The 64,802-nt window shown below is 38.6% G+C and overlaps 2 protein-coding genes across 7 annotated transcripts; one reads left to right on the top strand and one right to left on the bottom strand.

Annotated features, from left to right (window-relative positions):
- The first annotated feature begins 7,538 nt into the window (after positions 1-7,538).
- On the top strand, positions 7,539-32,073 carry Ap1s2 (adaptor related protein complex 1 subunit sigma 2). 6 transcript variants are annotated; one of them, XM_032889847.1, is made up of 6 exons: positions 7,539-7,727; positions 9,759-9,937; positions 14,999-15,107; positions 16,128-16,265; positions 25,282-25,374; positions 26,418-27,904. In XM_032889847.1, the coding sequence occupies exons 2-5, from the start codon at positions 9,759-9,761 to the stop codon at positions 25,336-25,338; spliced, it is 483 nt and encodes a 160-aa protein (XP_032745738.1). In that variant the 5' UTR covers positions 7,539-7,727; the 3' UTR covers positions 25,339-25,374; positions 26,418-27,904. The 6 variants fall into 6 exon arrangements, with proteins under 6 accessions (XP_032745738.1, XP_032745740.1, XP_032745742.1 ...); XM_032889849.1 differs by having other exon boundaries at positions 25,282-25,371; XM_032889846.1 differs by lacking the exons at positions 25,282-25,374; positions 26,418-27,904 and adding exons at positions 29,745-29,753; positions 30,548-32,073 and having other exon boundaries at positions 7,552-7,727.
- A 2,368-nt stretch (positions 32,074-34,441) lies between these two features.
- On the bottom strand, positions 34,442-58,948 carry Zrsr2 (zinc finger CCCH-type, RNA binding motif and serine/arginine rich 2). The gene is given in 12 exon segments (XM_032889754.1): positions 34,442-34,802; positions 34,805-35,128; positions 37,102-37,211; positions 37,920-37,975; positions 41,347-41,560; positions 49,546-49,664; positions 50,409-50,447; positions 54,130-54,216; positions 54,920-55,028; positions 56,753-56,834; positions 58,207-58,286; positions 58,557-58,948. Coding segments are annotated over 12 exon segments (1,605 nt in total). The 5' UTR covers positions 58,598-58,948; the 3' UTR covers positions 34,442-34,458.
- Between the last annotated feature and the right edge of the window lie 5,854 nt (positions 58,949-64,802).

The raw sequence follows: 64,802 nt of genomic DNA on the forward strand, positions 1-64,802 counted from the left end.
TAATTTACATATTTTGAATACCTACTTCTGTGCAAAGCGTTGGACTAAGTTATGAGAAATTATGATTGCTAAAACACCCTAAACCTTATGGTTGCAAGGGTTTTGGTTAGCAAGCTGGAAATCTAAATACTTTAACATTAAGTAGAACAGTCGGAGACAGTAGAACTGGAGAGTTTCTATTTTGAGACTGACTTTGTGGACTTTGAAAGTTCTCATTTCCTTTGTCTAAAGTTCATGGGTTAGTAAGCAGTGACATTAAACATAGTGTACCTTGGTGGGAAGACCATTGCCTGCCTGGAAAAAGAACACACGGTTCTTTAATTCTTCACCACCTACTGTCTGGTCACGCGATCTAGAACAAGTTGCACAGCTTTTCTTTCATTTTCTCATTTGTAAGATGAACTTTTTAAATGAAATGACCTTTAAGATTCTATTATTTTAGGTATTTGTCATATCTGAAATATGAAGTAGCTCTAAAACTTTCGCAATCATCTGATTAGAATGTCAGTACACATGAAAAAAATGCTAATATCACTTTAAGTGTGCTAACACTTCCTATAGTGTTTAGAAGATAAGGACGTAGCATGGCCACAGATGCCAGCTTTGATTTCTTGATTCTAAGAGATGGATAATAATAGTCACCTTTGCCAGTTGGGGACAATGGGCTCAAATATGCTTCCCACTCCACTTTCTCAGCTCTTCCAGCCTTATGATTGATTTTCTTTGTATTTTGCTTTTATGTATTGCCTGATAGGAATGCTAGTCTTTGTTAGTGGAATGCAAAGGGGTACTTCAAATAAGTGGGCTATTTTTTTAACCTGCTTTGATAAATGAGTCGTTTTAAATTCTGGACTCAGAGTGTGTGACAATTGTCTTCAAATATCAGTGGAAGGGAGACATATGAAGGCACACAAAAAATAGGATTAGGATCATGAAAAGAGCTATTTCATTACCTGATCTTCTCTTTGTAACTGGGCCTGCAACATCTTACAAGAGTGGTCAGAAGTGCTAGCGGCTATAACAGATGAGCCCAGCTAGAGCAGTGACTTCAAATAAAGCCATTTCTCTTTCCTTTACAGTACAATTGATGGCAAGAGTGATGGTGGCACTGATATCGGCCTGTTTCATGCAGTCTGTCATTAGGGACAGGGACTCAGTTATTCTCAGGCACAATCTATGACGACCAAGGACATCCAAGGTGGTGTTAATGTTCAGATATCAAAAGCAACGTATAAGAGTATGGGAGGAAGGGGTCATACTTTTTTATTATTTTGTGCAGTGGTGGTGGTGGCCGCAGTGGCAGCAGCAGTGGCGAGGTTGATGAGAGTGGGTTTTTTGTTTCCTTTTTTTTTTTTTTTTTGGAAGGGTCTTAACAAAGTAACTCTGGCTAACCTGGAACTCACTATGTAGACCAGGCTGGCCCCAAATTTAGAGATCGGCCAGCTTCTGCCTCCCAAGCGCTGGGGATTAAAGCCATGTGCCATCATGCTCAGATGCTTGCTGAATGATTTTTGTGACTAGTCTTCATTCTGTTTCTGTCCACATCCTGGGGGCTGACCTTAGCAAGGTGAGCACTTGTAATTGCAGCAGAGGTTGAGGAAGAGAACCTAGCTATGTGCCCATGAAGAAAAAGAGCAAATTTTGATTACCACATGCTAGTCTTTAGGCTCTGCCTTACCCATGGATATTGATTATTTTTTTCCTAGATGTTCCCTCCCAGCTGACTCTTTTCTACCACGTCATTTACTGATATTTCAGAGTTGATACCAACAAGCCACAAACAGTTGACAAGCAGACTAAGAGTGTTGATACTTAGCAAGTAAGCATGGTTTATCTTGGTGCAAGCTCCAGGTTTCCCTAGGCACTTTCATTTGGGCCTTAGAATATCAGTATGTCACTTCTTACAGTGTAGATAGTGAACATATGTCACTCTGGATGACACACAGATTTAGCTTCAGGTTCATAAAACTAGGAATATTACTTGCCTAATGTTATCAGGTTTAAGAGGTCAATGATTAAAAAGAAATCTGGCTTCCACTTTCCCTTAGGCCATTTATCTAGGAAATTAAATTAGCTGCAGACTTTAAGAACCTTCCTGTAAGATCCACAGCTTTTATTTGATGTAGAATACTATTTCTCAAAATATGGTCCCTAGAGTATTATCAGTACTATATGGTAACTTGGTAATAAAAATTTTCAGGTCCTAATTCAGATTCTGTCTTCTATATGTGGTTCGCCTTTGCCGCAGATTAGGTAATATGGCCCAGTAATCTGCACAAGTCCTGTCAGAGTATTCTAGAGCCACTAGTCCAGTTATTTAGTAGAGTTGGATTTGGGGGTGCTAATTCAAGGACCAAGTATAAATATTATTTCAGTTTTTTCAACTTTTGTCTCTCTCTCCTTCCCCACTCCCATATTTCTGCCTCTCTCTCCCACCTTCATGTGCATAATCGTGTGCGTGTGCGTGTGCGTGTGCGTGTGCGTGTGCGTGTGCGTGTGCGTGTGCGTGTGTGTGTGTGTGTGTGTGTGTGTTAGCATGTATGTAGAGGTCAGAGGATAACTTTGCTATAATCTCAGCAGTCCTCGACTTTTACCTTGCTTGACACTGGGTCTCTTACTTGTCTCTGGGCACCAGGCTAGCCAGCCTGAGAGCTTCCAAGCATTCTGTCTCTGCCTTCCATCTCCACATAAGAAGGGCTGGGATTATAGACACACGCCATCCCTTCAGACTTCACGTGGGTTCTGGGAATTTAAGCTCATGTCCTCATCTTTGTACAGCAAGTTCTGTACCCACTGAGCCATCAACCCAGAAAACAAACAACAAACCTAAAACCTCTCCTTTTTCCTCATGTTGCTGTGAATTAAGGGTGATGTAGTAAATTCAAAAAATGAAAATATTGATGCTCTTAAGAGTCCCGAGGCATCACAAAAGCATCTTTCATAAATGCCAGTCATAAATATCCAAAGTTCTAATGAAGCGTGTCTAGTGGCTTGCTTTTTAAAAATGTAGTCATATATGTGAGCTATGACTGTTCCTTTGGCCATCCAGGGTTTGTCTCCAAGTGATGAACCTGGAGGCTCCCAACTATGATCCCAGCAGTAAGATAATGAAGCAGGACTGTTGTAGGTTCCAGGCCTGGCTGGGACAGTGAGTTCAGAGCCAAATGCGAGATCGTGAATGAAATAAGTCAGATCAGATGAGAGACAGGAAAGGAGGAAAAGTAATTGTCAGAATTGTTTGCTTAAGGACATAGTGAATACTGTATTTATCTTTATATCCCTATTATCTTCTAGCAGAGACACATAAGCATTTATGTGAATAAATGGGTAGTTATTTCGTGGATTCAAGTACCTGTGGCTACTGTTCTGGAGTGGGGTCAGTTATTTTAATCACATTTTGATACTTTATGTAATTTAAGTATTACTAAAGAATACCGACTGCCTTAGATAGATGGTTAGCCTTTTCTGCAGCTTAAGATTTTATCTATCAAGTATTAAGACTAATACCTCCAATTCCTCTGACAGACACAGAAAAAGCTTTCCATGAAGGCTGTGCTGTTCCATTTCTAGAAATGTCTATAAAAGATCTGCTACTTCATGTTAACATTTGCAGTAACTAACCCAGGCTTTGTCCCCCTGGTAGCATTGACATTTGGAGCTGGGTCATTCTTTGTTTTGGGGCTACCATGTGGGCGATAGGAAATTAAGCAGCATCTCTGACTTCTGTCCATCCACTGGATGCCTGTAGCATCATGGACTCCCAGTTGTGACAAACCAAATATTACAGGTACTGCCAAGGAAATCCTTATCCAGGAGGAGAATAACCTAATAATAATTTTTATTGAAAGAGCATATGTTCTACATTTTTCTCTGGCTTACTGTTGAGGACTCTCAGTGACAGAACTATTTTGAAAGGATCCAGTTCACAAATCCTCATCCTTTTAGGTCTACTGTTTTTCCTGCGGGACAACTTTATCATGGGATATGCAAATTTATAAACTCTAAACATCATTTTTTGCACAGAATTTGAAAACGGATTTAATAGTGAATTCCATTATTGGGTAATTTCTAAGTATTTCAAAGGCTGGCCAAAGGAGCTCTGTACAAGTCAGTACTGTAGAACACACCTCTAACTAAATGGTTTTTAGTTACTCTATGACAATACTTCTTGTCATGTAAAAATTGAAATAAAATATACTAATCTCTCTTGTTATATCCTACTTCGGGATTCTATCCATAGAAATTCACCATTGTTTTTGGAGTGTGCTTCCTAGAATTGAAGAAACAAGCTAATAATTCAGTTTCCAGGGTTATTTCAGATGTTATTTACTGCAGTATTACTCTAACTTCTACTTGAATCGCCCATATTTTCAATTTGTTAACTCTTTATTTAAATCCTAAGTATTGCAATATGTTGATAGTGCACCCTGACATCCTTAATGACCTCATTATATTAATGCCCCTTCACATCATCCATGTGGCCATGTTTTAGATAATTTATAAATAATTGTATGTACATTGGTGATTTGCCTACATGCATATCTGCACATCTCTTGTGTGCCTGGCTTTTAGAGAGGCCAGAAGAGGGTGTCAGACCCCTGGGAACTAACATTACAATTAGGAGCTGTCATGTGTGGGTGCTGGGAACTGAACTCGAGTCTTCTGCATTAGCAGCCAATGTTCTTAACCAATTAGCCACCTCTCCAGCCCCATGTGGGCATGTTTTAAACACTGCACTGTTTTTCCCTTTTTGTTTAGTCATAATTTGAGATGGAACAGACATAAAAATGGATGGGTGTCAGAAATTTAATAGGATACTAAAATTATTTATTAAAACCTTAGATATTATAGTATCTAAATTTTATTACTAAAAAATAACATCTCTATTTTACCCTCACATCTTGTATTTAGCAGACATGACAGCAAAACACTTTTTGAAATTTAACCAACAATACAAATTCTGGTTATTAATTTTTCACACATGATTATCGTATAATTTTCCACGTTAACATAAAGAAGGCAATATCACCCTGAAAACAAAGACAAAGGAATGATAAGATTATATATTGACATGACAGATGAAAAAGGTAGTAGGTCAGAGGCAATATATATATACATATATATATATATATATATATTTATTTAAAACAAACCCTACAATTTGAGAAATGTGGAAACCAAAGTCAAACTAGCTAATTACTAACAAAGATGGTAGCCGTGCTTCCTTTTGTCTTTCACAGTGAATGCACCATTAGCACTTCATACTAAGACTGGGGAATAAACCATCTATAATCTACTGAAAAAGACCATCTGCTTCTATAAATTTTGTACTCATATACTTGCCAAAGGAAGAGAACGTATTAACAAAATAATGGGCCCTGCTCTGTTAATTGTAGGTTGTTTGCAGTTTTGCTGTTGCTATTAGAATTTAATAAGCCATTCCTTCTGCTAAATTAATAAGCAGCCAAGATTATGTAATAGCTGCTTTCAGCTGCTAATTATTTTCCATAATTCCTTCTCTATAGCCTTCTCTCTCTCTCTCTCTCTCTCTCTCTCTCTCTCTCTCTCTCTCTCTCTCTCTCTCTCCCTCCCCTCTCCCCTCTCCCCTCTCCCCTCTCCCCTCTCCCCTCTCCCCTCTCCCCTCTCCCTCTCTCTCTCCTCTCTCTCTGGCTAGGAACACAGAATGAGACTGCCAATTAGCAAGTCTCCCGTCATTTCCCGAGCTACTACTAACCAACATTAGTAACATATCCAATCAATTTAAACTTGGGAGGTGGCTACTTAGGAACCTTGGAAGACATAGGTGTTTTGCACACAAAAAGAAAAGGCAGTGTTTAGAATTAGAAGGCAGTTTTTCATTGTGTAGTATTAGTGCTATCTGTGAATTGGCTAAAAAACATCGGTTCCTTGTATTAAGGGAGAGAAAGGACATTAGCATTTCAGGGGCATGTTTGAACAGGAAACAGAAATTTGGGCCGGGGGGCCTAAAGACCCACCAAAAGCCAATTCTGCTTTTTGTTGCTCACTTTAGTATATTTCACTCACACATGTTAATATGAAACTTTCCAAGCAGCATAGTATTGCTGAAAAAAGGGAAATATTCTAGTTTTATTTTTGCTAAACAAAAGCATTTACAAAATGACCTCAAATTCCTATCATATATGATCCTATTACATTGGTACTGTAAGACATAAAAATCAACATTGATCTCTAATAAGGGGTTTCTTTAAATTGAATAAACACAACTTCGCTAAAAATGTAGCATCTTTTCCCTTACATTGGTTAATTTACAATTCCTGTTTAGCAATCTCTGCAAAGAAAGGCATACCCAACAAATACTCAGTTCTGGCTTTTTTTTTTTCTTTTTTTTTTTTTTTTTGTAGGGACGGAGGTGAAGTAATGAGTAGCATTTGACATGGGAAATCCATCGCTGTCCAAGCAAGGTCACCTAATCCCGTGGATCTCCGCTCCCCTTATCTATAAATGATAAGTTGAACTAGATGATCCATCCATTCCAGCATTCAAATAAAACATAGAAATCCATCATATGCCCAGAACTAAGTCAACATTTCAGCTTTTAATAAATCTATCATTATTTTATAATTTTATTAGGCAACTCACATTTATCAGTGGTGTTAAAACCAGGCAGGGAGCTAGGTTGTTAAACGAATAAAATCCAAGGTGCACTAAACAGAAGCATGTGGGTAAAAGAGGAATTCGTTGTTCCAGGGCTTTTAGAGTGAGGCTTCATAGATGTGACATTAGAGGAAGGGCATGGCAAGCAGAGCGAGTCGTCAGCAAAGCTAAACTGGAACCCGGGTTGGGGAAGGTGGGGGCGAGACCGTGAGAAGGAAGCGGGATCTGGAGGACTAAGCGCTGTCTGGATTTTTGCAGCAGAGAGCGGACCACAACTCATCCAGTCCGCCGCACTGCTGGGCGAAGCAAGCCCTGCAGAAAGGCTCTTGCAAAGCTTGGGGCCAGAAGTGTCTAGGTTAGCTAGGGCTGTAGCACTGCGTTGGAGAGGAGGGGCCTCCTGCAAACGCGGGCGCGAGCACCACGAAAGCGCTGACTTGTTTTCCCCAGAGTTGCAGCACTCCTGTCCTTGCTCCCAACATCATCACCCACTGTCACATCTCCCCGTCCAACCCTCTGGGGACCCAGAGAGTCATCGGAGCTCGAAGTCAGCTCTTTGTAGTGCGGACCATCCTTAGCCTGCACCGCGGGGTCAGCTAAGGGCGCCGCGGAACCCCATCACCCTGCCACTGAGGAAGCCAGGACAGCCGGGTGCGCTGCGTCCTCGCGGCACGGCCATAAGTACGCAGGCGTGCCGGCCACAGCCAAAGCCGCTTCCGGGTCACGTGGCCAGACTTCCGGCCCTCGCCACGCCTTCCCTGTGGCCATTTGACCAATCGGCTTCTCGTTCTTGCCGGCAACTGTGCTGACTCTAGAGGCGGTTGGCGCCCCCTCGGCAGCTTGGCGCGCGTCCTCTGGTCCGCCTCTCAGCTCACCGCAGCCTGGGCTCCTCCTTCGTCCAGCCTCCAGGGCGGGATCTGTTGGCTCGCCCTACCCTCGCCGCCTAAGCCTGCCCTCCACCAGACGGGTCCCCTCCCCGCGGCACCACGGCTTCCCTTCAACAGCCAGGCGACGGGGGCTTCCCCTCAGCAGCTGCCGGTGCCTCAGTCTCCGCAGCCAGCCTAGCTCCGCCGCGTCCGCGGCCCGCAGCCGCCGTAAGTGTTGAAGAAGTCCGCTGAGGTGGCAGGGATGGAAAGAGGGAGAGATGGCCGGGGCGCGCCCTCCGCCGCCCCGTGAGCGCCCCGACGACCCCACCCCGAGTCCTCTTGGGGCGCCGCGCCCCAAAACTCACTTCTGGCGGCGGTAGCGCCCCGCTCTCCACTCTGCGGCGCGCCGGTGATACGGGGGACGGTCCTGGGTTCCACGGGGACCCCGCGGCACCTGTGGTTCGCGGATCGCCTCAAGTTTGACGGGGTGTTTTGGGGAGGGGCCGGGGTGGTGGCGACCGAGGACTTGGCGCCCCTGGCGGGCCAGCGGATGCCATTGTCTCTCTCCACTCCTTGCCGGTCACATCGCCCAGCTTTGGGCACTGACGGAGTGTGGTCCCGGGAGGAGGGGAGGCGTCCAAGACTGCGGGACCCCAGGGATGCTGGACCAGAGCCCACTCCAAGGCTGAGCTCATTGTTGTTTTTTGTTTTGTTTTTGTTTTAATACCAATCTGGAGAAATTGTTGTCCCAGGATTTGCGGCAAAATCAAAGCGAGGGAAAAGGAATACTTGTGCCACGGGTTTCGTCCCATGTTAGCACATCATTTGTTTTGAGGAAAATGCTTGGTTTCTTCGTTCTACAAAGTGTTAGGGCGGATACTAGACCCCGTTACAGATAGCCTAGAGCACACCCCTGTCATTAGCAAACTGTCTCTCCTGGTCGAGATTTAAGAAAACCGATCGGTTCCTTTCCCAAGTTCTGTTAACGGTCGGCGTTCAATGTCCAGTTGATGCTTTACTTGCCGTTCTCTTCGATGCCGCTGTCTTCGGGACTTACACGGGTAGCACTTTGCTCTCAATGAATTATATAGAGTGTTGTGTGGAGTAATAGCCAATTTTAACTTTATTAAAGTTAAATGGCTACGCCATAAATATCCGGATGTTTTCTTGGTGCCTTTTTGTTATATTGTGTGGTGGATTTCCTGTCGAAATTTAGAGCCAATTTGATTTTATATTAGTTACGTAAATTCCTCCTCCGTGTGTTCATGTTTAAGGTAGTGTGGTGAATATTAAGAATCGTCCTTGAGAGGATCTTACTTGCACTGTCACTGTTAAAGGAACTTAAAAAGGTTAAAACAGAACACTTATCCGAATTTTACCTTCAAATTAGCTTTACAGTACAGCCCATTTTTACCAGTTGAATTATAAAATACATGCCTTAGAAAACAGACTGACCAACAGACATGCAAATGCTAAGTAAATCCATACAAATTAGCTTCAGTATAAAACATACTCGAATCCAGCATACATTCAAATGTGTTTTTTTTGTTTTGTTTTGTTTTAAAAGATGTATACTGTGTGATGTCTCAAAATGTTGTTTTAAATTAAATATCCTGTGTTTCAATATGGGTAACTTTGGGTAAAGCTTTTTAAACTTCTATTCTCTTTTACAGACATTAACTCAGTTTTTGAGTGCTTATTTATGTTGTATTTTATAAAAGAGAAATGAAAACATAAAAATCGGACTTTTGTCTTTAAAATGTGCTGTGAAATATTTGACTAATATTCTGTTTTGTTTAAAATATGCTAGCATAAATTGAAGGGAGTGCTTGAAATTCAGCCTGGAACTAGAATAGCCTCAGGGTGAAAATAGTAGGTCTCCTCTTTCCTAGAAATGTACCTAAATCAACTACCTAATGTCTACATTTTCCTTTGATGCATGTAGAGTGGTGGAGTGTGGAACAGGTAGAAAATTGTTTCTTGAAATTATCAGAGTTTTTGTTCTTCAAAAAATTCACTCCAGCTTACCACCTGTTCTGCTTTCTACACACTCTCTTCTACACTTACCTACATACATATAGTAAGAAGATCTTTCCAAAAGAATTCCATGCTATTATAACCTTCATAGAAATGTTGATGGCTTATTGATCATTTGTCAGGGCGTTTACTATAACCCCCAAAGCGGCTCTGAAAATCATGTGCTCTTAACTGTTGCTCCGAGGTAATTGTATGTAATCTTGATTTTATTTATTTTAACAGATGCAGTTTATGTTGCTTTTTAGTCGTCAGGGAAAGCTTCGACTGCAGAAATGGTATGTCCCACTGTCAGACAAAGAGAAGAAGAAGATCACCAGAGAACTTGTGCAAACCGTTTTAGCACGGAAACCCAAGATGTGCAGCTTCCTTGAGTGGAGAGATCTGAAGATTGTTTATAAAAGGTAATCCTTTTTTTATTTATCAGAAAGGTGAAGTACTGTCAAGCATTAGGTTATTTCTAATGAGGAAATTGCAGACTTTTAGGTCAATAAACAAAGATTAATATTTAAATGAAATAAATTTGAAGGAAAACTTTCCATTTAAAAATAAGTACCTGCTATTTTGATTGCTTGCCTTAGGGAAATCATTTTTTAACTAATTATATAAACAAAAGAGACAATTATTCATGCTTAATCACCATTTTAGAATAATTTAATAGATTTATTATAGGAGTAAATAGGGTCAGTATTTTAAATTTTAAGTACTTTGATAAATTCAGATATGCATAGATAACAGTGTAATAACTCTTTCTTACAACAAATCTATAAAATAATAACCGATATTTGGTATTTCTTTTCTGATATTTAGAATTAATCTTATTCATAAATACCCTGGGCACATAAACTGTCTCATTATACAGATATTTAAATACTTTGTATATATACAGTATCTCTTTCCTAATAGCATTTATTAATTTGAAATAGACTTGTTGCTGTGAAGGAGTTATGCTTAGATATGATAATTTTACCAAGGATGGATATTTTTAAGTGATGTTGCAAAATAACTTGTTAAAAAATAGCTTTTTGCACAGTTCTTTTCTTTAATGCTACATATCTTTATTTTGTTGGTAAACAAACATTTTCTAAGCAAGTTTAAAGAAATATAATTTCTTTTTATAGAATATTTTGAGGGAACATTTCCTTATTTCTTCCCTTATTTCCGATCCCCTTTGAATAATTTACTGAATTTAAGATAAAAGCATTTCTTCATATAAAACATTCTCTTGTATGGGGAGTGCTCAGAGAACTAACAGTATGGAATTCAATGAAGGTAAAGAGAAGTCTAGTTTTCTATCACTACATTTCAAATATGGATGGGTTTTGTGGAGGAGGTGGCAGGGGAAGTCATGGAGATTAATAGGACATAGAGACCCTCTTAAGTACATTAGACTTCTCTTCCTTTCATAGAGAAATTCATATCGGTTTGGGTGATTTTGTATCCAACGTTTGGCTTAGTGTTTGTTGAGAAAGATCATAGCATTTGCAAACTGGAAGATGCCTTAAGAACACACACACACACACACACACACACACACACACACACACACACACAACCTTTTTGCCCAAGGATAGAATCGTGAATAAAACACGTAGAAAAGAATTGCTTTTCTAGAATCAGAAATAAGAATCCTGCACCCTGGATCAGTTGGTCTCTGCTCTGCACAAAAGACAGGTCCTGGATTTGAAAAACAGTTTATTGTTCAAATTTCAATTTATAAAAGATGAGAATTTGTGAGTGGTGAGTTGGCCCAAGGTCATATATACTAGTGATGGGCTTGTAGATGTGGAAAGATAGAGATCAGGTTTGTACTTTCTGCAAAGACCAAAGGTAAAAAGTGGCTGGGGAGTGGACTGAGACTGGCACCTGCAGGATCAGTAGGGGACTGCATCAGAATTGGTTCCTGAGCTGAGAGCCAGAAAGGAGACCTGTTACCTAGGAAAGAGGGATTGGAATCACCTTCTCTTTTTAGAGTTTGGCTTATGGGAGTAAGGTAAGCTAGGGAAATTCAGTTAATTTTGGCGGACAAGATTGATGTGGCCTATTGTTCCTTGGCCTCTGATGGGATGTGGGGCATGAGCGTGGAACTTGAGGGGTGGAAGTTAGACATAGAGTTATCAGCCAGCATTCAGCTGCAGGTGGAAGGGATAAAGACAGATGGAGCCTGCAGATTGAAGTGATAAAGAAGCAAAAGAGTGATGTTAGGTCAGTAAAATCACAGAGGCAGAGAGATATGAGAGTAAGAACACTAATTCCAGGTTTCCATGAAGTTCGCTAAAAGTGGAGAGCTCTTCGATTCTTGTGGTGAGAGTTTTATGCCTTGACTTTTGCCAGAACATTTTCAGTGGAGGTAGAGACAGAACTTTGGATATAATGAGGCAAAGGTGGAGAGGTAGAGAAACGAAACAGCATGTATAGAGTATTTAAGAGAGCTTTGCCAAGGACAGAAGAGGTTGTAATTATCCATAGACATGAATTCTGGATTCCTGGACAGGGTTTATAAAAGGTGTGAGAAGTTTAAGCTTATTTCTAGATAGTGAAAGGAGTCCCCCGTGTGGAGGAGGAAAATCCTAGCAAGACAACAAGCCCATGAATGGGCCATTCGGAGGGGAAAGGAAAGAACAGGTTGGAGCACATAAACCTGCCACTCTGCCCAGGCCATTCATCTCCCTGCCTTTTCAGAACTTCAAAAGAACTCCAACCCTGATCTGATACTTAGAGCAAAGTTTTTTCAAATAAAATTTGGAGTTGACAAAAAGAAAGATAGCTTTATTGAGATGTTTTGTATAGAGAAGACAAAATTTATAATGCTTTTCTCTATACTCCCTTCCATTTCACCGTAAGAACCTCATCTGCTGCCCACTTAACCGTGTGCTTTGTTAGTACCAGGGGATGCATTTTCTCTGTTCTGGCTGGAAGACCTTTTAAGCCAGAGACTTTCTACTGAGTGCCTGCCCTAGCACTTGCACTGTTCCTCTTAGTGTGTTATTTATGTCGTCTTTGTTCACTCGACCTGTCCACATTCTTCCTCCCTGAGCATTTGGCATACATGTTTTCCCTTGTGGTTCCGAGGAAGCACTAGGGTATTTGGGTAATACAGTTGAAAAATCTGAGGACTTACATTGTGTTCCCATTGGCCATTACCTAGTTTTGTGACTTTGAATGTGTTGTTTTGCCTTTGTTTCCTCATTTTTAAAATAAATGCTCCTGAAGATCCCTTAGAGACAGAACTTTATATGCCTAGTTTGTGCAGCATTTCATAGTAGCGGCAATTGAATTTCGGTCTTTTAAAATTAATTTTAAAACGCAGCCCCATGTTACTAGCTTGAGAATTTGTTGAAAGATACTTATTGATTTTCTTTACTAACAAAAGAAGTGCTACCGACATACCAGTGGGTGTTGAGAATTGTTTAGCTACATTCATGCACAGTCAGCTGATATTTAGCTGACTGAGGAGAAGTCATGTGTTTTGAATATAAGAATAGGCACTTTCAGATGTTCTGAGTGCCAGTAATTAGAGTAAGCCCTAATCCATGGTGCTAAAAATAACTAAACCTACCTCTCTTCTTACTAGTCTGTTAGTAATTGTGCTTCAGATTTAGACTTACAAATATGTACTTAGAGAACAAAATGAGCCTGTTATTGAGTTTGAAAGCACCATTTGGTCCTAAAAATAGGGAGTATTCTTCAGGTTCTCTTGGTAATCATTTACTAAATCTCTTTTTTAAAATCTCTTTCCCTTCTGAAGCTCTTAATATATTGCATTGAGCATATTTTAATTTGGCCAGGTGCAGGATTATTTTAATACAGTTCGCAGCTGTGGTTTTTAATAGAAAATTTGGGCTCCAGGGTCAAATTTCTGTTCTGAGCTGCTTACTCAAGCCTGGGTCTCCTATAAATGCAAATAATAATGATATTGTCACAAGGATGCTGTGAAGATTGAGATGGTAAAATACGCAAAAGCCTTGGCTAACACTTACTGTCTCCCTGATAGGGTGGTCTTCCTGGTGCCTGCTACTGCGCTCCTTCCTCTCTTCCCCAGCTTCCTGAAGAGGTCTTCTTACCATGCTAATAGATGTCTTTTTCTTGGAAAGAATAGTTCCCCATTCTTAGTGAAGGAAGCATTTGGAGGACTGAAGTTACCACTGAATGGCACAAGAAACCCTGCTTTGATCTCTACTACGACTGGAAAAAACCTAAAATAAATACTGTTGGGTTTTTTTTCCCTTTTAAAGTATTTTTAGTTGGTGCCTAGATACATCAGTTTTGCTCATTTTTAAATTTATGACTGGTATAATTTAGACCCCTCAAATGTTTTGTTGTTTAAGTATTTTGTTTCCTTGTAAAGAAAGAGGCTGTACCGTAGATCAAGAAGCCAGGAGAGAGCCCATACCGGCTGCCAACAGTAGCATAGGACGAGTTTGAAAATAATCTTATTGCTCACTTACTATTAATCACCTCTGCAATAGAGTTATTTGTTCTGTTTATAGAAACAATGTATCTGCCTTTTGGTCTGTCATTTTTATATCATTTAATCTTTAGTTTTCATAATGCAGAAAATCTCCTACATCAGTGATTCCCAACCTGTTGGTCATAACCCCTTTGGCAAACCCCTATCTCTAACAATATTTACATTATGATTCAAAACAGTAACTAAAGTACAGTTTTGAAGGAGCAATAAAAATAATGTTATGATTAGGGGTTCCCCACAACATGAGAAATGGTATTAAAAGGTTGAAGCATTAGGAAGGCTGAGAATCACTGCCTATGTCATTTGTGCCAGGCTCTCCAGATGCTGTTGAAGAGTATGGATTAGGGAGGATGGAAAGTTGGAAGGCTTTTTAAATGGATAAACAAAACAAGGTTATGGTGGGAACAAGATGAAGTTCTTTGCTCAAGTAGGAGATGGTGCCCTGTTTTATCTTTCCTGATTTCTCTTACTGGGAACTAAGGAATACATTGAAACGTCTACTCTGAGAGACCACAGGCTTGCAGATTAGAGATTTCTGTGTATACATTGTCCTTCAATAACATGTTCTAAAACATTGACAGTATCTTCAACAAGCCCTTCAGTTGGGATAAATTGACAGCTTGTTTTCTCCCATTTGCTTGTAGTGTGAATCAATCACACTGTATATTTTGTTCTAATTAAGTAAATTTAAGAAAAACTGGCTCAATTATATTTTTCAAATGCTCAGAAAGCAGTCTGAAAGGAAGAAAGAGCAAGATCAATTACTCCTAAGAGACATGATTGAATTATTTTTCTCTTTTCTTTTTGCCTGTGCTTTCCAAAATTTCTCTTGCACATTTATTACTTTTGTAATCTAGTAGAAAAAGAATTTGTTTTAAAAGAAGAATAAACATAATTATAATAAGCATGAGGACTTGTGCAACAGGACATGAAAATATATTTAGATAACATGATTATAGGGGTAACATTTTTCTGTAATTCCGTTTCATTACAGATATGCCAGTCTATATTTTTGCTGTGCTATTGAGGATCAGGACAATGAGCTGATTACCCTGGAAATAATCCATCGTTATGTGGAATTACTTGACAAGTATTTTGGCAGTGTGAGTAGTAGTTTTAGTTTTTATTCTGTCTCTTACAAGCTTATTATTTGAAGATTCTAACTGTATGGAGAGGACAAGACTGACTTATTTCTCATCAGTGTTTCTAGTCAACTTTCAGAATCTCTGGCCCCAAAGATGTACTCATTTAATTATAATAGTGAGAATAAGTTCTGAAATGGTAAAGGATGCTGGAAAGATAGCTCAGTTGGTGATGTGCTTACCACTCAAGTATGAGAACCTGACTTCAACCCCCAGTATGCATATAAAAAACCAGTGCTGGCTGTTGCTGCTGCTTCTTTTTAAATTATGTATGGGTGTTTTGCCTACGTGGACATCTAGGCATCACTTGTACACTTGCGTCCACAAAAGCCAAAAGAAGATGCCAAGTCCCTTGGAAGTAGAGATACAGATGCTTGTGAGCTCTAATGTAAGTGCTGGGAAATGAACCTTGGTCATTTACAAGTGCAGACAGTACTTTTAAATGCTGAGCCACCTGTCCAGCCCTGGCTTTTGCTTCTAATTCCCAGGATGGTGGAGACAGGTTGGAGCTCACTGGCCAAGCAGCCTAGCCTAGTCTGTGAGGCCTGGGTCTCAGTGAAAGACCTTGTCTCAAAAAACCAGGTAGATGGCTCGAGGAACAACAGCAGTGTACCCTCACACAAGCACACGCATGAAATAGAAGAATCCTATTCCTGACATTAGCATTCTGGAAGAGTAAAGGATATCATTCAGAATTATTAGCAGCTTAATCACATTACTCAAAAATGTGTATTTAAAGATCAGTTTTTATGAGTGAAAAATTATTACGTTGACTATATAGGGAGTGGTGCAGAACCAGGTCTTACTTGTAGGCTTTGTTTAAATCAATGGTGCTTAATCAGCAAGATTTCTATTTTGAAAAGAATTAAGATCAATTCAGTCTGATGAGATTTTATTCACTACCCAGTAGTGAATAAGCATCTTTGGCTTAAGTTTACCAGGCCTTGTTTTTGTTTGCTTATTTCTGTTGTTGCTTTTCAGGTGTGTGAACTTGATATCATCTTTAATTTTGAGAAGGCCTATTTTATTTTGGATGAATTTCTTTTGGGAGGAGAAGTTCAGGAAACATCAAAGAAAAATGTCCTTAAAGCAATTGAGCAGGCTGATCTCCTGCAGGAGGTAAGATCCGTAGGCTCCTGAAAAGGAACTAGCATGTTTCGCTTTTGCTAAGGACATCTCAGGCATTATTCCTACAAGTTTTAGAAATGACCTCAAAGCATGCTTGGTATGGAGTGTTCATGTGTCAGTCACATCAACTCACTTATCTATGAATGGGTGGTTCTCTGGGGGGATGGCCTGCCAGTCAGGCTCAGAGGACAGATGGCTTTAATTCAAATAAATAAATGAACCAAAAGAGAAATAAATGTATATATTAAAAGATGGAAACAATTGGCCAAAAATAACAATCATTTAAGAACTTGTCATCCTTTGTTTTGAATTACTTAAAACCCCTCCACCTTTTTCTTTAGTGTGGATAATTAGGAGTTGACTGTGAGATTATGACATTTCCTTTCCAAATTGGTTCATGTTTTCACCTCATGTCCATTAAGAGCAAATGTAGCCAAGCAATTGTTAGTGTTTTCTAATTAAACTTTTTAGAGAACCCTCTGGCTTTGTGTTAACAAAATTAACTTAAAATGAATTTGTACTTCTTTGTTCTTTTGAAATAACTAACCATTTCTGTCAAAACTATTATATTCTTGTCTTAACTTCCATATCCAGAACCATAGCAACCCCTTTTCCTTCTAATTGCCTTCACCATCCTGAGCTAATCATGTATTTGATGCTGAGGTACCGAGTTAAATTATGGTTTAGAGCTTATGGTGGTTATTACAATATAGAGAGTTTAGCATGAAAACATGTTAGTAAAAAAATAGGCTGTTTTCATTAAGATGTGTGTGTGTGTGTGTGTGTGTGTGTGTGTGTGTGTGTGTGTGTGTATAGAAACATAAATATTTGTGTCCTGTGGGTTCATTTACTAGAAGTGTTAAAAGTAGATTTGTTTTTGTTGTTTATTTTAACCCTTTATCTATTACATGTTAATTTTTTAATTACTAAAACAGACTTTAAATTCATTTTTAGTATTTCTTTAATTGCTAGCTTTAAAGGAATGACTAAGAGAAGAATAACTCTAATTTTCTGTTATAAGTTCTTTACTTTTGGTCTTTATAATGGAGGGAACTCCTAGTAAATCCTCTGTATTAGCTATAGGGCCTGTTTAAAGTTTTCTTGATATCATCCAGACTCTACAACTCCTAAATGTGAGGCTGCAGACTGTGTGTTTAATGTTGTGCTTGTCAGAAAATAGGTTGGTGAGTGCAAAACTGAACTATTTCAGTGGCAGCCTTCGTACCATCTGTTGTTTGGTAGTCAAATGAACACAGACCTTTTTCCTTGGGTGCAGTTTGCCATGATGGATTATTAATTGATTGCAAACATGTCATTTTAGAGGTTTGTAATTTTAACATCAGGTATGCTGACTCCAAGTCTATATTTTACTGTTGTGAAATTGGTTTTAAAGTTATCATCTCCTTCTGTTGTTTACTAAGGAAACTTAAAGAGCAAACAAACAAACAAAAATGATCAGGTCAAGTTAGGGATAGAGCTCAGTTGGAAGAATGTTTGCCCACCTTCATGAAGCCCTGACTTCAGTCCGTAGCTCAGCATAAACCAGTTATGGTGGTGTATGCCTGAATATGAACACTTGGGAATTGGAGACAGAAGAATCAGGAGTTAAAGGTCTGGACTACAAAGGGAGTTTTGGGGGAAGCTTTTGGGGGAAGCCTCAGGGTAACCTGAGGCCCTGCCAAAAATAAACCTAATCAAAAGTTAGGTCCCAGGATTGGGAATTGAAAATTTCTTCATATTTGTGTCTTGTCTTAATGTTTAATTATTATAGAAGTATAATCTCTTGCAGATCTTATTTCTCCTGTTTTTCATCATTTTCTGATTAATTTTTTGTTGTTTTTAAAGACATTTTTAAAGCTGCTAAAGTCCAGTTTTTGCTTTTAATGTGTTCCCATAGAGTAGTGCTTAGGACACTGATATCTCCTTGAATCCTGGGGTACTTTGTAAATGCTACTGGAAAATTGCTCTATGCATTATAATAGGACAACAACATCATGTTTACTTAATAGTGTGTATATCCCATGAGGTGATGATACAAAGCATTATTTTAGAAGTATGTGCTATTTATTACTTCTTAGACCTGAGGACGTTCACTGTTGTCATTACCAGTAGTTAGAACTTTTCATTGAATAGATTTATAGACAGTATTTTCAAAAGTCTCTTCTTGTTAGATTTAACACAATGCCTAGTACATAATAGTTTGAGATGTATTAGTCACTTCGTTGATGTCCTGAAGTGATTTTGTTTCTAGAATTGTTTAAGCATAGTTACTGTAGCTAAATTCATCCTAATATTTGAAGTGAAAGTACTAAAAACCTAATTTTAATATAATTTTTAATGTATTTTGACTTTTCTACTTAGTGTCAAAATTTTTATTTGGACTATTTTAACCCCAAAAATGTTTTGGGGACTGGAGAGATGGCTCAATGGTTAACAGCACTGGATGCTCTTCCAAAGGTCATGAGTTCAATTCCCAGAAACCACATGGTGGCTCATAACCATCTGTAATGGGATCCGATGCCCTCTTCTGATGTGTCAAGGACAGTGCAGTTATATATATGAAAAAAATCAAAAAGATGATTTTGATTTAACAATGAACTTAATCTATTGGCTTAAGAGTATATATAAATTAAAATAATTTTGATTTTTATATATTTTATAATATCTATTCAGAAAATTTGTTAAAAATTTGCTTTTCCACAATTTATTTCAATATGTAACTTAGGTAGTCTTTCATTTTGTGGGCAGACAGTGCAGATAGCCAGTGGCTAAAGTAGATTTTCTCCTGCTATCATGCTACAGAACAAAACAAATATATATATATATATATATATATATATATATATATGAATAAAAACTGCCAAAATATTAGTAAACATGATTTAATAGTATACTTTTCATATTTGACATTTGCAATCAATTCTGTGTTTATTTCTTTTGGTTGCATGAACTCATAATTACCTCTGGGAGGAAAATCGCAGAAATTGGCCTATTATTCAATTTGTTACTACTTGACTGTTAGAATTTAAAACATGTCCTCTCAACATGCCACTGGTACTAAAGTTGATTTTTATATGAAGATATGACACACTGAATTTAATGAAGGTATTATATTCTTTACAATGCTTAGCATATTTCCCTCCCCACATACCTAGTTTGGGGGTGATATTGTGAGGGCTAATGATGCCACTGAACTTATTTTATAAGCACATATATTGATGGTGACAAAGGAAATAATAGTATGCCTTTTTTCCTGTAAAGTCAGGCACTTACCAGCTTTTTTCTGCTCCTTAATTTTATAGAGCCAGAATGAAGAATGGGGAGGTTTGTCTGAGGATATCTTATGATAAAGAACAGTCTAAGACTTTAGTTCCTTTGACCCCCAACTTATTTATTGGTAACTACTAAATTTACCATTTTCGTGGCATGAATACAATGGCACTATGCAGAGACTGTTGCACGTGAGATGATTTCAAGTCCTTGCTTGATCTCTGAAGATCAAATAGTTAAATTGTAGGCATCAGGCTTGATATAACCCTATCGGTACATGCATGATGATGTTGATCAGCGCTTTGAGATGTGTAGACCTTTCTTTCTTATACTAACAGCATCACTTTGAAATTCATGGGGATTTTTTTCTTTTGAGCTTTGTTTGCTGTTGGTATTGCTTCTCACTAAAGTAATCCATGAAATGGAAAAAGGTGAGGTACCAAAAGCAAGCACTGTACTCATGAATTTGCTTCTACTTGAAGATGATCCACTTTATGAATAGGGTGACTGGACTTGCAGATGTTTGTCTGTCTAGTCTAGAACATGATAGTCTATGGAGAACTACTGCTGCTAAAATGGATTTGTTTTAGTGCTGAGGCCTGCATGAAATATCTTAAATAGTTTGCTGCGTCTTTGTGAAAGTAATCATTAATCTGTGGGACTGCATAAAAATGGAAAGGTAAGAATCTTGAGAGAAAGGATGATTTCTGTAAAGAAATGAGTTTTTTATAATAACATTAAGCAAATTAGTACTTCTTAAAATATCTTACAACATGAAGATTTAAGTTTTTCAAAAAATTAAGCCTTGCTACTTTAAGAATATTTAGGTATGCTAGAGAGACTCAAGAATATCTTAAATTGTGTAAAAAGCACGTAACTTTTCAACTATATAAAATTGTCATTTAACAGCAAAACAAAACATTTTATTATAAATATTTTGCTTTATTTTCTTTTGCTTTGTTTCCTTTAATAATATAAAACCCCTAAAATTCTTTAGTAAGTACTACTCTTTCATGTTATAACTTTTAAGCCTAAACCTCTGTCTTTAATTGGTTTAAAGTTATGATTATTAATGCAAGAGCACTTTAAATGTAGTTTGGGATCTGCTAGAACAGCTATGGAGAAATAAAATTGTATTGATACTTGAAACAGGCAATCCAGAAGCAGGCAGATAGACAATGCGGAATAGAGCTCTATCCTTTAGCTTTATGTATAGAACCGTACAATATGACTAGTGTCATACAATATAACCAGTGTCATTGCTGTCTGGTTTTCAAGTTGTAATCATTTTGTTCTATGTAGTTTTAGTCAGCCTCCTCTTCTTCCTCCTCCTCTTCTTTCCCCCTCTCCTCTTCTTCCTCCTCATCTTCTTCCCCGTTTTCCTCTTCTTCCTCCTCCCCCTCTACTCCTCCTCTTCTTCCTTTTTTTTTCTTCTTTGGAATTTTGAAACCAACCCCTTGTTTCTTTTCTAACTCATAGTGAACTCATGGTAGCTACTGTGAGCTCTTTGTTTCTTGTTTTTGCAGCACCTAGGGATAGAACTCAGGGTAATGTCCACCCTAGGCAAACCCTCAGCCATAGTCCTATATCCCTAGCTTCACGTGGCTTTTTTTAATGATTAAAATTTGTTATAATTTAAATTGTCAATTATTATAAATTTGATCTTGAAACAATTTTTACTAGAACTCATAGTAATACAGTTTTGTATCACAATATATACAAAGTACAAAAATTATTGAATAATATTCTCACTTGCTTTGCTCTCTCAAATTTTGTCTTCTATTCCATTTTTCTTTTTTTTTAAATGTCAATCTTAACCTTCATAATTGATTTCATGATCCTAGAGTTAGGACCTACTAAGAGCATATTCTTAGTGGTCAGTGGTGGTTTTTATTCACTGAACAGTACTTGATGAAAAATTTTACATTTGAGTTATTCTCCTACTGACATTATAATTTGTTTCATTTCCTCTGTTACTTTAAAAAATAATTTCCATAGCAGAAAACTTAGTAAATAATCTTATCCACCAAGCGGAGCCAATTAGATGAACTCTGCTAAATAACCTATGCTACACAGGCACAGCTACCAAAGAATTATCCAGCCCCAAAAGTCAGTTGTGTTCAAGTTGAGAAACCCTGACTTAATTTAACACTTTGAACTAAAATTTCATTTTTCATTTATGAATTGTTACATCTTTTTAATATACTGAATATATGTACTATTCAGTATAAATAATGGCTGAAAATTAGAAATACTAAGGAGTGCAAAAAAAGTTAAAATTGTGAAAAGAAGAACATGTTAACACATAAATGGCTATAAAAATCACCCCGGTGATTCATACAAATTACTTTTGCCTGATAACTAGCAACTGGGGAGATAATGTATGGTTGCCTTTAGAACCTAACCCACAGCAAAGCTTATGGGATGTCAAGGAATGATCTAATTTCCTCAACAACTAGATCTGTTCACTTCTATTAAGGTAATTGAGTTTTTATGTGGAAACAAGATTGAATCTACCCTGCAGGCAGGCAGAACTCTATTGAATTTGTTGATTTCCTCATCCACTTTAGGATGTGATCATGTCTTAAAGAAAGGCTAAAGTCACCAGACGTTCCATAGTCAGACTTTCTGTTGTTACCAACTTTTTATTCTTCCTCATCCCATTAGACCTGAAGAGTTTGTTTGAAATTCTATGAAATCGTTTGTTTGGAAAACTGATTAAATTTAGAGTATTTCAAGGCAAATTCACCTACACTAGAATAATCTTAAAATATTTCTTTACTCTAAGCTAAGTTTTCTGTTGTTTTATTTTAAAAGTATAATTAGATGCCAGAGAAAGTAATTTGTCCTTAGTATCATATAATTAACAGGTTTAAAGTAGCATTTGTAAGACATAATTTAAAAATTACTCAACGTGTTATTTTTAAGAAAACAATAATAGAAATAGATGAGTAGTCCAGTATGGAAGACCAAAGGACATGACTAAGTAAGGGGTGAAAAAAGTCTTTGCTAAGGGAATACAAATTAAAATTCCAACTAACCCTTTTAAACAATTTTTTCTTGCAATAATAAAAGACATTCTTGTTACTGCTTGTAAACACTTAGCATTTTATTTCATTAAGGATCAGTTTTTGTGGTGTCTGTTTCATGATGAAACATGTACTATATCTTTTGTCCCATTAGGTACACATCCAAATAGTTTATCCAACTAAGAAATGTGTATATTCATGCATATCTATGTATGTGCACCAAGACATAGGCTCTGCATGATATTAAGCCATTAGAATATACCCAAATGTTCATCAGTGGGAAACAAGTAAAGAGAATTACAGTAGTCATACCTGCCATTGCTAATATCATGTAAAATAAATAAGAATACATTTCCATGGAATGATATGGAAAGATACTGAAGATATATGAAATTACAAATGATCAAGAAGCAGGATATTGACTATCATATAGCTCCTCCCTCCATCTTCAAATGAGAAAAACAAACGAGTTTTAAAAAATTTTTATATTATATCATAAATTTTGGTGGAAGAATGCTGCAGTCTGAATGAGAGTTTATATTGACGTGTTACAGATAGACTGCACCGGGTTGGGGATTTAGCTCAGTGGTAGAGCGCTTGTCTAGCAAGCACAAGGCCCTGGGTTCAGTCCTCAGCTCCGAAAAAAAAAGAAGAAGAAAAAAAAAAGAGTCACAGATGGACTGTACCATGAGTCCTGTCATCTAAAAGGTGCCTTATAAAATTAATTGCTCAAAAATAGAGCTTAGTGGTTTTGTATATTGTGGTGCCCTTTGGGGCTTCAACCCAAAGAGTATTATTTCAGAGTTGAGCATAGGATGTTTGCATGCTTTGCCACAGAATTCAGTTAGGATCAATAAAAAGGACCCTGTGTTGTAAAACGGGGGATAAAATACACTATTTTATAATACAAGGAGTATGGAAAGAAACTCCTCTAAAAACAAGTAAAGTAAGGTAATAAACTTGAAATCACACTTTCTTATATTTGCTCTTCATTACATATATTTTTTCCTTTATCACATTGAACTAGAGTCAAGAGAGTAGCCGTTCAGTCTTGATATCTAACACCATTAGCTTACATAAGTATCTCTCAGTTTAACAGTACTTAAGCCAATGCAATTGCTATTTTACAAGTATTTAAGCTTTCTGGTTAGTTTTACTTATGAGTCACATCATAAACTTATAATGGTGAATGAATATCTAGGAAAACGTATGGTACTAGGGCCTGTCTTTTCTTAGGAAGACAGGTAGTTTTGAAAAGAGAGCTAAGTTGATTCTTGTCTGGTGTGTTTGACATCTTAAACTTGACACACTCCATCTAGTCCTTTTGTAGCTTGAGAGTGAAACTATTCTTAGTACAGAGGAAAGATGAAAAAGCATGCATACTGACGAGAAGGAGCTCATGCAAAAAGTAATGAGCATTAGGAATAAAGGGGAAAGTATACTGTATTGGAAGGGGGGGTGGGACAGAATCAAAAGCACTGGTTGTAGGCAAGAAATGTCTCCTTTGTTATAAGGCACTAATGGAGTAAAGCTAGAGATCTTTTATCTTCATGAATTAGATGAGCAAACTTGAGAAAGTTCTTATTCTTGGACTTGAAAAATGACATCTAGAGGAAAACCACTGGGGACTGGAGAAAGAGGAAATAACTAGTAAAGTGTGGGGTTTGGCAACAGAGTCACCAAAGAGTAAATTAGTGCTGAGCAAAGGGATTGTCCAAAAATGAAGGCTCATTTCGGGTTGAAAATAACGCATTTGTGATATTCATAAATTCAGTTTGCTGGGTTATATATATGACTGCTTTCAAAGGTGCCCATGGGAAGAGCAAGATAGTAGACCTAGTTGTGCAGGGTCTTTTGTATGCTGTGATGGGCTGTACCATCACCTCTAATTCTTACATACTTGTTTTTTATTCAGAAAATGTAGTGATAATATGAGGGTCCAGAATACTGACATTTATGTTTATATCCTTTGTATATGAAGGGGGAAAAATCTTGGTCAATTACAGTCATAGTTAAATCTTTTACCTGAAAGTCCAGTGTTAAATGTTAAGTAGTCACTAAAGCACTTATTTATAGCAGAACTTCTTTAGGTGTTAACAGTCTGAACTGGACATTTCCTAGTGCCCTAAAAATGATTAAAGGATACCACTTACTATATATATACCACCATTTAATTTTGTGCATTTTAGAGGTGTCTTTCTTGAAGGATGCTCTTTCAGTAAAGAGGGGTTTCTTCCTATAAAGAATATTCTTGAAGTTGATAGGTGCTAATTTCTTGTTTTGGTACAGTAGTATGGACCCCTGGCTTTAAAAAAGTAGTTTGGCTTATCCTCAACCCTTTTGCTTTCAAAAGGATCATTAAAAACAAAAACAAACAAGCCAAAACCTGTTAGTTAAACAATGGCAGTGCCAGGGGTGGCTATATTTCAAAATTGTTCGTATAGAACTTTTGTTCTTGTAAGTCTTCCCCAGGAAATAATGACTGCATTTTATTCTATTTTTAATTTTATTATAATTTACTTTATTCAACCCTGTTGGGAAACCACGTTTCTCTTTCAATAAGCATAAAAATTATCATGGTTGGCTTTCATATGACATGATACAAAGTTAAGAAATCAAAAAGTTTAAAAACTGTAACATAAAGGCAAAGAACTGGTATTGAAGTATAAGATTATTTGAGACTTAAACTTTTCTTGTTCTCTCTCCAGAAAACAGAAAATATGTATCACAGCAAGAGTTTCATTGGGTATAAGAAAGCATACTAGAATACGTGCTGGAGTACAGACATGCATCAAAATGTAGTAGGATATATGAATTCAGTTTTAATTATAAATTTGTCAAGTTTATTATTTGTGTTTTGGCATTATTTGGAAAATTAATTGCAATACTAATGGAAAGCCCTATTATTTCATTAAATTGATGGTTTTTAGGAAATTTTTCCCTATAATTCATAATTGGGATTATAATTTACCTTTTATACAGAATATTGAAATTGGGTGAGAGTCATTGACAAAGTATTTTTAAATATAGTAAATTATTAGTAATGTTAGTACAGACGAGGACTTTCCCTGTGAGAGTGAAAGCATCTGTAAAATGAAGCATTGGGCATTTGTTACTAATATTACTTTACTTTCTTGTTTTATCATTGCACTATTCTAAATGGGAAAGGGGCAGCTTTTGTAGCCTAATATTTTAGAGTTCTAACTTCAGAATTCATCTGGGATGCTGTAAGGTCCATTTAAGACCCCACCTTGGGTTATTTTTGTCACTTTGATGTGAGAACATCTAGCATCTTATTAGATTTATTTATAGGGAGATATTTAAAAATTATAGGGAGTGCCTTAGAATCATTTGAAGACTTTCAAAAAATTAATCTGTAGCCTCAAAGTCAATTTTTTAGCTAAGTCAACAATCAAAAGCTTTCATAGGTACTTAAGAATACCATATGGTAAATAGTTTTAACTTATTGGGAAGCTTTTTCTCTGGGAACTCTTCTTAGTGTAATAGGACCCTAATAAATGGAACATACTGGTGAAAAGGGAGTATTCTAACTGAACTTGCCACTAAATTAGCATTGAATTTAAACTGGCAATCTTTTCAGATTAGTAATAAGTACAGTGCTTTAGGATTCTGTAGAGTGTAGGTCATCTTGTTTACTGTTACATCCCATGAACTTGAAAAAGATAAATCTGAACTGGGCATTAAGAACATAAATGTTCAGCCACAAACCAAAGAACAAAAGCAAATCTGATGCTTTAGGTAATTTTACTGTGAACTAAGCATTCTGATTGTGTTTCCATCAGCTTGTATACTGTGTGTAAGAATATATGCATTTCTTTTGTAGCCACGCCATGAATATTTTAATGTCCCTGTGTACTAATGACTGCTCATCGACTATGCAGAATTTCACAGAGGAAATAGAGAACTGATATACTTATGAAAGAAAATGTCCTCAGCTTGGTGACTAATTCTCCTGTAAAATAATATATAGCATCTTAGAACTAGTACCTTTATGATTGTATTTTTTTCTGTGCCTATTCTTAATTCTATTTATTTTGTATATGATATTGACATAGTTTTTTCTGTCTACTACTGATTTCTTCTTGACAAAATATGACTTGTGAATGTTTTGATTAATATTCTGAACACATACAAGTTATCATTAGTAAATCATCTGTGATTAATCTTATGAGAGTATAAGTGAAAGACCGGGGACAATCACAAATGTTTACCAAAGAAAACAGTTAGGAGCTCAGGCAAAATTAGGCACACACAATATTTAATGTAGTTTGATCTTCCACTGTTGAAGAAAGCCAAGCTTTATTTAGTGCTAAGATTATCTTACAGTCTGTATGAGCTAATATGTTGGACTGTATCACATAAAAGTGTATTTTGGAACAATATAAGAAAAATCAATTGTATAATTCTCTAAGATCTAAGGTTAAAACATTTCAATTTTTAAGAAATTTTGTATTGCCAATATTTATTAAGCCACATTTGTGCAGTGTCAAAAGTCCCTTTATGAACTGTCAGAAAACTATGTCACAAAGTCTCCTGTATTGTTGCTCAGTAACAGCCCTTGAGTCAGTAATACTGAGCCTACCCATGTGATACAAAAATTCAGATAATCATTTTTAATATCCAAACATTTATAGTTTATTAATTAATGGCTTCCTAATTAATATATTAAGCCTTCTTCTAAACATTCAGTGATGTGTTAACTATGCTTGTATATTTTGGAATACTAAAAACTTTTAATATTAATTTTATATAAATATGGTTTTAATAAGCAGCAAATTGAGAGTTTAAAGCCTAAGTAAATTTTTACTAAACAATAACTTAGGAGGCATGGTAGTGCATGCCTGTCATCCTAGTACTTGGGAGGCTGAGGCAAAAGGAAGATGAGGTACTATAGTACCTAGGGCATCCCTGTCTCAAAAGACAAAAAAGCTAAGTATGCCAAAAAACTCTAGTAACTTCAGAAGGTACCCATACCAGTTTCCCACTGAAAGAAGATCTAGGAAATGTTTTAGGAAATGCAGTGTTAGGCAGCTGTACAGCTCAGCGCTCTCCATTGCCATCTGCAACATCACAAAGCATTGGTCTTTCATTTCCATTTTTCCCATCCTCCCACATACATGTTGTTCATCTGATTTTAATGTTGCATAAATATGCATTGTCTCATGCCTGTTTGTTTTGGTTGCTGTGTGCTGAGCTGTAAGAAAATGTTGTGCTTTTGTGGGGGGATTATCTGTATACAGCTGCTTGCTTTAAATTAGCAGATTCTGAAATAGCTTTTCTTGCATGTCTAAAATAAAGTATTGCATGTACTTTGTCTCATGTGAATGACTTCTTTCTTCTCCATCCTTTTTGATAAAATAACATTTTATATTTTCATTTCTCCAGGTAATTTTTTAAGTTGTGATTTTTAAAAAAAATAACGATTTCTAAACCTACAATAGTACTAAGTATATTCACATCATTGTACAACAGATCTCCAGAACTTTATCATCTTGCAGAACTGAAATTACATAACTCATCAGACAACTACTTCCCATTTCTCTCTTACTGAAGGCAGGCCCTGGTAACAACCATACTATTTTAATCGTTTCCCTAAATAATTTTGAGCTACAATTTCAGTGTAAACTTGCAAAAATTACATTTTGAATTATAAACACTTTGGAAAAACATTGAACTTGCCCAGTCTTAAAGGAACATAATGTATAAATTAAACTAGACCTTTAGAAAGGGCATATATTATTAAATAATGCTTATTCAGAAAGCAACTTGGCTCTCTTCAGACCACAGGCAGTGAGCACCTTGGAGAAATCTGATCAGCTCCAGGGAGTAGTTATGGGCCATTTTTATCTAGACACGCTGAACGTATAAACTGTATAAAATTCAGTGTAGGGATCCTTTAACAAATTAAAGGTTACATGAAGTTTTAAAATGATTTAATGTTAAATGGAAATAACTTTTAAATTTACATGTACTTTGACTCATGGGAATGACTTTTTTCTTCATCCCTTTTGATAAATATATTTTAGATTTTCATTTTTCCGGGTAATGTTTTAAATTGAGTAAAAAGACAGACAAACATAGAACTCACCATTTTAACCATTACTGAGCCCACAGTACAAAATAGTTAAGTCATTCACATGTCACTCACGGTATATTTAATGGTTAAATAAAGCCAAACATTTGAAGCGGGGGAGATGGGCATCTATCACTATTGTTATTAGACTGTCTTTAAAAAAAAAACTATCATGAAAACATGTAGACAAAAATAGAGAATCCCATACAAAGTATCCATACATACATTATTCAGCATCAATAGTTATCAACTTCACATCCACTTCCTCAAGCACAAACCCTAAACAAACTGATATTTCATCTTAAATGCTCCAGCATTTATTCCTAACAGCTAAGAACCACACCAAACAAAACGGACTGGGACTAATTTTGTCTTGTGATTGGCTGATTCACTCCGTTTTTCTAATTATCAGAGGGAAATGACTTCTTACAGTTAAATTAGGTTCCAAAGACATTTTGTATCAGATAGTTCATAGACCTTCAGTCCCTCCAGCTTGTTTTTCCCCCACTCTTTGCCATTAAAAAAGCAAAAAGAAGCCTTTTAATACCAGTTTGCTACATTCCTATTTAGGTGATTATATTCTTGTGGCAATGTTTACCTTTCTCTTTTATCCTCCATCTTTCTTAGATCTGTAAGCTGATTAGATTGAAGTTAAATTAGTGGGGGGGGGTTATAAGTGTACATCAGAGATTATACTACCTTTTGGGAAAATGTCCCTTTTCACTAAAGCTGATTTTCACCCATTTTTCATTACTAGACAAGCATACTAACAGATATTCTATGATTTTTTTTGGCTATGGTTTTACTACTAAAGGCTAAACCCTTCATTTAGATTTTAGTTATATAACTATCAGCTAATATTTTTGAAGCACTTTCTTTAAATCAGGCATTGAGCCTTAAACTCTCTCAACAAATGGAGGTAAGTACTACTATTTTTGTATCCAAAGTATGAAAACAACAGACTTTAAGTCATTTAAGATTTCACTGTATAGAGTCCTACCATTCAGTCTAACATTCTAAAGATTCCTGGTGTAATTTAATTTTTCTTTTCCTTGTTTTGTGCTGTCTCATGATTAGGATGCAAAAGTAAGTTTATTGTTGGATAACAAAATCTTACATTGTTTTCCTCTATTAAAGTAACAGTGTTGCTTTTTAATTACAAAATTGGTAGTAATAGCTAAAGTCTGACCTATATGGTCCTTTTTTTTTTTGTAGTTTAGTGTACAAAATCGGTCAGTTTGGAAAACTTTAAAATACCTCTCTTAGATTTGGCTGAGTTGTCTTTTGACATTTCAAAACAAATATTCATTCTTACATCAAGACAAAAATGATTTTTGTACCATAGTTTTTTTCCTGTATGTCACCTCCACCAATGCCAGTGGTTGCCCAGGGGAGGTCTGGGAAGGTAGCTATTTCTAAACCATTGCAGTAGACAGTTAAGGAAAAATTATACAAGGCAGACATTTCTCTTGATACCATGTGACAAAACTGAACATCAAAAGTATTAGAAAACTAAAAACTTGAGGGAAAGGAGCCTTTTATTTGGAAAGCATTTTGAATTTTAATATTTTAGATAATATTTTTCTGTATGTAATTTCACACATTGCTGCTAGTTAGTTTACAATAGGCTTGATTGCTTCTGTGTTATAGCAATGGTGCCCAGCACATTAGTCAATGATAGGTACTTAGTAAATGCTGAAAACATTCTTGGGACGTTTTAGGCACAAATCTGAAAACTACCGGCTGTTACTAGTAGATTGCTCCTGCGACCCTGAATTGCCTCTTGAATCTCTAAAATGAGCATGCCCTTCGTGTGAGCTTTTTCTATTCTCAAGACACTGGGTATCTGCTTACCAGAGTCTCACATTTTCCCTCCACAGGAAGCTGAAACCCCACGTAGTGTTCTTGAAGAAATTGGACTGACATAACTGTCCTCCCTTGCTGATGACTTCTTGTGGCATTTCACACTGTAGATGGTCACTGCCTCCCATGTCCATGTTAGCTAACGGTGTAAGATGATGTCTTGTCAGTATTACTGTTTTGCTAAGCTGCTTCATTCAGGCCTACCCAATTTTTTTTTTAAAGGGAACTTTGGTTAATCAAATGATAAATTAAGGGACATAAATATGAATTAGGAAGATGTAGAAAAAGTAACATACCATTTCTGGACATTTTAAAGTTTAAAGGTCAGTCTCATAATTATGTGCTTATATAAAAATATGTCTATTACATGTATATCCAACAATTTGGCAAAATATATTTACAATTGTACTTCAACAAGGAAACTTAAATTATGTGAAACCTGGTTTAATGAAACCAAAGACTAGAGTAGCATTTCAGTATATATAAGAATGAAGGGAATTGACATATGAATGAAAGTTTATTGAAAATTTAAGCAACCAAATTTATACCAAAGACCCATATTAGATACAACATACATTAAAACAAAAGGAATATAGATGCTTTTAGAGGACTATCTTAGAATGATGCTGTTTTATACTAAAATTCATTAAGTATTCTGAATGAATGGGACAAGGAACAAAGACTTTCCTAATCTTGAGCACATAATTTTTAAGGCCAAGTAACATTTGATTCCCTGAGGTGAAGTTTTCGTGGTCATAATCATGTAGTTGTTTTTGATGCCCCAAATAAAATAGGATGGTTAATTACCAGGTATTCTTCATAATAGTATGTTGCTTTCCTCACAGAGTATTACATAAAGTCATTATCTAAAGCATGAGTGTTCCTTCTAGGGTGCTTGTTAAAGCCAAATTTATTTTGCTTCCCTATTGCTTCCTTCCAGTTTAGAAGTGCTGCAGACTTGACAGCAGCTCCCTATCCTTTCATGTCACTGCCTAGTCGTCGGAAGTCTTATGACAGCTTAAAAGATACCTTTCGTATAGCAAAGTGAGAGTTGACTGAAGCAAAGTGGCATTGGTTGGCCCTATATTTTTTTGAAGCTGTATAAATTCCTGGCATCACTTTTATACATCCTGACACATACCTGAACACATCTCCCTGATTTCTATGTTCCCTTGTAATATGCTAGGCTGGAGTAAGCTTTGCTGTGATTGTGAACAACTTTCAAGCCACCTGAACACTGTCTTATCACATCACCAATTAATGGTAATAAATGTTCTGCAAACACTGTGGTGTGCTTTTATCTCTTTCCAAAAGTTTTGTTGAACTAGGAGGAGCTGTTAAAGGAAGGGGTTTTTTTCCAATAAAATGTTGACAATTCCTCTCATCTGACACCTCACCCCTGCACTGAAATGTGGTTGCAAGTACACATGAAAATGGCAGAAGGGTCAAGGAATGTTCATGTACTTCAACTCAGTAAAAAAATCATATGGATACTATGCTATCAAGGACTTACACCACATTTTCAATTAATAAATGCCGCTTTAAAACCATGATGCAATTGACTTTTATACGCTTTCTGATTTAGCAACTCAATTATTCCAGATTAGTCAAATGATATCCAAATGACAAATTCTCGCCTCCTCCATTTGAGAAAGTTGCTAGTACATGCAACAGAAACAGATTAATATTTGCTGACTGCGTTGCCTAATGTAAGCCACAAATCAAAACTTCTAGTTACAATAAGAGCATGGTTTGGGACCTTTTGCTGCTGCAAATAGGAATTATTACATTCAAACCCTGAGATATTTAAGAACAAGGAAAGTATTCTCATCAAGTTTTGAAAGAGACATTTGTAGGTCTAAAGTAAAGGGCCTTTGTAAATGAAACTGTTCACTTGTTCGCCTGTGAACTTCTGTCAGTGATGCAGAGTTGAATCATAAGTAGAAATCTGGTTTATCACAGACACATGCAGGCACACATCCATTATATGATAAAGCTCAAAGTTACTATCAAGGTAATGACCAATCAGATTTTCTAAACTTTCCTTAGGCCTACTCTATACAGGCCCATTAACATTTGAGGAGAAAGTCCTCACTTGCTTAATTGTCCTGAGCTCATGAAGATGGGTTTTATTTCCTTTCCCATTATGCTCTAAGAATTCTCAGCTTTAGGACTGGGTATGTACCTTACTGATAAGTACCCTTGCCTACCATGTTGAAGCTCCAGCATCACACATACAAAATTATCGTTACATAATCTTGGCTGCAGTTTGAACAGTATTTTAAAAATACCAAATGTACTTAAAAGCCATACATTAATAAACCCAGTAAATCTAGAAGTCTATAATTTTGGGGATGAAGCAGGCATTTAAAATTGAAACAAGTTGGATTTTGTTAAACTTTCAATACTTTGTACCTGTTTTTTTTTTTTTTTTCTTTTTGAAAAATGAGGCAGGGCCTCACTCTAGCATCAGCCTCCCAAGTGCAGGGAATACTGGCATAAGCTACTGCACATGCCTTCTATGCATCTTTAGTGAATTCTCAAATGTCAGATTGCTAAATGCCATGCAAATTTCGAGGCCCAAAGCGTGACAGTGAAAGTCTGAGAAGGAGAAGCATCTAGGAAAGCAAGAATAATGCACATAAGCCTACACTCACTTCTCTTCACTGACCACTCGTGATTGTTACACAAGGGCAGTTTTAACAGCGGATGTGTTCAACGATGACAACTCTAATTTTCTGGGAAATGACAAATTCCTTTACCTCTATAAAAATCTTTCACAACACACTATTCAAGATGTAACCTGACAGACCCCAGGAGAGGGCAGAAATCTAGATATGGGGAAAGAGAAGTATAGAAATGGGTACTTCAACACTTTGAAACAAGAAATAAGTTTAGAGGAGAAAATCAACTTGTACATATAGAAAAGATAAAATACAATATTTTAATAGGAAAAATGGTAAGTAAAAAAATAGTGATAATAAAAACAAGCACTTCAATACCTAAAACCTGCCAAGCTAGCAAATATCAAAGTAATAATTCTATGCTGTGGGAGCTATAAGGTTAAAGTGACTTTTTTTATAGTCTTCCTGGAAGGAAATTTGGATTACCTTTCTTGATATAGTTTATTCTAAGAAATCATTAAGGAAATCTAAGAGGGTCACCTTTAAAAAACCCAACAACTGGAACACTGTCAAATCCACTGGTAGATGCACTTACTCTATGTAGTACATAAAAATAAGAATTTTGGAACTTAAGAATCAGATTAATGAAATGAGACAATTGAGTGAAAATATCAAAGCTATATGCAACCTTTGAATTAAAAAATAAAGTATGTCAGGCTGGAAAGATGGCTCAGTGGTTAAGAGCCCTTCTAGAGGATCTGGGTTCAGTTCTCAGGACCCACATGACAGCTCACAACCATCTATAACTCCAGTCCAGTGGATCTGACAAACTCTTCTGGCCTCCATGGGCGCTAGGTTCACAAATGGTACACATAGCTACATGCGGGCAAAATACCCATATGCATAAAGCAAAAATAAAGGGTATGGACTCCTAAGAAAAAAGGTGGGCTCAAAGATGTCTCAGTGAGTAAAGGTCCTTGGTGTAAAAAAGCTTCATGACTTCAGTTCAATCCCTAGATCTCCTGTGTAATTGACCTCTAAAAGTACCACACTTGTTATGGTACACCTTACACACACACAGAGAGAGAGAGAGAGAGAGAGAGAGAGAGAGAGAGAGAGAGAGAGGAGGGGGGGGGCAAGGCAGCATTAACTGATGTTCTCAAGATTAGGATTACAAATAATTTTCTGTGTGTGTATATAATTTATCAAAAAGTATGATTTACATAGCATTTGGGTAGCATCATCAGTCTATACAGGTGAGTAGCTGCCATAAAAAAAAGAGACATGTTTAAAAACAACCAAGTTTATTTAGATTTGGTACTCTGGGTGGTTTTGTCTCTACTACCTGACCTCCTCCTGCCAGGACTTCTGGACCTTGATGAGCTCCGGCTATGGCTATGGCTATGGCTCCAACTCCTGCTCTGATTGCGTTTCCGGTTCCGGTTCCGGCTCCGGCTCCGGCTTCGTTTCCGGCTTCTGCTGTGGCTTCGGCTGTGGCTCCGGCCACAGCCACGGCCACGGCCACAGCTGCGGCTCCGGCTGCTGCTCCTGCTGCGGCTCTGACTGTGACTGCGGCTCCTGCTATGGCGGCTCCTCCTGCTCTGGTTCCAGGGGCCTAGACTGTGATCTCTTTTTCTTCTTCTACTCGAGAACTGTGCCTCTCACAACTCTTCATTCCATGTTTGTGAGATTTCTTCACCCTATGATTACTACTGCTCTTCCTGTCAGACTCACCATTTCTCTTGTAGGAGATGCCCGGACTCGGACTCCTTCTTCTTCTTGACCTGCCATAGTATTCATCATAGTGACTGGCCCTTTCCCTCCTCTCTGAACTCTTAGCAAAGGAGGAGCTGGTCCAATCTGGAGACAGGTAGATGTCTCTATTAGCTTCCCTATATTCATTGTTGGGATTTCTGAACACGTGAAGAAAGTTGCAGTGCTTTCCTCTTGGACACTGCTGTACTTCAAATAAGCCTGTGAGGACAAGTGAAGAAGCAGCGATTATCACTGTACAGGACAATGCTTTTCTGAAGTCTGAAGATGAATTTTTTCTGAAAGCATACACGACTCTGAAGAAGGTCTAACATAGGTGGAGAATCCTTCAATGTTCTTTACATAATAAGAATAACATAATACCCAAGCATAATGATACACTCATGGTCAGCCAGGGCTACATAGTGAGTTTAAGGCCAGCCTGGGATACATGAGGTCCTATCTCTAATCACACACACACACACACACACACACACACACACACACAAAGAAAGAGAATGAAATAAAGGAACTTCTGTGGCTGAAACCACAGAAGATGACCTCTGTGATCAGGTACTAGTATAGAGAATCTATCAAGAACTTATATAGCTGAATAATAAAAAGATGTAACTTGTTAAAAATGGGTAGCTATCTAAATAGAAATCTCTCTAAAGAAGATATACCGGAAGTCAATAATGAGACAAAAAAGTTATTAGTTACAAGAAAGATACTAAAGCTGTTTATATTTTGTTGTTGTTAATAAAATAAAACTCCTGGTTTGGAGGTTTCAGTTATACTGAAGCATATCACTGGAATCACACTGCATCTCTAAAAACTTGCAAACTAACTGCCTATAAAGCAAACACACTACCATCTTGTTTATTTGCCCAAACCTTAATCTTAGGGTATAATGGTGGTTTTCATTTTCCTAAGCAAGAAATTTGAAAATTACATACTATTATATATATAGAGATTGTTTTTTCAAGACAAGGTCTCCTGGCTGTAATGGAACTCCTCTATAGACCAGGCTGGTCGAGAACTTGCTGAGATCCACCTGTCTCTGCCTCAAAGGTGCTGGGATTAAAGATGTGTACCATCACTGTCCAATTTTTTAAATTTATTTTTAAACCTTTTTAAGGTTTATTTTATGTGTATCAGTGTTTTGCCTGCATTTATGTATGTGCACCATGTATATGCCTGGTGCCCATAGAGATCAGAAGAGGACATCAGATCCCCATCTCTCTAGTTCCTCCTTTTTTAAAAATAATATTTAAATTAATAAATTAATTTATTTATTTCAAAAAGAGGTCTCACTATATAGTTCAAGCTGGCCTTGAGCTCACAACCCTTTTGTCTTGGCCTCCCTAGACAAGTTTTGGAACAGAAGGTGGCACCATCCAGGTCCATCATAGTAAGTGTTTGTTAATTCACAACATCCATTAAGAGAAGGCTGCTAAAGATCTAGACTTGCTTAACAAATTCTATATTTTTTACTCAAGTTTTAAGCACCTGGGAAGGAAGAGCAGAAAAACCCAGGGAGAAGGCAGAAGCACACCTCTTCAGCTGGGGAGCTTCCAGACTGATCTGGCTAGGCAGTCTTTTAGAAATCAGAAAATGATAAGAGCTTCAAAGCAGCTGGTTATTCTCTGCAGTGCTGATTCATTTCCTGGTTTGGCAGCCACACTCAGCTGAGTCAGTTTAACTGAGAGCACCCAATGTACAACTAAACTGATCCACACCTACTTCAAGTAACGTGGGAAATGTTAGCCATAGGTAATGTTTGTGGTGGTGATGATGGAAGATTCCTTATGGATCGAGACTGAAACAAACAGCTCAAATGAGGAAAGCCAATGATTAGAAAACACCTTTGAAACCACAACATGGATAATGTGGGTATCTTTAGTTAGATGCTACACTGTCACACCCTGAACCCAAGACTGAGGATCTGAAGACTGACATTCAAGTTGGAATTCTGTCGCCAATATATTGTGACTTCAGGCATTTATTTCATCCATATAGTGACCAAAGGCCTGTTACAGATCTAAACTGTGGTGTCCTTTATATAACTATTCTACTCATCTCTGGTATGAGACAAAAACTGTGCTTCATCCCTTTAAAATATTGTTTTCTTCCTATGAAGATTCCTTTTGTATAGTGCAGCCATGGGGGAGGGGTGCCACTACATTGGCTTTTACCACAAATTGCCATTTTCCACCGGGTCACTGGGCAGAATTCACACTGAAGCTGTCGTCCTGCATACCATCGTCCATTAAAAACAGAAAAAGCTGCTTGACAGTCTTCTTCCCTTGGAAGCAAAAATCAAAGGGTGTGCTTTATATTCACTCTTATAAGCATAGCAAACCTATTCTGAATTAGCCCCCTTGTCCACTTACTGTAGGAATTCAGTTCTTGTATTGCCTAGGTAGTCCTCAGAGCATTCAGATTCCCACAGTCTAGTTTATTCAGAGGCCTTTGTCATTGACTTCTGAAAAGTTTTGTCACATGGAAATTGGCTAGAGTTAAGGCTTCTTAATCTGCAAGATTTGACAATTAAATCTGCAAAAGTGTTTCCCTTTGTTAGAACCTATGCTTTCTCAGCTAGGACTGCTGCTCTTACTACAATGGCTAGTGGAAGCCATTAGCCATGGCATTGCTTAGAGAAACGACAATGCATGCAGGAATGACTTAGTAACTACACTGCTATCTGGTCAAATGCACACTATTTGGAGCTTTAACCCCTTGAACCTTAGATTGATATTTTCTACTCTATTCCAACTAGCCCTTATTCAGTTTCTATTTTAGTTATGAAGATTATACTATATAAAACAATCAAAACTACAGAAATACACAAAGAATGAAATAAAAGTGTATTATTTTCAAATCTTGCCTGTTTATGAGCTCTTCATATTGACATTTTGAAAAGTATCATGCATAGGAAAGCTACATATTCAGTGACAGACATCAAAGAAACAATGGTGAAACATGAAGATGTGTGTATGTTCATAATACTTACGACTGGTACTGAACATATACATTGCCCCTCAGATGAGGTTCCAAGTTGCAGCTAACCTAAGGAACAAAGAAGAATTCTGTCACACACACACACACACACACACAAGTATTCAAAAGTAGCAATTTGCATTTTGTCCATGCAAATAGTCCCTCAGAGTCCAAGACAGGCAACACTTTCCTAATTCAAGGCAGATCTAAGCACCTAACAACATTACAGACCTCAACTACATGGTCTCTGTTGATCCTTGTCTGCTGCTTTGTAAGCCCTATTAAGTATAAAAGGTTTCATAACATGTACACAAAATGTACATAAAAACAGAATACGAGGGTTAGAAAGATGACTTAGCAGTTAAGAGAACTTGTTTTGTGTGTGTGTGTGTGTGTGTGTGTGTGTGTGTGTGTATGTATATGTTTCTATTTGGAATATATATTATGTATATGTATAGACTTTCACAGATACATGTACACATATAGGCATACATATATGCCAGAAAATATATCATATACATAAAAATATACTAGCCAAAATGATATATAAAGTTATATATATATATATATATATATATATATCTCAAGTGTGTTGAATATTCAAGTGTGTCTGAATATATAGCCAACATGTAGCCTCCTGTGGACTATGAGTTGACAGAAATGTAGCCAAACACAAAAATCATAAACTTAATTAAAACATTATACATTTTTTTCCAATTTATTTTTGCTTCTGTTAACACAATTGTAGTTCTTAGGCCATGAACTCTATAGACGGCATTATGTCACAATGTCAAAAGTCTGAACACACTTGCTGGTATTGCTTTGTACCTTTAAAATTCTGTAGAGAAAGCCTATCTCACAAAAATAGTTTCCGAATTTTAAAGGTACAAAGCAATACCAGCAAAGTATGTCCAGATTTTTCCCAATTTGTTTTTGTTAACTCAATTGCAGTTGTCCAGAACTCACTATGTAGACTGGGTTGATCTAAAACTCACAGATCCACCTCTTCCTTCTAAGTGCTGGGATTAAAGGAGAGTGCTACCATGCCTGGCTCTACAATTTTTATATAGATAGTATTCTTTATTCTTTTTCACATGATACAAGCTTAATGATTCAACTACTATATATTATACATATCAAATCATCATATTTATATACCTGCTCATAATTATCCACAGTGCTTGCAAGCTCCCATTTACAAAGCCATCTCTGTAGATATAAGGCCTTCTCTAGTCTGCCTAAACAGGAGCATGCTGATTTATGAGTTTCTACTTCACTATGGTGTACATGTGCTGCTCTCAGCTTACCTTTACTAGTACATATTTTCTAGTTGATCTGGTATTAGTAGAATTTATATCAGGTAGCTGAGAGTAATACCTCATGTTCATATGTGTTATTCCTACTATAAGGATAAATAACTGATCATTGCCTTTAAAAATTATAAATTTGATTCTTCTTAAATGACATATAAGAAGGTCCTTAAATATCCCTCTAGGGTTTAGCTTTTATCTTCAAAATGAAGCTATTCTGTTTTGCTTCAGGATGTCCCCAAAGCGGGACAGGATCCTACTCAATTTGTAATGCCATCTTTAGAAGGAAGACTAAAGGGCCTCAGGAGTCCATGTCATCCATGTCTAGGGACCTTAAAAATCAGTTAATCCAGTCAGGATTAGTGGCACATGTCTAAAATTCTAGTAATAAGGAGGCTGAGGCAGGAGAACTATTACAAGTTCCAGGCCAGCCTGAGCTGCAGAATGAGCCCATCTCAAAATAAAAAGTGCTACTGCACTTTTGCCCAGCGTGTACATTGCTACATCACAGAAGCAGCAGGATCCAAGGGCTATATATGTGGGAAACCACTGATGTAAACCAGTGTCACTTGAGATTAGGAAGAGGCACAGAGAAGTAAAGTGACATCTATCAAAAGAGCAAAGCACACTGCCTCCTTGGCTGGTGTTTGCTGCCATGTGAACAGTGCAGGCATGAGCGAGCGCTTCCACTTTAGTGCTTATGCTTTGCTCAGAGGAGTGAGAAGGGAGGAAAGCACATGCCACAGAAATAAAAAGTTAAAAAAGCATTTCTTTTACATTTATTTGTACGTGCATGTGCAGGTCTGAGGACAGTTTACAACAGTCAGTTCTCTTCCTCTTACCATCCTAAAGACTGAATTCAGGTCTATCAGGCTTGGTAGCAAGACTACTCACTGAATCATCATTTCCAACCCAAGAGGAAAACAAATTTTACTTTTTATAAATTTAAACTTTTCCAGCTCAAAAAAAAAAAAAAAAGAAAAAAAAATAAATTTAAACTTTATCTATTAGCTATTTATTTATTTACTTATTTATTGGGGGTTTTTGAGGTAGGATTTCTTTGTGTAGCCTATTTATTTGCTTATCTGCTATTTATTTATTTATTATATGTTTTGTTTCTTTTTTTTTTTTTTTGAGATCGGATTTCTCTGTACACCCTTGCTGTCCTGGAATTCATACTGAGGACCAAGCTGGCCTCAAACTCAGAGATCTGCCTGCCTCTGCCTCCTAAGTGCTGGGATCAAAGGTGTACACCACCACCACCTTTAAAATAAAATGTTATTAAAACAAAAAGCCTATTTCCCTCCTCATTTAATCCCCCTTTTCTAGTTTCTCCTTTCTTTTTATAATACTATGTTATATTCTATTTCCCCTTCTTTGGAAAACAAATTTTAAAGAATATATTTTAAGTCTGGAAAGCAGATTGTAATCTTATATTTCTTGAATATCTATGGCACTTGATTAGTCCAACTGTATACTTTCATTTCTGACAGCAAGAAAAAAGACCCATGGCTTTATCCCTACTTTTCTCTAAAATAAGGGATAGTTCCCTTATTCTCACATAACAAAGTCATTCAGGTTCAGATATGATCAAATCACAGACAAGGTAAGAGCTCTATATGTTGGGATTTACCCACTGAGTCCCTGGAACAGCAGGGGCCACATCTCACTCTCCTCAGTGAGTGAAATTGAATGTTGGTATATAGCATGTCTGGGTGAGGTGCTGAATGAGGGAAGGAAAGGACCCATGTCCATCACAGACAACAGCTAAGTGAAGGCTTGGATGGCTAGGTACAGCAGGCCTGACAGTGTATTCAACTTCTGGAAAGAGCTGCAACACAAAGGCACTGAAGAAGACTCCTTTCCAACCCAGGCTCTAGCATTCAGAAAACATGGCAACACTGCTTATGATTTCTAATGTATCTGCATAGGATTGCCCAGGGTGGGGAATGGAAAGGAAGAGAAGCAAGTGATGTTTACCAAGCAAAGTTTACCAAGTTAACTATGCTCAGCCTCAGACCAGGAATATATGGAATATGACAAGTGAACAGCCTGAGCCCTAGCTCTGCCCGTGTATGCTTATTTCAGAAGATGTGTCGGCCCCAACCCAGCGTCCCAGTCTGTGCACACCTTAAACTGAATCACTTTCCCCACACTCTTGAACTCGGGCAGGACATCATAATAGAAGTCTAGGAACTGTTGGTAGGTCTCTTCTTCACTGTATTCTAGGCTTGAGTCAGGGTCATAGTCATCCCTCCTGCACTGCTCCATTCCAAACGTTGTAAACATGCTCTTAATCAGCAAGGTGGGACTTGATGTGGGAAAGTTGTGTTTACGTGAACACCTGCGTAAGAAAGAAAAATGAATTCATTTGTCTAATAACAAAATCACACATTAAAAGCGTACCATTAACTCCGAGATCAAGACTCAAGTAACACAGCTGTTTAGATTTAACTATATGACAATGAACGCTGCTTAGAGGCCCAGCTAAAGCACCCAAGAAAAATGTTCTAAAACTGGCTGGTTTCTCATTGAAATACAAGAATCGGAATGGTTTCCAAGGCCATATACCACTCAGGAGCCTTTGAATACATTCAAAGAGATTTCTCTATGTTGAACTATTGAGAAAAGGAAGGCCCAGTCATGTGACAGATATACAATTTTCATGGCTATGGAATTTAGTGATGGACCAGTGAGATGGCTCAGTGGGTAAAAGCCCTTGCTGCATAAGCCTAATGATTTGGATTTGATCCCTGGATCTCCATATCCCCCTCCTAAACACACACACACACACACACACACACACACACACACACACACACACACACACACACCTCTCATACACACATACAATAATTTATTTTTTAAGCTGGGCACAGTAGTGGACATTTTAATCCCGGCACCAAGGAGGCAGAGGCAGGTGGATCATGCCATGCCAGCCTGATCTACAGAGTAAGTTCCAGGCCAACCATATAAGGTCTTATAAGGTAACCTCAAAAATAGATAGACAGACAGACAGATAGATGATATAGATGATATAGATAGACAGATAGAATTTTAAAGATCTACTTTTAAAAGATACAATATAGTAATTTAAAATTTTCCAGTTACTCGAGTCATTTTATCTACATACAGCATTTTAAAGTTTCATGCATTTTTGAATATTTTTTCCACTCTTATCCTTAACAATCTGGTGGGGCTGATGGTACTTGTACTTTTTTCAGTGTAATGGTTAGTAGTAACTGTCAAGTTGACAGAATCTAGAATCATCAGAGAAAGGAGTCTTAATAAAGGATTATCTAGACTAAGGTTATCCTCTGAGAAAGTCTGTGAGGCATTGACTGCCTTGGTACTTTAATTGATGTGGGGAAAGCCACCTTAATCATGAGTGGGACTATTCCCTGGGCAGAGGATCTTGGAGATCCTGAACTGTGAGAAGGTCAAATAGCACAGGCTTGCATGCATTAAGTCACTGCTTTCCGCTCTTAACTAGCTGCTTTCAAGTGCCTCCTACCTTGAATTCCCCACAGTGATGACTGGAAACCTGGAACTATGAGCCAAGGAAACTTTCTCCCTTAAATTGCTGGATATTTTACCCCAGCAAAAGAAAAGAATCTAATCCACCAAGGCAGCTGAACCCTAAAGCAGCACACCTTGCCAAGTCATGTGACTGAGAAGAGCAGGACCCTAGGAATCTGGGTTAATCTGGCATGTGGTGAATTATAGACTATAATAAATATAACTTAATTTTGATTCACTGAAGGTATCTAATAACTGTGAAGAACAATTTCTTTTCATAGTTTAAAATGGAACAAGGTTAAGCTAACTACACTATTTCTGAGTAATTTTTTAAAAATCCTATGAGTTCACTTTCTTATTTACTCCCTTCTCCTGAAGTGAAACAGTAGGAGGGATGACACAGTTCAAAGTCCTACATAAAATTTTCCTGGGTTCCAATTAGATATCAGTAAGACAAACTTTTAAGAAAGAAGTGGAAAAAAAGGGTACAATGGCTCTGGTCTGGACAATGGCTATCCTGGTCTACATAGTAAGGTCTGGGCCACACATGGTGAGTGAGATCCTGTCGCAAAGCAACAACAAAGTTGTAATTAAGGTATCTCTGTGGCCTAGCACCTAACTACTGCTGCTCCCAACCTTAGTTGGAGAAACTTCTTTTTGTAATGGACAGTGGCTAATAACTGGCCAAAGTGCTAAGAATAAGTGCCTGTTGAATGCTCACCTCTAAACTGCTCCAAAGCCCAGGGAACATCACAGAAGGAAAGGAATAATATAGGAGCTGGTGGATGGAATTGAACGTTGTGAAACACTGTTTCCTAGACACAACATAGCCATTGCATTCATGAGCTCAAAGCAACTATGGTTTCCTTTGAAACATGTGGTGGTTTGAATGAGAATGGACCCCATGAACTCATGTATTTGACTGTCTAGTCCCTATTGGTAGACTGTTTAGGGAAGGATTAGAAAGGTGTGGATTCATAGGGGGGAGGTATGTCACTGCGGATGGGCTTTGAGGTTTCAAAAGCCCATATCAGCTCTGCCCCTCTCTGTGGCCTCTGGATCAGGAAATAAAGTGCTCAGCTAATGTTCCATCATCTGCTTCCCACCATGATGATAATGGACTACACACTTTGAAACTGTAAGCCAGTCCCAATTAAATGCTTTCTTTTATAAGAGTAACTTGGGCATGGTGTCTCTTCACAGCAAGGCAATCAAGCCCATCAATATCCTAGCATAGATAGGGGAAAGGTGCTTAAAGGCCATTGACATGGCAGTCAGCAGCTGCTGGGGAGAGGGGACTTTAGGGATGTTGCCACTGGTAATTCGCCAATAATCTAGTAAATAACATCACACTCGTGCACATACAAGGAACACTCATTAAACTCAGTGGGTTATTTAAAAAAGAAAAGACATTAAAAGAGAAGGAGGATGTACTGGAAAGAAGGAATCCTGAGGGTAAGAGGGTAATGGAGGTGAATATGATCAAAATACATTATAGACATGAAGTTATCAGGTAAAAAATAAACTATGACCAAAAATTTTAACAAAAGTAAACATCTAAAAAATGCTTAGGTTAAGGAAATATTTCTCTGCCTGGCATGGTGTTTACATGCCTATAATCCTAGCTACTCAGGACAAATTCCAGTTCAGCCTGGATTATAGATTAAGACCTCATTAAAAAAAAAAAAGAAAGAGAAAGAAAGAAAAAGCAGTGGAAATGTTTCTCTGGCATCACCAACTGTAATGCGGATGACCCAGTTATGTCGCTTGAAGTAAGTGATCTGGCCTCTCTACAAAAGGGGAGCAGAACAGTGTATTTGTCTGAAAAGACAGCTTTGGCTTTCAGAACTACTAGTTCACACAATGTTATGCCTCAACTCATTACTTGAACAATGCAAATAGCCAAGTTGTTCTCACACTTTGAAGTTTGTGATGGTAAAAATTCCATATGCCTATGACATGGATAAGTAATTGATTACTGTCTGTGTTTTGTTTTGGTCTTTTTTTTGAATGACTGTGAGAGACAGTATCTGAGAACCTGAAAGGCCACTCCATTTTTCACAAGGATCAGTTTTCATAAAACTATTTAATATACCTATCCTTTTCTCATACCCAACAGGAAAACCCTGAATCTGGCTTTCACAGATCTTACATTTCAAGGCAGTGTTAGAAATACATCATAAAGAAGAGCAGCTGGAAAACCCTAAAGGCAATTTAGTTCAACTACCCGTGCAAATGTGAACCAAATTGGGGCTCATTAGGCCATCTGTCCACCATTGTTCTTCGGTGGGAGATGTTTCATCCAGGTCATTATTTCTTTTGTGTGTGGATGCACAATGCCATGGCACAAATGGGAAAGTCAGAGGACCACTAGGAGGAGTCAGTTCTCTCCTTTCACCATGGAGATCCAGGGATTGAAGTCACGTCAGCAGGCTCTGCAGCAGGCACCTTTACCCACAGAGACATCTCACTGGCTCTTAAACCATGTTTTATTATTTCTTCTAAAAATACTTCTAAAGGTATGTAAAGGAAGGTAGCTTCCTTCCCTCAGTTCCCCAGACTCTCAGAAGCCCTTTCTACTTTACCAGATTCCGAGTTACAGATATGCTGACAATCTACAATTCTAGCCATCCAATCTACAAGGTATTACATATTATACATTAATCCTGGAGCACATAGAAATACATGAAAGCATCTCAAAACTCTCACATGTCTCTACAATTCTGATTTACTCAATCTGAAGTGAGATGTGATTTTGTTTAGCCTTTTTCCTTTTTACATGATTCCACTATGTATCCAGGGTTGGGAACTACTATTGTCTTTTAGTTCTTAAAAAGATTAATTATACATAAGATTAATTATGTGTATCTGTGTGTATTATGGGGGTATGCATAAGTACAGTTGCCTGTAGAGGTCAAACAAGTGTCAGATCTCCTGGAGCTGCCAGATACAAAGGCTGGAAACTGAACTTAGTTCTTCAGGAAAAGTAGCACATGCTCTTAACCGCCAAACCATCTCTCCAGCCTAAAACTATTGCTCTTGAAAAACAAACAATAAGCTGGCATGGTGGCCACAACTATAATCTCAGCACTTCAGAATCAATAGTCCAAAGCCAGTCTTGGCTACATGGAGAGTTCAAGGCCATCCTGGGCTCTATGGTAGCACACATCATTAATCTCAGCATTTGGGAAGAAGGAGATGAATCTCTACAAGTTCCAAGCCCACTACACAGTAAGACTTCAAAAACAAAAAAAAGAAAAAAGAAAAAAGAAAAAAAGAAAGACAAAGATTCAGATAACATTTCTCTCCCACAGAGTGGGTAGATATTAATTAGACTATGTCTCCGACAGATCTGCTTACTGTTGTTAGGAAGCATTTGCTTACTTTGATTTATACATAAAGTCATAGTATAAAACATCATTACCTGGCATATAGTAGGTTTCAACTATTTGCTAAATAACTGAAGACGTCAATACTACATCTCTATGTATATTACCTTTAAAAAAGAAGTTGGACGACAGGAAGCATGACCATATCAAAAAATGACAATGGTAACAACAAAAATAATGAACAATGAAAGTGATGAAAACTCAGGAGCCATGCACCCAGCCCTGTGTGTTCACCATGCTCAGCTCAGTCGCCAAGTCACCTCAAAAAGGTGAGATTATGCATCATTTTAATTTCATTGATGAAGGAGTTAAGAAGGAGAGAGTTTAAGTAAACTTTCTTACTGCCACAAAGCCCAAGGAGTCCGTTCCTAAGGCTGAACATACTGACAGCAGAGAATTAAGAGCCTGTTCCTCTACTTGCTACAATACCATCGTTCATAAACATCCCTATACCCATGCCAAATTGGAAAGGACTACTTAGGAGACAGGTTTACTCTTGAAAAGATATTTCTGACTATTCTAATCATTTCCAATATGTAATCTCCCCTATCCCCTGTCCTCCTGGGACTCATGTGAGCATGGATGAAACCAACAAGCAAATGGTCCTCCTAAAGTCTCACTGGGCATACAAACCACACTTAAGGACCACCCCCATGCCTAGCAGTAGGCGGCCAACATAAAAGGAAAGATCTCCCATGCTCATGGATTGGCAGGATTAATATAGTAAAAATGGCCATTTTACCAAAAGTGATCTACAGATTCAATGCAATCCCCATCAAAATACCAATGCAATTCTTCAAAGAGTTAGACAGAACAATTTGCAAATTCATCTGGAATAACAAAAAACCCAGGATAGCTAAAACTATCCTCAACAATAAAAGGACTTCAGGGGGAATCACTATCCCTGAACTCAAGCAGTATTACAGAGCAATAGTGATAAAAACTGCATGGTATTGGTACAGAGACAGACAGATAGACCAATGGAACAGAATTGAAGACCCAGAAATGAACCCACACACCTATGGTCACTTGATTTTTGACAAAGGAGCCAAATCCATCCAATGGAAAAAAGATAGCATTTTCAGCAAATGGTGCTGGTTCAACTGGAGGTCAACATGTAGAAGAATGCAGATCGATCCATGCTTATCACCCTGTACAAAGCTTAAGTCCAAGTGGATCAAGGACCTCCACATCAAACCAGACACACTCAAACTAATAAGGGAAGCATCTGGAACACATGGGCACTAGAAAAATTTCCTGAACAAAACACCAATGGCTTATGCTCTAAGATCAAGAATAAACAAATGGGATCTCATAAAACTGCAAAAGCTTCTGTAAGGCAAAAAGGACACTGTGGTTGGGACAAGCGGCAACCAACAGATTGGGAAAAGATCTTTACCAATCCTACACAACAGATAGAGGCCTTATATCCAAAATATACAAAGAACTCAAGAAGTTAGACCGCAGGGAAACAAATAACCCTATTAAAAAATGGGGTTCAGAGCTAAACAAACAATTCACAGCTGAGGAATGCCGAATGGCTGAGAAACACCTAAAGAAATGTTCAACATCTTTAGTCATCAGGGAAATGCAAATCAAAACAACCCTGAGATTTCACCTCACACCAGTGAGAATGGCTAAGATCAAAAACTCAGGTGACAGCAAATGCTGGTGAGGATGTGGAGAAAGAGGAAAACTCCTCTATTGTTGGTGGGGTTGCAGACTGGTACACAACCATTCTGGAAATCAGTCTGAGGTTCCTCAGAAAATTGGACATTGAACTGCCTGAGGATCCAGCTATACCTCTCTTGGGCATATATCCTAAAAGATGTAACATATAAAAAAGACATGCTCCACTATGTTCATCACAGCCTTATTTATAGTAGCCAGAAGCTGGAAAGAACCCAGATGCCCTTCAACAGAGGAATGGATACAGAAAATGTGGTACATCTACACAATGGAATATTACTCAGCTATCAAAAACAACAACTTTATGGAATTCATTGGCAAATGGTTGGAACTGGAAAATAGCATCCTGAGTGAGCTAACCCAATCACAGAAAGACATACATGGTATGCACTCATTGATCACGGTGGCTATTAGCCCAAATGCTTGAATTACCCTAGATGCCTAGAACAAATGAAACTCAAGACGGATGATCAAAATGTGAATGCTTCACTCCTTCTTTAAAAGGAATAAGAATACCCTTGGCAGGGAAAGAGGCAAAGATTAAACAGAGAGCTGAAGGACACCCATTCAGAGCCTGCCCCACATGTGGCCCATATATATACAGCCACTCAATTAGACAAGATGGATGAAGCAAAAGAAGTGCAGAAGTGTAGATCGCTCCTGAGAGACACAGCCAGAATACAGCAAATACAGAGGCCGAATGCCAGCAGCAACCACTGAACTGAGAATGGGACCCGTTGAAGGAATCAGAGAAAGAACTGGAAGAGCTTGAAGGGGCTGAGACCCCATATGTACAACAATGCCAAGCAACCAGAGCTTCCAGGGACTAAGCCACTACCTAAAGACTATACATGGACTGACCCTGGACTCTGACCTCATAGGTAGCAATGAATATCCTAGTAAGAGCACCAGTGGAAGGGAAGCCCTGGGTCCTGCTAGACTGAACCCCCAGTGAACTAGACTGTTGGGGGGGGCAGCAATGGGGGAGGGTGGGGGGAACACCCATAAGGAAGGGGGGGGGGGATGTTGCCCAGAAACCAGGGAAAGGAATAACACAAAATGTATATGAAATATTCAAGTTAATTAAAAAAAAAAAAAAAATCCCAATGGTATTTTCGGAGGGTTTTTGGTTTTTTTGTTTCATAATACTTCGGACATTGGTTTGGGGTTGTTTGGTTGTTTGGTTTAGGTTTTGTTTTTTTTAACCCTTACAGGTCCTTTGCATATATATATATATTTGCATATATATTGCATATTATATATATTTGCATATATATTTTGTGTGTATATGCATATATGTGTATGCTATGCATGGGATTTCTATATGTGAGAATGTGTCTCTATATCTATGTGTGTGTGTTTTTTCTGTTTATTTTGTCCTATTCTGTTTTGTTTTTATTTTAGGTTTTTAGATGCCTGTTCATTTCCTAATGAGAAAGAGAAAGAAAGGGTGTGAATTCTGGTGGATAAGGAGCTGGGTGAAGATCTAGGAGGATTTTGGAAAGGGAAACCATGATCAGAATATATTACATGAAAAAAATCTGTTTTCAATGAAAAAAAAAGTCTTCCAAGGCTACGGAATGCAAAGGATTCACTCAGTTAAGCATATTTAGTAAGCAGGGCAAGGGAGTACCACATACCTGATTATAAACATATCAGACTAACGTCTATGCCTCTTCCAAAACCCCGACACTTTCCATAGTTCATTCTCACACAAAGCAAAATCCATTACCTATCTCCAAATCTGCAAGCTCCTGTTTTACTGTAGAATGGACAGTTGGCTCGATCTTTCTCCAGTACTCTTATATCCGTGGGCGGTTCTGGGTTCTGCCAGGTGCCACCATTTTCCAACTGTTAAAAACAACCATGACTTTACTGGTGATGTAAAAGTCCATGAAAGAGTTTCTCCAAGTAGCCAAATTATTTTAATCAGAACATAAATGGTTTCATATATAGACATGTGTAGTTAAATTCAATAAGGAATCAAGACTTTATAGGCAATTTTCAGAAACATGAGCTGTATTTCTATTTTGGCTCCTAGTCATTTTTCTTGATTGGGGGGTGGGGGGCTCACTTAATGTTACCAGATGTAGTCACAAAGGTCTTCTTCTGTCCATCTATTCTCAAAAGGGTCCATAGATGTAGGGAGTCACCAGAAAGAAGTACAAATTACTCTGAATCAAGGTGGGTTAGCTAACCATTTGGGACCAGTAGTATGTGATGTCACTTACATACATTTTAAGTACTTGATACAAGTATAACCCATGAGATGATTCAATAACAAACACATCAATTGTCTTCTGTTGTTATATAACTGTAGGGTTATAAAAGAGATTCTGGGTATCCAGAAATAATCAAAACCACCTACCACAAAAGTCAAATTATTTAAACTACCGTTTTCTATTGAAATATCCTCGATCTCAAATCTATTTTTTAAAAGGCAATGGTCTCCCTCTATCAATAGCCCAGGCTGGCCACAAACTTGTAGTCATTCTCCCGCTTCAGCCCCACCTCCACCCCCTCCCAAGGGGTAGGATGACTGGAATGTGCCACTGCTAGTTAACTCAAAATCTTAATGGAAGGTTTTGAAAATACCTCATTTTCAGCCTGATCCAGCCTCTTCTGCGCAGCTTCCTATAAGTGGTGTAAACATAGGACTAATGAAAACCAGGATGTCAGATTAAGTCATGTCGGGTTTCTCTAGTTATTAATCTCATATATGACAACACACACGTGAACACACATACAAAAGGCTTCTGATTCTGATTTCCTTTCTAAGCATATATCTCCTAAAAAGTTTTCAAAAGATATATAGCTTAGAACTTTTATTCAAATACAAAATTTGAATAGAGCACATTGCAAATGTTTAAGTCATAATAGCTTCAGCAACATATTTGTACATAAATACCACGTTCTGGTTTGTGAAATATTAATGACTATTTTTTAAGTTAGGTTAAACATCACAAATATTTAACAGAAGCAAAAACATGACATCTGAGGGGTAGTAATTAGGATTTAGGAAAAATTATATAGGAAGTCCAACAAGGCTTCAATAAACCTCTAACTAATTTGTTTTAAATACGTATAAAGTTAGGTTCCTTAATGCCTCAAAACCATACATATGAGTATGTCTAGTGGATTACTTAGTAAGTCTGTCTCGTTCTGGCAACTTAAATGTCATTGTAGCAGCTGGGTGTGGTGGTGCATGCCCTTAATTCCAGCACTCCGGAGGCAGAGACAGTGGATCTCTATGAGTTTGATGCCAGCGTGGTCTACAAAATAAGTTCCAGGCAAGCCAAGGCTACACAGAGAAACTCTGTCTCAAAAACAAAACAAAACAAAACAAAACAAAATTAAATAAAACACCAAAAGAGTCATTATAGCTTAATGTGATCAAAACAGGTTCTTTTGGGTTTAGTTTTCGTTGGGAGTTAGAGATCAAACTGAAGGTTCTACTTTTACCACTAAGCTATACCCTACTCACAAAACAGACCTCTTCATCTCCTCCATCCACTCACCTCCAGCACCCAACCTAAATATCCTCAGGAACCTGTCCTGCCACTTACCCATCTGTGTAAAACAAACGAACAAACTAAAAAACCAAAACACCTTAACGCATGGCTCCTTCTTCCTTCCACAGAATTTGCCAGCTAGAGTCCTAGTACCTGTTTGAAGGTCTGACCTCATCTAAATACCATTATCACCCAAATTATAATCAGTTATCAATTTCTCTCTGGCCCCTTTTTTGTAGAAAACTTAGGATAATCTGTTGGAAGTAACATTACTAACAGGTTAAGTCACTCCTTGTTTAAAACTCTCATTAGAGTAGTAAATAAAACCAAACTCCTTTAAATCTAAGAGGCTTTAATACTCCTGCCTCTGCCTCCTTCAGCAAATCCTACTAGTATGTACCACCACAACCTGGGCTCACAGAAGCTAAAGTGGCAAGCACAGGGCCTGCATGGGTCTGCATCAGGTCCTCTACATATGCTATAGCTGTAGCTTGGTGTTCCTGTTGAACTCCTCAGAATGGAAACTGGTGTATCTCTGATTCTTTTGCCTGTTCTTGGGACTCTTTTCCTCCTATGAGGGCTTTCAACTTGTCTTAACGTATCTTGATTTTTTTCTGTTTGGATTTTCTGTTTGACTGTTTTCTCTTGGAGGCCTGCTCTTTTCTGAAGAGGAAACAGGGGGAGTAGATCTGGAGAGAAAGGAGGTCGGGTGGCTGGGAGGAGTATAGAGGGGAAACTGTGGTAAGGATGTATTGCATAAGAATCTATTTTCCATTATGATCTGCCCCTGCTGATCCTCCTAGTATCTCAAGCTCCATGCTGGTGTCTCCCATACTCTTGCCTGATCTCAAATGTTCAGGCCATAAGGCCCTTCCTCCCAATATTTCTACACTCAGGGGCTAATTATCTCAGACATCACTTCCTCAGGGACTTTGTTGGCCAGCAATTCAAATAAGTATCCTGACCCCGATTATTCTATCACACCACTGTCCTTTTAGTTTTTTTATAAACTTTGTATGATCTGCTCTGCTGACTTACCTCCCATCCAGAAAAGTCACTCAGGGAGAGCTAAGACTGTGTGCTTTTCACTGCTTTTTGTCTCTGTCCAAGCACATAAATGAAACACACCATCTTGTATTCCTTTATATATGCTTAGAATGGATTTCCTTTTACCCACTTTGCCTTAACCAAACTCCCTTTAAAAGAAATGCTTTTAGAAGAAGTCTTAGCTTTTATCAGATCCCAGAAAGTTGAAGAATAATCTACTATTAAAACAGGAATTGCCAGGGACTAAGCCACTACCCAAAGACTACATGGACTGACCCTGGACTCTGACCTCATAGGTAGCAATGAATAGCCTAGTGAGGCAGCAGTGGAAGGAAGCCCTTAGGTCCTGCTAAGACTGAACCCCCAGTGAACGTGATTGTTGGGAGGAGGCGGTAATGGGGGAGGATGGGGAGGAACACGCATAGAAAGGGGAGGGGGAGGGTTAGGGGATGTTGGCCCAGAAACCGGGAAAGGGAATAACAATCGAAATGTAAATAAGAAATATCCAATTTAATAAAGATGGGGGAAAAAAACAGGAACTGATTCATCTCTGTAAAGTATAACATTCCAGACAATTTTTGTGCCCCTGGATGGTACCTCATCTGGAAGGCAATGCTCAAACAATGGTGCCAAAAATGTGCATTGGAACAGCCACCTGAGACACAAACCTGATTGTGGAGATTGCTGCCACTTTTCCATGCCTAGAACATCAACATATCTCTCCTCATTATAAGATGAGTGACTATGGAATGTCATGCCATTCAAATTTAATGATGATAAAGGGAAACAATATCCTCATGAACCAGTCAAGGCAAGATGAACTGTGTGTGTTGTATTTGAAGTACACTGTTGAGGACCAGCAGCAAAACAAACCAATCTTTTAAAAAGAATCCCAGAAAATGTATACGAGATATACATATACAATACAGAATTTCTTTTCTTAAGCAATGGTGGAGATTATTAAGGAAAGGTTTTAACAAAGATTTAAGCATAAGCATTAAGAGATAGGGAGAGAAACATGTAAGAAAAGGACAGTAGCAAGTATCCTACAGTGGGCTGGTTTCTCAAAAATTTCTTAAATGACTGTCATTTCTAACAATAAAGTTAGATAGCATACCAGGATGTAATAACAAAATAATTTCTTAATTCCTTAATGTCTGTTAAACTAAATCTTGCTATCAATAGCTATATTCATTAGCTATTAAGTCTCTTATGAATTAAGTAAGTATGGGAACTATTCACAATACTATTCTTCTATGATGAATTCAACACAAATACAACAGAACCACAGAAAAAGGTAACACTTGCTATAGAGTGGTACAGAGTGAAAAGCAGGGCTAGCTGTCCAGTTTACAGAAATGTTTTACTAGAACAAAGACACATCCATTCATAGACATACTATCTATGTCTGCTTTAAGGTATACTGGCAGAGCTAGATGTACACAGAAGCCATACAGACATCACAGCCTAAAATATGATCTACCCCTTAAGGAAAATGTTCACCCATCTCTAACATAAACAGTAAGGTAATTTGGGTAAAGGTATCTGTCATTGCACAACACAAAGAAGAGAACCATTTGGAAACTAGTGTAGTATTTCTAACAAAAACTGACTCCTTCCAAATGAACAGAGCATGAGCAAAAAATAAAACCATTTGCAAGCCCTGAACACGCACTGCTGAATCTGCAAATTCTTTACATGCACACGTGCACAGTAAGAAGATATGCAGGGTTCTATCCTCCTATGACAGAAGTCACCTCTCTTTCTCTCTTCTCTTGTTGTTTCTGCTCTTCTTCCTCTCGTTCTTTTCTCTGTTGTTCTTCCCATTCTGCCTTTAACTTTCTCTTTAAAGGAAAAAGAGAAGGTTAATATTTTTTAATCCATTCTTAAAAACACATGGCTTACAGAGTCATTATTTGAAAAGCTTTAGAAAGATTGTTCATTGGAAAAAGAGACAATATCAGTTTCTATTTTTTTTATGTTAACTAATGTAGCTCTCTTTTTGTTTACACATGCTGGGGAAGGAATCCAAGGCCTTGCACATGCCTGGCAAGAGCTCTGTAACTGAGTTCTATACTCCAAGAAAGACAACTTTTTAAAAGATTTTATTTGTCTGAGTGTCCCTGCGTATACAGGCTGAAGCTCATATGTGGATTCTGAGAACAGAAGCCAGGTCCTCTGGAAAAGCAGCTAAGTGTTCCTAACTACTGAGCCATCGCTCCAACCCCATAATAAACACCTGTTTTTTTTTATTATTAAATAATCTTATTTTACTTGATGTATATTGGTGTTTTGCCTACATCTACATGTGTGCACCATATGCATGCCTAGTGCCTCGAAAGCCAGAATAGGACATTGGATACACTGGGACCGGAGTTATGGATGGTTGTGAGCCACCATGAGGGTGCTGGGAATCAAATCCAAGTTGTTTAGAAGAGTAACCAGTGCTCTTGACCTCTGAGCCATCAATCAGACCTCCTGACAAACAGCTCTTAAAGAGACTTAGTTCAGCTAAGCACTCAGTGAACTAGATACTCAATGCCCTACCTCTAGTTCTTCCTTCCGTTTTCGAGCTGCCTCTTCTTTTCTCTTCTTTGCCCTGAATTCTTCTTGTGCCTTCTCTTCCCTCAGCAACCATTCTTCATGTAATCTTTGCCTGTTAATATAATGACACAGTCAGTAAAAACAAATGGGAATTAATGTAGAATGTAGAGAAGACAGGGAACCCATATATGACATGGAAATCCAGACATATTTTCTACAAAGCAGTGAAGAAGGGAGTGTGGCTCTTGAAAGAACAACTATCTTCCTGGGCAGAAATAAGTTACGATTACTGCTTCAAGCTTTCATAAGCATTTGCACCTGTGACGCATATGCATTCTTTTCCCACAAACATTACTTCTTCCTCATCCTCTTCTTTTTTTATTTGTTTCAAGACAGAGTATAGCCTTGGCTGTCCTGAAACTCACTGTAGACCAGGCTGGACTCACAGAGGTCCACCTGCCTCTGCCTCCCCAGTGCTGGGATGAAAGCTGTGTACCACACCTGGCTGAATGTACATTTACTAATTGAGTTTATAACTCCATTTCATCTTGTCTTAAAACCTCTGCTTTATTTGTATGTGAATGAACATTTGCCAGCAGGCAGAGATGAGTCTCATGTGCATGCCTGGTGGGCAGAAGAGATGAAAAGACAGAGGGAATAGGAGTTGCAGATGACTGTGGTGCTGGGAACCACACTTGGATAATCTGAAATAGCAAAATAAGTGTTCTGAAACAGTGAGCCTTCTTTCCAGCTCTCTTAAAACTTCTGTTTTAAAGATATGCTCACAACTCACAAAACATTTTCCCAGAGGTTTAACTGTTTAAGGCAAATCACAGGAATCCCTTGACTCTATAGAATATAAACTCAGTTTATAGAAAAAGAATGCCAGATTTTTTAAGAGCCTAATCAGAAAACTAACGTTTAAAATGCACAGACTAGCCAGTTGGTATATGCCAATGGTCCTAGCAATTGAAAAGATGAGGCAGGATTACAGGTTCTAAGCTAATTTGAGCTTATAAAACAAACATACAAACAACAACTCCTCTCCCCACCCCAAAAGGTAATGTTACCTTAAATCAATAAGTCCCAGACATCCAACAGTGCAAGATTCTCATTGAAAATCTTCATTTGACTAGACTTATAATCAATCACCTATGCTCTGATCATATCTGTTGAGGGAGTTTCCAGAAGTATTAACTGAGGAGGGAAGACTGACCCTAAATGAACCCATCTTGTGGACTGGGGTTCTTGGCTAAGTAGTAAGGGGAAAGGGAAAAATGAAGCTAAGTACCTGCTCCCTGACTACAGACACAATTGGAGCAGCTACTTCTAGATGGTTCCCGCTGCCATAGCAAGAGCAGCTCTCAACACCATACTATCCCCACTCTGGTGAGCTACAAAGACTAAAAATTATGAATAAACAATTATGCTACATCCATACAACATATGCCATAGTGTCATTAGAATTAGGTCTTTATGTCAACACTAAAATATACATATGTTTATTTACTAATTAGCAAAAGCAATAAAAATATTTCTACTAAACAACGACAACAAAATAGGTACAGTGGCACATGCCAGAAATTCCAGCATTTGGTAGGCTAAGGCAGGAAGATCCTGAGTTGGAGTCTAGTCTAGATTTGTCTCAAAAAAAAAAAAGAAAAAAAAAAAAAAAAACTAACTTTAGCCTGTCAGGAGGATTTTTAGTTTATAAGAGGTTATTTTTCAAAAACCCATCTTTTACAAGATTATATATGAAAAGCCTCTACAAGTTGATAAAGACAGATAATTTTATAATAAAATAAGTTTACTTTAAGTGTTTCAGTTAGTACTGACCTCTCTGCCTCCAAGAACCTTTCTTCTTCTAATCGTTTTTCTTCAGCCAGAGGATCTTCTTCTTCCTCTTTCTGTGACAGTTCTGTAGAAATTCAAATGTTTTATTAAATTAAGTCTCACAATCCTTGGTCATTATTCATGAAAAATATATAAATATTTAACCTTTACAATATGGTTAAGAAAAAAACTAAAATTAAGGCATAGTGGTAAAGCCTTTAATCCTAGCACTCAGGAGGCAGAAGCAAATGGATCTCTGAGTTTGCTTCTCAGGACAGTCAGGGCTATTGATCCTATCTCAAAACACAAAATCTTAAAAAGAATAGTAGTTGTAAGCTACCACATAGGTGCTGAGCCTTGAACTCTGATCCCCCTGAGTCTCCTTCCTTAGTGCTGGGATAAAAGGCATATACTACCACAGCACTGGCTAAGCCACTGTTCTTCACCATCCCTCTAGCCTCACATTAGGTTTAAAAAAAAATGGTTCCGTAATGATACTAATGACATGGTTGTACAACAGGTTCAGAACAAAACAAAAAGGGGAGAGGAGGAAGTGGGAGAAAGTAAGAAGGAAGGAGAGCCTGCAAATATTTAACAATTTTGCAAAGTTATAGGGAGTACTCATAGATATTTAAGTGTTCTATTTTTTTCAACTTTGTGTACACTGGAATATTTTTCAAAATAAATAAAAAACCTGGCAAAAATAGTTTTAATAGAAGAAAAGTCTATACCTTCTAGTCACAGTCCAAATTTGAATGGGGAACAATTAATGAAAGGTGTACCAGTTGAGACATGTGGGAGGAGACAAATGAAGTGAGCTTAAGAAATTGTAACAGATCAGCTTCAGGCTTAAAAGAGGAGGATTTTGTCATCAATAACAACAGTTTACTGTTATTTTTCTTTTTCATCCTTAATGTTAAGCCCTGCCTCTCCTGAACTAGTTCTCAAGTACTATTAAGCACAGTCTCCGTGGTATGGCTGGCAACCATCTTAATCTAGTACTTCTGTTTGACTTCAACCCACTTGCTTGCATTTATAAGTACTTGATCATTTTATAAACATCTAATTTTACACATCCACTAAATTTATAGATCTAACACATCAAATATCGGGTTTTGTCATGTGAGGGCCAAAATGCATGGTGGTTGGCTACACAGATGAGCTTTATACCTCGAGTCTGGGCAGGAAAGAGAGAGCAGTTGCATGGCCTGGGGGTGTCGCTCAATTGTAGAGTGTTTGCCTAGCATGCATGAAATGATCCAATGCAACCTGGCATGGTCGCTGCACCCCTGTCACCCGAACACTTCGAAGACCGAGGTAGGAGGATCAGAAGTTCAAAGACTCATCCTCAGCTACATAGTGAATTTAGAGCCAGCATGTTTGAGGCCATATTGGGGGGGGCGGGGCAGGAATAGAGGGAGCAATTTCATATCCAGAACAGAGAAGGCCTCTACTACCTGCATCTCTCAGACGAGCAAGCTCCTGCCGTCGTTTCTTACGTCTCTCCTTCTTCCGGAGAGCCATGTACTTCTTACGGCTGGAAAATTGAAAAGCACACATAACACACAGAGTGAGTGCTCGCCACCCTCAGGCTCAGGGCCTACCTAGGACAGCGCTTGGAGGCGGAGGAAGGAAGCGTGCTATCCGTGCTACCTTCCAGCCACCATCGCTTTCAACCTCCTCCTGCTCCCTTCCTGCATCCCTGAACTCTCCGGCAGCCTGGGACAGCCAGGGAGAGCGGATTAATATTTGTCCCCACGCGCGCGCAGCAGAGGCTCTGATCGCCTCAACTCGTCACCTCCTGTACCTCAGTTTCTGTGGAACCGCGGTAGGCCCCACCACCTCCATACTGCCGTCGCTGTCTCCTCTGAGTGGAAGCAGCCTCCCTGGTGTTCGGGAGCCCACTCAACGCAGCCACCAGGACCGGCCCGAGACCGAAGGAAGGGGCTTTCTTCCCGCAGCTAGTCAGCCAGGCAGCCCGGCCTGAGAAAATATACACTCAATGAAGCCGCCGCAGCCACCACGGCGGACCGGAGAAGGAAAGAGGGAGGTTTCCTGCCTCAGCTAGTCAGCCAGGTACCATGGCCTGAGGAAAGATCTCCTCACCAAAGCGGCCTCCCGAACTCTTCCACCACCGGAAACTCTGGCCTCTGCTCCTCAGGACCTCCTTGCCCAGAATTCAAGGCGCTAAGGCCTAGCTCCGCCCCCTTAAACTACTAATCTAAATTCCTGGGAGGTGCTTCTAGGCCCCGCCTCTCTCCGCGGCTCCACCCATCAGCGCCCCAGACTGAGTTTAAGACTCCGCCTCCTCCTTGTAAAGCCCACTGGCTCTGGTTCCAAAGGAGTCAGGTTTTGTTACCCTGGTGGTTAGTCCTGAGAAGCAGAAAGAGACGCACATAAAGTGCAGGTGAAGGGGATTTGTTCCGCTGGAGCTGGAGTTGAACTTGGAAGGAATATGGTCTTTACCAAGAGAGGAAAGGATAAAAAATAAAAAACAAGCGGAGGTGCCTGGAGGTGAAAATGGAATGTGCAGGGAAGCAGGGAATTTTGTAACCCCAATAAAAGTGCAAGGCAAGGGTATCTAGAGAATGGCTGCTGCCACCCCATGCCTTTCTGCAATGGGGAGGTGAGCTGGAGGAGACTGGGCTGTTAAGAGTTCTTTACTGCTATTGTAGAAGATACGGGTTTGGTTCCCAGCACCCGCCAGACAGTTCACAACGGTCTGTGACTCTACTTCCAGGGGATCCTGTGCTGCAAGCAGGCGATGAACATACACAAAATAAACCTTTTAAAATGTATACATATGCAATGAGAAAAATGTTAAACTGTGGCAGCCTCCAGGGGAATATATTTGTATTAGGGGAAATGTACTCTGCAATGTAAAAGGATTAAATTAGCAGGACAGGGTTAGTTCACCTAATCCAATACTTAAGAAACTGGGGCCAGAGGATCAGGAGTTCAAGGTCAACCTTGGCTATTTAAAGAATTCAAGGCCAATTTGAGCTACCTGACCCTTCGCTTAAAAAAGACAAGAAAAGAGTAATACTGTATCACAATAACCTAGGTGAGGGGTGATATGGATCTAGGAAGAAAAAATAAAAATAGGGCCGGCAGATGGTTAAGCAGGTAAAGATGCTGAGGGCCGGAACTCGATCCACAAGGACCCATATAGCAGGAGAGAATAGGCTCCCACAAATTGTCCTCTTGGCATGCACTCCCCCATTAAATAAATAAATGTACAAACAACAACAAAAACAAAACAAAAAAGGAAACCTTTGCTAATAATCAGACTTTGTTGTATACATCCAAAATCAGAAACAAGGCTGTCTTAGGGTTTTACTACTGCGACCAGACACCATGACCAAGGCAACTCTTATGAGGACAACATTTAATTGGGGCTGGCTTTTAGGTTCAGAGGTTCAGTCCAGTATCACCAAGGTGGGAGCATGGCAGCATCCAGGCAGGCATGGTGCAGGAGGAGCTGAAAGTTCTACACCTTTATCTGAAGGCAGCTAGTGGAAGACTCACTTCCAGGCAGCTTGGATGAGGGTCTTAAAGTCCACACCCACAGTGACACACCTACTCCAATAGTGCCACTCCCTGGGCCAAGCATATTCAAACCATCACAAGGGAAAAGAAAAACCTTCACCAACGTTTCTACTAAATCGAGCTTTGTACAAAACAAATAAAAACCAGGTTATATTTCCACCATGGGGCAGTGTTCTCAGGTGGGAAGAGAACCCTACTTGCTAGGCATGAGTACTTGCACAGGACTTTGATGGAAAGTTCCACAGGAAGATCTTGGAGATGTAGGGATCTTGGTGGACAAGCTTGCATTTGCTCTTTCTGCTCTCAAGGGCATCAGTGCATATCTCCCCATTCTGCAGCAACTTAGCTACAATGCTTATCAAAGACTGTACCCTGGGACACAAGATTTTTGTTTTGTGACAGTTGATGAAACACTTGGTTCCTGGTTTTTGTTGAATTTGTTGAGGCTGTCGTCTTGTCATTTGTCTTGTTTCGTCGGTTTAGACAGAGTGTCTCTGTGTAGCTCTGGCTGTCCTGGAGCTTGCTTCATAGATTAGGCTAGCCTGGAACTCAAGAATCCTTCCTCTAGCGCTTGAGTGCTGGGGTTAAAAGTGTGTGCTACCAGGCATGGCTTAGTCCCTGTTGTTAATCCAACAGCCTGAGCACAGAGAACATGTATGTGTATATCACATGCATGCCCAGTTCCTGTAGAGGGCAGAAGAGGGTGTCAGAGCTCCAGGAAGTGGAATTACAGGTTATAAACTGCCCCTGGGTGCAGGGAATCCAACCCAAGTCCTCTGGAAGAGCAGCCAGTGTTCTTAGTAGCTGAGCCATCTCTTAAGCTGTTCCCCTTTCTCCCACCCTCATCCCTACCCACTACCTTTTTTAAAAGATGAGTTCTTGGTTGGGGATTTAGCTCAGGGGTGGAGCCCCTGCCTCGCGAGCGCAAGGCCCTGGGTTCGGTCCCCAGCTCCGGGAAAAAAAAAAAAAAGAAAAGAAAAGAAAAAAAAAAAAGATGAGTTCTTAACTATCTCAGACTGGCCTCGGATGACCTTGAACTTATTTTCTGTCTTCATCTGCAAGTGCTGGCATTGTAAGCATTGGCACTGTGCTTGTTTGCAGTTTTCTTTTTTCCTTCCTTTCTCCTTTCTTCATTTCCTTCTTTCTTTTCTAGCTTTGTTTCTTTCATCCCCAAATTACAACTGCTAATACTCCCAATTGCTAAACTGTTTCTGCCCCTCTTCACTCCTGTTAGGAATCTTTCCACCAAAAGCCAACCCCCTATAGAAAATGTCTCTCTCTTTTCAAGACACCTAGCAAGCTAGGTACGATGGTGCATGCCATCAGTCCCAGTGCTTGAGAGGCAGAGACAGAAGGATCTTTGTGAGTTCAAGGCCACCCTGATCTATAGAGTGAGTTCCTGGACAGCCAGGGTTACACAGAGAAAGCCTGTCTTGAAAATTCAAAAGACACCAAGCAACAAATGCTTTCCATTGCCTCTTGAGTTTACTTTGTGCAGCCCAGGGCATCAATAACTAGGGAAATTGACTTTGGAGCTGAATGACATGGAAAACTCACTCTTTGGTCTTTAGTGGTCTGAAATGAATCCCTCAATGGCTAGTCTTCAGATTTCTCATCTGTAAATATCAAAGATGTAAAAGTAGTTCCTACTTTAGGAAGCATTTTATTGTGAAGATTGAATAAGATAGCCCCCTGCTATAGGTGCAACATGGTGCTTAGCAATTATATCCCCAAATCTCACCTGTAAAAACGTCGTTGACATCATACTCATCATCATCATTAGTGGGAAAGTCTCCTGACTCTCCTTCCAAATGTAGATCAGCACCAGTGGAGTCAGTGTCCCAACATATGTATTTCATATCTATGCAAGTATGCTGAACTGCATTTCTTCACTTGTCTGCTTCTTACATTAAACATTTTTGGCTTGTTTGTTTGTTTGTTTGCATTTCTTTTCAACTCATCTGGACTCATGTAGTCTCAAATCTGCCTGATACCAAGTATGACGTTAACTCTTAATCCACCTGTTTCTATAGCCTGGGTGCTGGGATTATGGGCATGTGCCAGGTGCCTAGCCCTTGTATAAATCTTAAGGTTTTGTGAGATTTGGCCAAAGTAGCCCCAAACTACAAACAGGTCTGGATGGCACTAATGGTCGCAGCTGCGTGACTCAGCAGTCGTACAGATCCCGGTGACTAGGATTTGTGCTTCAAATTGCTGCCATTCTGAGAGCAGCACTGTAGTGGCTGGAACATCCACTGCATGTGACTGTTGCTTTAGAACAAAAAGCATGTCTTCCGGGAAGACGTTCCAATTTTTAAAAAAGACACAGATGTAGATCTCATTTTATTATGATTGATAAATGAATGTAAATCTTCTTCAATTGGAGTAAGACATTTATTTTCAAGTTAACTACTGAATTCATTTTCAGAAAACAAGCTTGAATTGCTCAAGTTAATTTCTTTGCAGAAGGAACTCTGAAAGCCAATTCCATTTCTAAACTGAAATTACTGTCATTTGAATTCAATAAAGAAAGATGTCTTCGTAAACTTTGGGGGAAGCAATGCCTAGTTTTAGAATAGAAACCTTATCCTAACGCATGTACAGGATAGCTCTGGTGACTTTGGCCTACTCAGTTCTCCCTAAGTGACTTACCTATACTTCTTTTTTAGAATAATTGTAAAATCTTCTGGCAAGGCATGGCCTGCACAAACAGCCTGGACCCTTTACCTGCCCATCCTGCCTTCCTCTGGATCTCCTATTTTGGATTAGGGAGGAACTGCTCTGGACAACCCAAAGTTTATTCCACTCCATTTAAAGCACAATGACCTTTAAATTTCGCTCAGTAAGTCTCACAGCCCATGAGGTATATAACTTGGACACAGAAATCTTTGGTGGTTGGGGGGGTGTCCTCAAGTGTGGTAGAAGTAAAGCAGATACAGTCCAGACTTTATCTGCCTCGGGAAGCTTTGAAGAACCAGATCACAAATGATCCAAAGATTCACTTATGCCTTATATCTACTTGTGAGAAAAATGTCTGCTTTGACAAACTTCCACACACACATGTTTTGTTTTACCACTTACACATAGAGGGTAGTGGTTCTGATGCTTTGATTGGAATCTGTATGTGAACACTGAAGGTCCTGTTCTCAAATTAGTTCTTGCTTGATCAATAAAGATGCTAGTGGCCAATGAGCTGCAATCCAGTTTTCCTGCAGGTAGGCTAGCAGCTGCAGGGGAGGAGAAGAGATTCACCATGTTTTGGAGGAAGAAAGATCCACCAGCCATGTGAGATCTAGGGTGGAGTGGGCCTGGGATAGCGGGTGGGAGGTTAGAAACATAACTAAACTGAGGGCAGATTTAGGGGCCTGAGCTAGGACTAAAGGTAAGACCAACTAAAGTTGAGGGCAGATTTAGGGCGCTCAGCTGGGAGTGAAAAGAAGGGCGCGATAGCCAAGGAAGGCTTGAAAGAGCTGGCCATTGAGCTAAAGCATATCAAAAAAATGTGTTTGTGTGTGTGTGTGTGTGTGTGTGTGTGTGTGTGTGTGTGTGTGTGTGTGTGTGTTTCATCTGCAGCTCCAAGGGAACCTGGGAGGAGGTGGTAGTGCAGTCTGTCCTGAGCTTAAAGAGGGGTAGTAGGAAGTACATGCTACCCTTAGATGAGTTGGGAATGTCTGCACAGTGAGCCTGGTGGGAGAGCTGGCGGAAGGACTGGGGGAGCTGAGGCGGATTGCAACCCCATAGGAAGACCAACAGCAGCTGGCCGGACCACCCAATGCTTCCATGGACTAGACCACCAACCAAGGAGGGTTCAGGGAGAGACCCATGCCTCCAGACATATAGGTAGCAGACGGCGGCCTTATCTGACATCAATAAGAGGAGAGGCCCTTGGTCCTGTGGAGGCTTGATGTTCCAGCATAGGAAAATGCTGGAGCTGAGGGGCATGAGGAAGCACCCTCATAGAGGCAAAGGGAAGGGAGGAGAGGGCAGAAGTGTGATGGGGGGTTTGTGGAGGGGTAACCAGGAAAGGAGATCTTGTTTGAGATGTAAACGAATGGAATGATTAATAAAAAAAATAATAACTCTAAGGCATATGATAGCAACCAGAGAACTTGGTCCTAATAAGATCTACATTTTCCTGGGTATAGTGTAACTTGGTAGGGATTAGGGGACATGGTAAAGGATTTGATGTGCATGCACACGAGCATACACACACACACACACACTTTCACTTTTAAATTTTTTTCTGTGCACGTGCATGAGTTTATGTGTAGCACATGTGTGGAGAAGCTCTTGAAGGCCAGAAGAAGGCATGAGATCCCACGGAAACTGGAATTACAGGTGACTGTGTCTGTATTAGTGCTGGAAACTAAACTTGGGTCCTCTGCAAGAACACTGAGTGCTCTTAACTAACACCTCCTTATTCTAACTCTTTTTTATTGGTTATTTTATTTATTGATTTTTTTCCTGCTTCTATGAGGGTCCTGCCCCACACACCTATCCATTC

This window comes from Rattus rattus, chromosome X, assembly GCF_011064425.1.
Source record: "Rattus rattus isolate New Zealand chromosome X, Rrattus_CSIRO_v1, whole genome shotgun sequence".
NCBI classification, from domain to species: Eukaryota; Metazoa; Chordata; class Mammalia; order Rodentia; family Muridae; genus Rattus; species Rattus rattus.

Bases quoted from the DNA above. Each gene is read 5' to 3' on its own strand.
- Ap1s2 (XM_032889847.1), top strand. From the start codon at position 9,759: ATGCAGTTTATGTTGCTTTTTAGTCGTCAGGGAAAGCTTCGACTGCAG. The intron at 9,938-14,998 runs GTAATCCTTTTT...GTTTCATTACAG, and splicing joins CTGAAGATTGTTTATAAAAG to ATATGCCAGTCTATATTTTT. The intron at 15,108-16,127 runs GTGAGTAGTAGT...GTTGCTTTTCAG, and splicing joins TTGACAAGTATTTTGGCAGT to GTGTGTGAACTTGATATCAT.